This window comes from Populus nigra, chromosome 17, assembly GCF_951802175.1.
Source record: "Populus nigra chromosome 17, ddPopNigr1.1, whole genome shotgun sequence".
NCBI lineage: Eukaryota > Viridiplantae > Streptophyta > Magnoliopsida > Malpighiales > Salicaceae > Populus > Populus nigra.
In genome coordinates, this window is record NC_084868.1 from 7,702,704 (window position 1) to 7,774,792 (window position 72,089).

The following is a 72,089-nucleotide window of genomic DNA, read 5'->3' on the forward strand; positions in this document are numbered from 1 at the left end:
ATTTCAAGAAAATCAATCTGATTAGCAACGAAATGCTAGTCAATTGACTAGTCAAAAACTAATTGATGTATATGATTGATCAAATTTTATGAATAAAAGTACTCAAATGAAAAAAAGTAAAGATATACAAATAGAAAAATGATAAGGTAGAAGTACTTCATACAGTAGTATCCTTATGAAAAAAGAAAAATATTAAAATAATATCAACTTGAACCTACTTGACAAAGAGTTGACTGCCGCATCAACATTCAATGATATGGTAATTGATTGATCAAATTTCTTGAACAAAATACTCTAATAAGAAAATTGTGTGGGTACTCAATAATAATAACAATAACAATAATAATAATGAAATTCCAGTAAAAAAAGGTTTCCATATGTATGTTGCGATTTCATTGCCCAACAATTAACTCCTAATAATAATAATAATAATAATAATAATAATGAAATAAAAAGTAGGATGATTATAGCTACCAATCCTGCTTGGCAAGTTAAACCCTCCAAAATATATCAGGGTTCAAGAGGGAGAAGGGGAATTAAGTAGAGACAAAGGCTTTTTTGGAAAGCCTGGAATAATGAAAAGTGGCTGTAGCTACTGCCGACTAGTATTCTGAAAGGTACAATGAGCTTACTTATGCGAGAGCAGAGCAGAGCAGAGCAGAGCAGAGAATAGAATAGACGACTACAGTCATAGAGTGCCTGACCTCTCCTCAACTTTTATCGCAGGCGTCCTCGCTGTCCTGCAAAGCCGAGGAATCCGCATTTTTCTTCAAACTAGGCAGGCAGCCATTTGAATGAACATCACGTTTCTAAACCGTCCAATCAATTATAATTTTATGTCGGTTTCCAACCATTACATCAATTAATAGACTGTTTTAAGGAACAGCTAGACATTCCAAAAAACAATCGGATAGTATCCCAAAATGGTTCGATTGTTTTGAGAAACGGTTGGATTGTTTTGATTATTGTTCTATTTTTAAAAATCTTGTGTTTTGAGGCTGAAAAAATTTATAAAATAATAATTTTTGTTAATCTATAATTTATTTTATTTTATGATGTATAGATTTAAAAATTTTATAATTTTAAATAAAATTTTGACAGGGTTTCCTCTATATAGAAACTATACCCAAATTTTTATCCAGTTTAAAAAAATATGCAAACAACCACAGTAACTTCAATCAACAAATTCTCACATTTTATAATCACAGGTAGCCCTAAAAATACAAAATTATATATATATATATATATATATATATATATATATATATATATACATGGAAAATGAATAAAAAATAATTCAATAATACAATATTCAAGTAATCCTAAAATATATAAACATAACTCATCTATCTATCTACGTCTACATCGTCTACTAGATGAACTGAGCTCAGTAATATCACAACTATATTTAGCTCTTGCACTTGCCATAGTAGCCTTGTCCTCTGCTATAGCAACATCAAGAGTCAACATTTCTTTAAAGATATCAACTCCAGTGCGACAAATATTTAACCACTGGGACATAACAATGTGAACTTTTCTTTCTTTATGAGTATTACGAAGATAAGATGCAACCTCTTGACCCTCCCATAGCATGAAGCCAACCTAATATTAATAAAACATTAACATTAAATTAAAAGATCAATACATAAAACCTAACATTTAGCAAATATTAATTATGAAAAGATTTGGTTACTAATGAGATTTTGAATTTGCTAGGCATATTGGTCATACTACATGTATCCAGGTGAAGAAACCTTCTCAGGATCTGAAGTAATAACCCGACATGTGATACTCATATATCAAATCATATATTCCTCATATCGCCTAAACAAATGTATGCCATCAACACTAATGAGTGATCTACAGTACTTGAAACCTTAAATATAAGATCCAAATGACCAAAACACTCTCCTAAAAACTATTGTACGATAATCAATATTTCCTTTATGCTTCTAATCAACAATTATTCCAGGATTTGATTCTTTTATTGCCAACAACAACCTAGGTAATTTTTCAAAAGATTCCTCGTGTGAACCAAAAAGATGCTCAATGACCTTCTATTTTGCAACTCATGCTTTGTCATATGAAATTTTATACTTGTAATGCAATTTTATTTCATCTTGCATGCTTGTAACCATTATTGAAAGCTTATTCATCACAAGGGTTGATATAACATTATCAATAAAATTTGCATCAAACTGACAATGATTTTTTTTTTTTACAAAAGTCGAAACACATGTGTGCGACCCGTTTAACTTTGCTATCTCAAATGAATTTGACCTGTTATAATATCCCCCACGTAAACATCACTTACATTCAAGTGCTTGCACATATTGTAATTGAACAAATATAGAGTTCAACCGTTATAATTAGTATTTAAGTGAATGTGTAATGTGGCATCATTTAACTGCATTAACCAATTCATTTTTACTAATGAATGTTTGTCTAACCTCCAATTCAGACCCTCTTGTCATACGTCTATAACTAAGTGCATAATCATTAGAAATAACAAAACTAGACCAAAAAGCATATCTAAATTTATAAGCAAGAGATATGATTTCCTTATCAACATCATCATCAACATTCACCATCACATTCGAGTCTAATGCATCATCATCCTTATTGTCACTAAGTTCAGAATAATCAAATCTATGTTGTTTAGCAAATGGATTATCAAACATAGTATCACCTATTATTTGCAGCAAATCATCTAACAATAAACTCCTTTTATCTCTACTAATTGAATTTGAAGGCCTAGCAGAAGTTGGGACACACACGGATTGTGGTCGACTACCCACATACAATATCATCATGTTCAAACCACTTTGGGTAAAAGAATTAATCGTGGTCTTAAAACTACTATTTCTCACAATCGGTATAGGATAATACTGATGTTCACCAATCTGACACTTCCAAGTTATTTCAACATCAATATCATTATAATTCCACCTAAACCATGACAAATGGTTTTTTTTTTATTTCTGCATGTGACATGCCTAAATTACAATTTAATAACAAATTGCTTTCACCATTATATGTGATATTACTGTTCACATTATAAATAATAATATCACCGTAATGACATAACATAAACATGTTATAAGATATTTTGTTAAAAAAAATCAGATTCTGGTTAATTTAACGTAATTATAACTAAATTACATTATCCTACCACTAATTGGCAAAATTCATATCAAATACAATCAAATTTCTAAAATTTAACGTTAAAGCAAATTCACCAATAATTAAATATAATTCATAGCAAATTAATATAATTCAAAGAAAATATCAAATTCGTAAACTTATCAACAATTCAATGGAACATGTAATTCGTCATGCAAATACCACATTCATGTTCTCTTGTATTAAATCATCAAGCGTAGTTAATTACATTATTAGTTGATTCCAATAATACAAACAAAATTCCTAATTCAAAAACTTAACATCAATTAAATGCAACACATAATTAATTGAATTAATTAATTCATAAGTAATTTATTTTATTTTCATGTTCAACTATATCAAATCAACCCTAATTTATGATATTCTTATCTAATTTAACATTAATTCAACAAATCTTAAATTCACTATAAACTATAAACTCAACCTAAACAATTATTTCATTCCAACCAAATCAAACATGAATTCATAGCAATGTAGTATATTTATCTTACTTGTAGGACTAGAAAAAGGATCGGGTAGTGGCAAAAATGGTGGCAACAAAGGTAACAAAGTATTTTTAACATAAAAACACCGAAGGATGCTTAGAAACTAGGATGAGTTTGATTTTTGTTTGTTTTAATGGAAAAATATAAGTGTTTGATGGGTTGTTTTAAAGAGAAATTAAGGGCATCAATGGTTTTAGAGAGAGAGAGAGAAAGTGAGAGAAAGTGTATGTGTGTGTTGTTCTTTGATCTGGAGAGTTTAAGTTTTTATTGATGTCACGCTTTTGAAGCATGACGTCTTAAGTTTTAATGTTTCAGAAACACAACATTTAACCATATTGTGCTTTTTAACAGCGTCATTTACTAAATTTCACGTTTCAGAAGCGCAACGTGATCAAACTATACTATTTTATCAAATGTTTTTAAAATGATATAATTTTATTATTTTTTATGTTTATTGTGCTAATTTTAAAAAATATCTCTTGCAAAGTTACAATGACAATCAAAGGTTTTTGCCCTTTTTTTTTCTTATGTTGAAATCACAATATTTTTTTTTATCTCAACTAATTGATTTCCATGTCCCCTTTTTTGTTTTTGCCCTCTATTTAAACTTATGGTTTTTCTTGTAAAATTGAATACAAGAGGGTTTGATTTAATTCGGTTTGAGAGTTTTAAAACGAGAAGTAGATAGACTTTACCACACAGACATGGGGGGAACTTGAATCTTTTGCTGATAAACCTGGTTTCGGCTTTTCTTGGGGTTGGGTTAGGGTAGAAGCTCTATCTTAGGGGCGGTTTGCTTTTATAAATACTATTATTTTTTTTGTTTAATTTTTTTTATGTTCTAAAATTATTTTGAAATACTAAGGTTAAAAAATAAATTTTAAAAATAAAAAAATTCATTTTATATATTTTTAAATAAAAATATTTTAAAACAAGGTAACTACCCAATTTTAGCAAAGCAATCACCCTATAGTCAAAGCTACGCCACGTGGAGTTTATACTGATCTGGAGAATTTAACCAGCTGAAAAATGAGAGGGAATAGATGCTGTGGTACACGAGGATCATCGCATGTACATGCATTATATGCGATGGCATGCATATTGATTTAAGTTTATACATTCATGCATGAAGCATCTGTAATACAAAATCAAGCTTCCTGGAGTTCTGCAGAAGAAGAGATTTTCATTCTCCTGTATTCAATCTCAAATGGTTATGCATTACGCACCTTGGTCACGAGGAAAACAAAAGCATAGACACGGCATATTTTGATGGGATTGCACTCGTCAATGAGGCAAAATTAATGAGATTTACTCATACCATCCATCAATGCCAATATTCTCCAGTTCAATATGATTTACAAGACAGAAGAAGGCAGAATATAATGATCCTTGTATGTAGAGTTTAACAGATGAACCCGACTAGCATTTTTGGCCTTTTGTTTGTTTGCCTACCCATTTCTTTCCTCTACATAAGAAAAGGTTCTGGATTATGGCTTGTACTAGACCATTCAGCTCCTACAGTAGAATTGAGAGATGTTGCTGGGGTTGGTAATTGGAGGAGAAAAACGATGGTGGAGGATTGTTGAACTTGGATAGTGAAGTTGACCAGCAGCTGCTGAAGGTGCCATAATTGCTGAAGAAGCGAATCCTGATGATGCTGCAGTAGAGAAGAGAGGCAGTGGATTTGCTCCACCACCATAAGGGCCTTGGATTTGCCTGGTCCAATTTGGAAAGGAATCTACTTCCATTCTCTTCTCTATTGCTCTTTCCTGCAAACATCATACATTGTCAATTATCAAACCAGTGAAAATCCTCTTCTTAATTTGCTATTTAGTGGAAACAAATCCATCAATTTCTGAATACTATCAATCAAATGGTTATCATGAAAATTTCTCCGACATCAAATTGGTATTATTCTGAAAACTAGATGAATAAGCAAAACTTTTCAAAGAAAAATAAATAACTGACATAAATTCTCAATTGCACTTTACAATATTCAGTAGGATTAAAAGTGTCCTGCTGGAAGGTTAATCAGCATATGATAATGTATCTTCGTGACAATCATGAGCATGGAGATCAGCATGATACTGTTATCTTTATGAGTGCGCTTAAAATATTCAGCAGGATGACAATGTCCTCCTACAAGGTTAATAAGCATGATAATGTATCTTTATGACAACGATGAACAGGGAGTTCAGCATGATACTGTTATCTTTGTGTGAGGTGTTTGCATGCATTTGTGTTCCCTAAATAAACTTGGAAAAACTAAAAGTGTTGCGTGAAATAAACTAGACTATTGAAATTACCTCATAGATGGGAAAGATTCGATGATTTATACCATCCCACATAGGAGGGTGAACAGATGTCACTCCAGGGCCATTCGGTAGTTGATTTTTCATTGTTGCAGAAACAGAGTTCAGAAACTGCCAAAGAACAATTTCCTTAAAGAGTAATAAAAAAACCTTTTCCAAAATCATCAACTCATCAAGTAAATCGTAGATATATAATCAAAGCTTTCTAGAACAAACACAGAGTACAACTTTGGCCTGAGAAAAATCCACATTGATTTCAATGGTACCTTTGGTGCCCTATCAGTAGACACGCCATCCCAGCCACCGTGGAAATAAAAGCCACCCATGTTGCTGTTTACCTTTAGGCTATCAGAAGCATCGGGAGGTGCAATTCCCAAGTTCAGGTCGAGATTTTGGCTGCCGTCTGTATGAGAAGTAATTGCTTGTAGATTGGCACAATAAAGGATCACTTGGAAAATTGAGAACTTTTTCTTTACAAAGATGATAAAAAAACAAAAAAAAAGAAGAAAAAAAAAAGAAGAGGAGATTCTAGCAATGAAAAATACCTCCACTGCTGGGCTCTGAAAGTATCTCCCCTTCATATTTGCTTGGCTCAAAGTTGGTAACTGCTTCCCTTCCATTACATTTAATGGCAGCCTTGTCATAAGCCCTGGTTACCAGAGAAAACGAACATCTCAAGTAAATTGAAACCGATTTGGTTGAGAGTCAAAGTCGAACTAAGACATTTAGTTTAAGAAAGATCCAATTCATGATCATTAGGACCTTGCAGCTTCTATCTCGCTATCGAATAGCCCAAGATAAATGTACCTGCAGGCAAGCAATGAATATTGCCCAATAAAAAACCAAGTTCCCAACTCTCACCACAAGCCTAAACATTTTAAGTTCTTAGTTCATTTCTCACTTCAATGTAAGAACACATGCATTAGTAAGCACTTTATGCAAATTATAAGATCAATGCAGTATAAATAGTAAGATTACTATCAGAACGCTGAAATAAATCAGCTGGGGATATGTTAAGGGAAGGAGTTTCTTACTTCTTTCCCAGGAACTGCCCCATACGAGCCTCCCATCGGCCACACTTGTGGAGCGTCACTCCTCTATATTTTGAGCTGCCCCTAGAGAATCCAGTGCTCTGACGCCGTAGAGTATGCACAAATTCTTCCTTTGTGAAACCACTCATCTGCATGTCAAGTAAAAACTCAATTAACAACTAATCACACTCGAGAGTCAAAAACCAAAACAATTAGAACCCAGTGAGTTACATCCACAACAATCCTCACCTGCTTAATGTCCTCATCATAATCACTAACGTTAAAGTTGATGTCAGCATCAACTCCACGGAACTTGATCGCAGCTCGATCATATGCCCTGAAATAAAAAAACCCGAAAAACACAAAATCCTCGATAACTTACATAATCACACTACATATCACAATCTAATCTCATTTATTATCATTGTTACCTAGCTGCAGCATGTGCAGTATCAAATCCCCCTACAAGAAACCAAACATCCAGATTCACAAAATAAATAAATACAAATTAGCGAGTATTAACTGTACCCCATAGCACCAAAGTATCAAAATTAACTTTAAAAAAAATCGAAAAATATTATCTCAAAATTACCCAAGTACACTTGCTTTCCACAATCCCTGCAAAACAACACAAGAAACAGAAAACCCAAATCACATTCAAAATTCCACAACCACCCAGTAAAAAATAATTAAATAATTAAGAGATAATCAGAGTAATTAAGCAACTAATTAATAAACGAGTTGAAATAACTAACCAAATATGAGATTCCCATCTTCCAGTTCTCCGATAAAACGTGACTCCTCTATACTGCGAGCTTCTCGACCTGGGCCCACGCCGACTCTTTTTCACGGGCTTTTGTTGTCGAGCCCCGATCCCCTGCTCCGGAGGACCACCATAATGCCTGGACCCACCGAGATCCACCGGCTGCATCTGCACCGTCGAAGAAGAGTTAGACTCTCCTCCTACATTCTTGGGCCCACACTCCACTGGAAAGAGCTGGATCGTTCGATCTCCACGGTCATCATGATCATTATTGTTAGAATAAACGGTCTTCTTGGAGCTGCTTTCATTTGACAAGATACTGAAATTGAGAGCAAAGACGTCGCCGTTGGAGCAAGAGTCCTCGTCACCACAGCCATCCGCATTGACTACAGAAGAAGAATTGAAGCTCCCAGAACTTTCCATTGGAGAGTTGGAAAGCTCTAGAATCTTCATCCTATTATTATTCTTCGCTGTCGTTGACAAGTCACCAGAACCCGCGGTCAAGTTAAGATCCAACATCATCGAGTCCCTTTCAACTCCAATTCGGCACCGTTTTAGCAGAGAGCAGTAGCGCAAGAACAGTATTAATTATTCAAGAGAGGAACATGGAGAGTGATGGATTGACGAAGGGTGTGAACAAGCCAGGCACGCACAGGACGATGAGAGAGGAGAGGGAGGAGGTGTCTTCTTTTTGCCGGCTAAGAGGTGGTTCTCATGTTTTTGCGAGGGAGGAAAGGGGAGAGGGCTTGCCTGGTGTCTGGAATATAAAATGGTTAATAGTTGGTTATGGTTATAATTGTGTGTTGGGGCTTGGTTGTTGGCTTGGCGGTGTTTGGCCAAAACAGAAAAAGGAGAGAGAGAGAGAGAGAGAGAGAGAGAGAGATGTGGATGGGACGTATGATACAGAAAGAGGGAACGCTTAGCTATATGCCATTTCGGATCAAAACATTAATCAAAGTTTTTCAGCTTTTTCTTTTTTGCTTTATATGCATAAATGGCGCGTGGTTCACATGAGATTAGGAAAGGGCTAATCCCTACTGTTTTATAATAGTTACGGATCCTTGTCAGCGCACCCTCCCATCTCGTGGTTCGATTAGCTCTGGAAAGGGCTTGTGTGTATGTGTTGTGGATGGGGGTCTCGGTGTGCACTGAGAGGAGCACGTGACAACTGACGGGAGGCCAGTGGTGGAAGGAAAAGTCAATGTGAGATGTTTTACTGTGTGGGTGTGCTTATGACTGTGAGGAGAGGCGGCCCCCGGGGGTAAAAGGGCTCACCTGGGCGACACTTGTTTGACAGGCGACTCCCTCATATATCGCGTGTTTTTTTCGTATTTTGTCACGACGAATCACGCTAATTTGACGGTCAAAAATTATTATTATTATTTTATTTATTTAAAAGAGAGAGAGAAGATTGCAGTCCTTTATCAAAGTGGAGTCCTCACTTTTGCTGCTAGATTTTTATGGCTTCCCTAAACGGACGCAAGACAAGCTGTCACGAAAACAATAATGAGATAATGGCGAATGGAACCTTTAACTATCCTCCTGTCCAACCAACGAATGGTCCACTCACCTCGTTTATTTCTCTTTACTTTACTCTTCTATTATTATTATTATTATTATTATTATTATTATACGCTGATTTCATTTATTAGACTAAAACGGAGTTGAATTATTTTTAAAAAATTTTTGCTTCCAACTAATTTTTTTATATTTTAAAATTATTTTAATATAATAATATTTAAAAATAATTTTTTAAAAATAAAAAAATAAAATGTTGATATATTTCTGAACGAAAAGTATTTTAAATAGTAATTATCACTACACTCTTAAACACCCTCCAATACCTTGTTTTAACATATTTCAACTTGTTTTTTTTTGTGTTTTTTAAATTATTTTTATTTTAAAAAATATTATATTATATATTTATTTAATGTTTTTCATATTCTAATACCAATTAAAGAATATTTTTAAAATATTACCGACCAGCTTTGACGGACTGAGATGGTACGATTTTTAAGGGTTTTTTTTTTAGAAAAAAAAACGGGAAACGGGGTTTCTTTTTCACCGGCCCAGAGTAAAGTAAAAAAAAAAAAAAGAGTGAGTGGGGGCCGGCTGAACAAATGATCCATTATAAAATTAGCAATTTGCATGTCGTGTCTTAGGTTTGAGAGGGCGATATCCGTACACGTCGTTAACTACCTAAAATGCCAGTTGTCTATGTTTTAATTTGTGGGCCAACTACTGAAGGCCCACTCCTCTAACCTCTCATTGGTTGTCGCTTGTGTTGATTTTTTTCTCTTCATAGTTCATACACCGTCATACTAGGCACCAAGCAAATAAATGTAAATAAAATAAATAAATAAATAAAATAAAAAATACGACAGGCCAATCATTGCTGGAGTTTACTTCTAATCCCATTGAAAGCATGGAGTTTCACCACAGTAATCCACACTCGAAACTCAATTTTGCCTTTTATAGAAACCAACAAATCAACTTTACATTGAAGAGTAAAATTATCCTTTTACATGGAATGCTAGATTTAATGGGGGTATATATGTCTTTTATGTTTTTTCTTACAACAATGCAATGATTAAAATAATTTTTTTAAAAAAATTATTTTAATTAAAGTATTGAGAATTTTATATACATTCTCATTTTTTTCACAATAAAATAACTCAAAAGCTTCTTTGTAGGAGAGATTTTGTCTTTTATTCTTGGTTTTTATTGCTATACATGTTTAATAACATGAGGGATAATTGATTTTTTGTAAATATAAAGTATTATTAAAAAAGTGATTGGCATGTGTCATGCATGCGATAGCGAATGGACGTTGTCCGAGCCCTTCAGGCAAAATATACAGCGGCGTCCAGCAGTTAAACGTCACTTTCCACGATGGTGTTGAAAGCGCACTAACATTCTCCTCTTATTGATACGGTTCATGCACGTCGCGACATGATGATTAGACTCCGATGAGTTTTTATATTCTCTTTTCTTTTTTCTCTCTTTTCTCCTGGTTAAAATATGAAGGGTCCTGCGATTTATTTTTAGAAAAATTACTCCTAGCATTTTATTTTCAGGTTAAACTTGCATTTGCTTATCAAGTTTTGAAAAATTATTGTTGGCATTCTAAACTTTGATACGCGAGTAACAATTTACATCCACTGTTTGGGGTGTCCAAAATAAATCAACAAAAATTACCTGATTATTTACAAGATTGTCATTATATTTCAATTAATGACCAAGAAACACGTGTTAAAATTATAAAATTACCTAATTACTTACAAAATTGTTATTATGCTCAAATAAAGTTGAGTGGTTAGCTTGAGTGGTGGAGATTGTGGCAATTTTGTGGAAGGGATGAGGAAGAAGAGGACACTAGTTTTTTTGTTAATTATTTAAACAATCAAGAAACTGTATTATATTTTTATTATTTTATCTCGTTTCATTGTCTCAAATTTCTATAACATGAAAATATTTTGTAAATATACTTCAAACCCTAAGATAAGTCAAAACTAAAATAAAAAAGGTGAATTTGACATTAGATTTTATTTGCTATTTTATTATTAGAAGTTAGATTGAATCTTTTTTTAAAGAAAAACCTATAAAGGAAATTGATAAAGTGAAAATTTCAGATTGAATTGAGCTTTTCATGATTGTATTTTCCATGACAACATCTTGAATTAAAACGTGTAAGCTTTGTCTCTTAACTTAATTGTTACTACAAAACCAAGTCCTTTATTAGAACCGGAAACCTTCTTATGCATAAATCGATAAATGTATGAGGAAAAATAATATAAAAAGAAGAGAAATAGAATGAAGGTTCATAGAGTGTGTGATTGAATAAATTGGCTCTGATTAATTATGAGTGACCTTATATGGTAATGAATGGCCATGAGTCGTGCGATTTCTTGCATAGACTTTTATTATAACTGATGTTATTGAATGAATTGTTGAATGTCTTGAATGGATTTGTGGTAGTTGAATTTTATCAATGTACTTGGTGACCCGAGATATTTATACACATTAGTTAGATAAATAAGTACTATAAGTGGAGATGTTGATGCTCATCATTGGTTGCAGTGCTTTGTTGCGCTATTAATAGAGAGGTGAGTAGTTGGTAGGTGCCTTTGAGATGACATATGATAGGAAATGATCATTGGCGAGAAATGAGGCGTCTTTGCTCTGCATGGAAAATTTATGAGTGATAACAACACCACTGAATGGTTTGAAGGTATGCAAGTACGCACTCTAACTTTTTGAAATTAATTTAATATATTTTTTAAAAAATATTTTAAAAAATAACTATTCCAAACACCCATACACTCTAACTTCTTGAAATTTTAAAATATATCAAGGTTTATTATGCATGAGGCGTTGGTATTAGACAGCCCAAAGTGAGTCAAGGACGGTATGCACCAAGATGGCTAGAAACTCTAGCCATTTAAACTTGGAAGAACTCAACGACTAGGATTATTATTATTATTATTATTATTATTATTGCACCATCAATAAATACAATAAAAATTAAAACCACAAGAGCAGAAGTGGAGCATGAATGGCTGTGTCGGGACAAAAATAATAGTTTGCTTTCTTGTAAGGTGGGCATAAATTATTGGACCGATGGAATCAGCTTCTTGGTGTATAATTTACAATATGGTCAGAGAATTTAGCCGAAAAGTGCAAAGTCTAAGGAACATCTTTGATTCTACTAATTCCAACAATGAAAGGCTACAGAGTACATACATATAAATATATATATATATTTTGACCCCCCATTATGCTTCTTTACTTTTTCTCCCCACTCTACTACTTTATTCTCTTTTGTATCCCCCACTTCTTCCTAAAAATATCTTCTTTCTTCGTATAAAATATATAGCGAAATGAATATTTTTTCTGCTAAAAAAATATTGAGGGTGAAACCTGTTTGTTTTTGTATTTTAAAAATATTTTTAAAAATATATAAAAATTTTTAATTTTTTTTGTTTCAAATTAATATATTTTTAATGTTTTTAGATTTTGATGTGTTGACATCAAAAATGATTTTTAAAAAATAAAAAAATATTATTTTAATATATTTCCAAGTAAAAAGCATTTTGAAAAACAATCGCAACCACACTCTTAAGATATTCAAATCATTTCATTATATTTATATGAAAAATACAAAAAACATAAGAAAAAATAACCTGAATTTAACCATATCAAAATATAAAAAGATAAAAAAATAAAATTAAAAGTCTATAAACTAATTCTAAAATAACTTTAATTTTATGAATGGTTTCGAATGGTATCCTTATTTAGAAATTAATTCTAAAATAAATTTTAATTTTGAAATGGTTTCATCTATAATTTTAAAATCCCATCCGAGCACAATCAGGATAAAACTCAAGTTAAGGGTTATAGAATTTAACCTAAATTTTATATATATATATCTATATAAGAATCACAACGACGACGTTGTGTTGATAAAACGACCATGTTAACGCAGCGTCAGTTGCAAATGGGCCCCCTATTTAGGTGTCGGCTGGGTTTTGAGCATTAGAAACTGTCCACTTCATATTTGCCATCACGTTGAGGTTTTGATGCTGAGTCTCACGGTCTCAATGATAAATGGGCTTAGGCTTGGGCTTGATGGTTAAGGAAATTAAGAGTTAAAATGGGCTTGATTTATCTAAATTTCATTGAATTCATTATACATAGATTGCATATACCTAGACCTCATTTATTTGCTAGAAAGAATTTTTTTTTGAAAAGTGAATTTTAAAAAAGTAAATTTCAGAAAAGTAAATTATTTTCTGATGTTTGGTAGTGTAATAAAAAATAAGTTGGAAAACATTTTCCAGTATTTGGTTATGTCATGGAAAATAAGCTGGAAAATAACTTATTAATGTTTTATTTTTCTCAAGTTTATTAAAATAATGAGAAACAAATCTTACAAATTAAAAAGTTGAATGAGAATGAAATTGAAAAAAAATATAATTTCATAAATTATCTCAAATAAAATAAATAATAATCAAAATAATAGAGATCAAATCTAAAAAATAAAAAAAAATAAAAAGATGAAGAAATTAAAATAATAATAATTAATATTTTATAAATTATTTCAAAAAAAATAATTAACAATCAAAAGAATGAAGACCAAATTTGATAGATAAAAAATTTCAATAAAAAAATGATAAGGAAAAAGCAAATAACAATTATAAAAATGAGGACCAAAGTTAATATAAAAATTAAATTTTAAGACATGAAATTGAAAAATAAATATTCAAAAGAAAATATATATAGCAATCAAAAGTTTGAGGACCAAATTTGATATAATCAGCAAATAATATGATATTTCTAAATTTTTCACAACTTCTAGAAAGTGTTTTTTGTCCAAATTTTCCTGAAAACCAAGCTAAATTTTCTTTTGATTGAAAAGTGTTTTCTGTTGATCAATTTTTTTAATGTCAAATAAATATAGAAAAATTTGAAAAATAGTGGTTTTCGGAAAACAAACAGAGCCATAGGCTATTTTTTTTTTTTTATTTGTTTCTACTTGGATGTGGCCATACAGGGGAAAAGAGCCACTAACATCAATGGTTCTCACAGGATTGCCATGGTAAGTTGCTTACTAACTCCACTGTCTGCTCTCTAATGCTTCTTTTTTTTTTTTTTTTCTTTTTTCATAATTAATGAGCAGAAAGAGGAGCATGGTGGGTGCCTCAACGCTTTCTGTTAAAGCCACAGATTTGAATTAAGATGATCCATGAAGAGTTTGCAGGAAAGATGAAACTGTGGAGGATTACGTTTTGCGCAATAATATTGGGGATGGTTTAAGACTGTAGTTCTTACACAGGCTTGGTGAAGAAGGCTCACAGTACACTGGGGATGAACTACAAACATTGAAGGCTCACAGAAAGAGATCCTTTTGAGAGTTCTAAATGCTGCATAATTTAGTGAACTGAGAGTGATAAGGCTACAGACAGTTTCTCGCACCATATCACAGGGCTTTTCCTCCTGGTTGAAGGCATTCTCGTAGCATGAAAACCCTAGAAAAACCAAGTGGAGAGCAGGCCAAATAAAGGATTAAATGAACCCTTCATCTATCTCCTCCTCTCCTAGCTCCGATCAAACCGTTTCAGATTTTGCTCATCGCAGACAAATTGGATAAAAATTAGGTCCCTCAAAACCAGATGATACAGAACAAACCCTATTTACTATTATTTGCTGAAGCAGCTCCCGGCCCCCAAGAAAGCTTGCTCCTCCCTCAATCTAGTCCCGTCTGCCTTCCCTTTGCTTTAAGCCAACTCTTATCGCTCCCGGCTCCAAACAGAGACCCCCGGGTCTCCTCCTGTGCCCCCTCCTTAAGTAGAGCTCTCTTTCGTCTGCAAAGCCTTATAGAGTGCTTAAATTAATTCATCCTGGTGCCATGTCTGATGTCTCTTGGGGGTTTGGTTGAGCTTGTAGAGCATTTGAATTTAAGCAGTGGCGTTACTCCTCTGTGCTCCTCGATGTAAAACTCTTCAGGCTTGTATCATTTTCTCGTGCTGTTATTTAACAAACATACATCTAAACACGAGAGTAGATCCAACAAGCCACTGAATTCGAGCGTCAGATTTATTTTTTTTTATTCGAGCGTCAAAAAAATTCCAATTGCAAAATGCATTTAAGTAAATAAATTAAGAATTACTTGTACAACTAAAAAATATTATAACTATATTTTTAATAAAATAAAATTAATCTGAGTTATGAATTAATTGCACAAAATAATTTTTTTCAATAATTTTTTTAATTTAAAATAAATACTTATAAAATTAAAAATCAATCATATATTTAGACAATTGAAGAAGAAAAAATCAAACCAAAATAAATTACAATACTTAATTAATAATCAATAAAATAATAAATAATAAATAATATTAAACAAGAAAAATCAATTATAATGGGTAAAATTTGAAGAAAAAAAAAAAGAAGAAAAAAGCCCAAATACTCAGGCTTAATTGGCCCAAAGAGAAAGAGCCTCAAGAAAATGATCCAGATACGCAGGGCCTAAACCAGTCCATTCAGTTGTGATTTTTATTATTTTTAATTTTCTATGAGATTAACGACCCTCGTCAATCTTTTTTTTTATATATATAACAAAAAATAGGCAATGCTAACCATTTGCCCTGCTCGGAGAACTTGGACAGATGAGAAGTTTTGAGTTTCAGGTGAGAAAAAAAAAAAAACACTCATTTGAACCATAATTCAACCTGGAAAACCTAAAAAAAAACCTAAATAAATAGCTTATAAAACATATTCATGATCTCAAAGCATCCACAAAAAAATTGACCTGAAAACCCACTATCAACTAAAAGGTTCCAAGACATTCATGGACTCATGCAAACAATTTAAGTTGATAGACCTTAAAGGCAGGATCCATTTAAGTTATCTCCCGCAAACAATTTTCAAGTTCAAATGAAGAGGGACCGCGACAGATACCTCAAGTTCCATTACATTACATCAGACAACTTTAAAATTTGTCAAAGCCTGTGGAAATAAACAAGCAATTCGAGTCCGGTAAAGAAGCTCGCTTTGAACATCCTGATACCAATCCCGTTCATAATGTACATTCAAGTTAATTTTTTAACCAACGACGTGGGGGAAATCAGACAGATCTTCGCATCCATAAATCCTTGCCAGGAGAAAAACACAAACCATACGTGTTTATGCATAATAGCATTAGGCATCGAAATGGCTGCTTAAAGAGCATAGAAAAAGCATCCAGAACATCGAAGCATGCAGCGCAATGAAAACACACAAAAGTCATAAAATGTTCCATTCCAATTCTGCTGGTAATAGAAATTCTTTGAGCTAGCAAAATAGAGCAAGAGTGGGAATGAAAGAACGGTATCGAAATACCAAAAATCCAATTCCCAACAAATCTCATCCATGTCCAACAACAAAAAACAAACAAAAGTTGATAACAGAATCGAGTAGATGAACAAAACTCTTCTCTAAAAACAGAACTATTACTGAGAGACACCAAGCCACTTTGTGAAATTCTCAAACTCTGTGTAATCGCTGTCTGAGATCATTGTCTTGTACCATGCCTTTCCTGCAGCCTTGGCAGCGGCTAGCTCCTCCTGTTAGGTTTCATAAGAAATGACAACTTGTTAATAAACACATTAAAAAATGCCCTACCATCGCATCCCTGAAGCATAAAGATATGGACTTGGATAGAAAGTAACAACAGTAACAAATAAAAGAGACAAAATACAAGGCTAAGAGAATAAAATAGCCTTTGATCTAAAGAATATATAAATATGATGGAAGGATTCTGAAGGACATGAAAGAGACAAAGGGTATATAGCTCAAACAGATGACCAAAAACACCACTGCAAAACGAACATAATACGGATATACAAATATTGCAGTCTTAAACGCTATGCCTAATTCTTCTAAAAAAACTCTTAATATACAAACAAAGATAAGACCTTCACATTAACAGCATCCATACACATTACCAGAGCACGCAACACAACATCAGAGTAACCAACTAATCATTTCACAATATAGCAACATAAAAAAAAAGGATGTAAGAACAGATACCTTTGAGACAGGCTTCCTCTTCTTGTCGAGCTTCTCCTTCTTAGACTTCACACGCTCTGCCTCGGCCAAAAGAGACATCCTCCTAGCAGTCTTAGCATATGGGTTCAATTTCAACATCACATTCAAGTTCTTCAATGGGTTCTTCTTCAAAGTAGCCCTCTTAACCTCCTTCTTGATTGGCTTCACAACACTCTGAACCTCATCAGAGTTGATGATCCTAGCCAAATCAGCATTGACCATCTTGGACCTAGGCAACACATACCCCTTCTTCTTCTCTGAACACTTCTCAAATGACCCATAAATTGAATCAAGCTTCTCAATAGCTGATTTCGTCCAGATCACAAATCTTCCAAGATGACCACCAGGAGCCAACTTCAACAAGTTCAACCTCTCAACGTTAGCAACCTCAACTCCTGGAATATTACGGAAGGCCTTAACCATCTTAGCACCTTCGGTTCCGTACACAATCAGGGGTCCCTTGCGAGATATATACCTCCTGTTCCTCATTTTTCCCTTTCCAGGCCGGATCGCGTGAGAATCCTTAGCTTTCTCAGCATCTGGAAAAGCACCGATCTCCTTGAGCACCTTAATAGCAGTAGATGTCTTTTCAATGCTCTCGGCTGAGTCGGAGATAATCAAAGGCATCTCGGGGACTGACTCCACGCGGTGACCACGTGCCATCACCAGAGAGGGTACAGCAGATGCAGCAATAGCTGAAACGACAGCGTATCTCTTTTGGTTCACATTAATCTTCCTATGCCAGCGGCGCCAGATCTTGGTGGGAGCAAACATGCGTCCACCACGGCACATGTTTCCGTAAGCTCCCTGACCAGCACGGTGAGTTCCACCACCAGGAACACGGGGGATACGAGAAACGGCACGACCAGTACCCCATGATTCGGCTGAGGTCTGGTGACCGGCTTTCTTGGAGACGGCATAAGGCTGGCGGCTATTCTTGGAGATGTTTGAGTGGACGTAGTTGACGATGTCTGGTCGGATCGAGGCCTTCATGACATCGGGTAGAGCCACGGTGGCAGCCGAATCCGTGACCATGTCGTTGAGGCAGGGGAGGGTTTGAACGGAGACCAGGGGGCGTGCGGCGGCGGCCATTTCGTTGTGAGAAGGGGAGAGCAGCGGAGGGGCAGTAGGGTTTAGGTGTGCGAGAGTGCTTGCGATGCGTTTAGAGTTCAATATATAGGGGATTTTTTAGGGTTCAGCTTTTGGTTCTGCGTGTTTGGTTTATGGAATAAAGGTATTCTAGTGGGCGGATAGGCCTTGTTTGGGTCTTGCTTGTGTAGGATTTACGCGGGTTTTCTGGTATAAAGATTATTATAATACTTGCATATAGATCCTTGGACAAAATAAATATTTAGTTACCAAAAAACAAAACAATTTGGTAACCATGAGTAATAGAGCTTCCTATATTTAAACAGTTAGGTCTACTATATATATATATATATATATATATATATATATGTGTGTGTGTGTGTGTGTGTGTGTGTGTGTGTGTGTGTGTAAAAATAAAGTTGAATTTAAAATATGAGGATTGGTTATGGGATTTACATTCACTTTTATATTGTAAGTAATGGTATTAGTATTTTTTTTCTATTTTTAATTTGATTTAATTTAGCATCTGTATAAGATTATAGTAGCGGTAACAGTTCAAAGTATTTTTTGTTTAAAAATACATTAAAATAATATTTTTTTTTTAAAAAAATTATTTTGACAAACAATCTAAAAATATAAAAATAAAATTATTTTTAATAAAAATAAATTCAATAACAAATTGTAAGACAAAAACAATGAAGGGCTTGTACATTCGTTAAATACTTTAATTTTTTAAACTTCTTCACATAATCTATTCGAGATTGTGATAGTGGTAACGGTTCAAAATTTTTTTCATTTAGAAATATATTAAAATAATATTTATACATTTGTTAAGGAATTCAATTCTTCAAACTTCTTCACGTAATCTTCCACACTTTTTTCTTGTACCAACTTGTTAAATTCTTTCATTATATCATCTCTACTGTCAAATCTTTTGCAAATGGCTTCAGAGAATTCCTCCCAGTTAACTATTAAGGACTCACTTCCACCCTTTGATGTGCAAGAACAAAGTTAGGCTTTAAAAGTTTACTGCATTTCCTTACCCAGCCTTTAGGATTATCTCCCCATGAAATCGGTAGATCAACTCTTGGTGCTGCAGGATTATATCCAGTCTTATGGTGATCTTGATTGCCTATGATATCTCCACGACCATGGCCTCAGAATCCATATAATATTCCTTCTTGAGTGTTGTTAGCTCTAGCTTCTCTTCCTGTTAGAGGATTAGACAAGATTCCCCTAGAACTTACTCCAACTTCCTTTTCTGCCATATGATTAGCTTAGAAGGATTTGATTAGTTAGTGTTTTAATCTTTAGATTGATATGATCATTCTTCTCATCTTGTTCCTTCCATCTTTCCTTGCTATTTGCCATAGATTCCTGAAGTTCTTGATGAATTCCCTGCATGCATCTGTTCATCAAGTTATTTGCGAAGTTCTTCCACAACCTTCATCTTATTGTTCTATATCATTTTTTAAGTTTTGAACAACGCCAAAATCTATTAATAATGGCTTTGGATCAACTCTGATACCGCTTGTTAAGGTTCTTCCTTGACCAAATATTGTATAGAAGTTCAGACGAGAGAAATTAGAAGCGAAGAAGAGAGAGATACAAAAATGAATTCATTCATTGATTGCTTGACCTTCACTTCATGCATGCTTGCCTTATTTATACAAGTTCTTCTATCCACTAACTGGGACTAATGCTTTATTGATCTAACTAGCTCTAACTAACTTCTATTATTTATATAACCACGAGACTGAATTAATCAACTGCTAGTTCAACCTTCTTCTTGTTTCACTTGGCTGCTACTGCTAGTGAATTCTTTGCTGTATCGTGACACTTTGTAATTTAGAAAGACTCAAAATGGAATATGCAACGAACGAAACACAGCATATATCAGCAAGAACAAAAATAGAGAGGTGCTCCTAGTTAACAGAATAACGACGATCCTTCTTGTAGCGAGTTCAAATCCTTGTGATTACATTATCTCCCTGGCAAAAAGTATTCCACGGTATACAATATTATAATCCATCAACAAATCTTAAGGGGAGATCAAACAGCCACCAGAGAAATCTCACACGAAAACAAACTGGTTTGTTTGAGGGACAAATCATCCATAGAATAGCACCATCCAATCCTAATGACATCCACATGGACCTTGAAAATCAGTAGAAAATGTTCCACTACCATCATGCGCTCCCTTCGCTGTAGCTGCTAAAGCCTCTCTTATAAACATATCCAGCTCCCGCAAAGCAAGACGTGGAGCAAATTGGAGCGTAGAGGGGCAAGGTAACAAGAAAATAGGAGAATATCGAGGGGGCGGGGAAAAAAACACTACCAGGTCAGCAAATTCTAAGTAGTGAAAGTTCAAAATGCTGTATCATTGGTTTGATTATGGGCAGCTGCTCCCAGTGTATTGTAGCGTGTATCATCACACTCTGCCACAACTTCAGGAACTCGAAGAAAAAACCCACCATTTTTAGTGATCAAGTGACCTTCGAACTTTTGTCACTTGTATTATTGCATATGCCTTCAACCAAGATTCTTAAAATCGCGAGTTGACTCTTAAAATCTTATAATTTTACGAGTCAACATGTATATAACATGTCAAATCAGGTTAAAACTCGAAATCAGTCAAACTCGGTTAAAATCGGTAAAATCAAACTGATTTTACGAGTTTGACCGATTTTGACCGAGTTTGAGTTTTAACCCGCAAAAGTTAAAAAATTTATTGTCTCCCTGTTCGAGCCCCCTGACACTCCACTACACAGTCCCCACTCCCCATTCTTCCCTTTCCCTGTTGCCCGAATCTTAAATTTTCAATCTTAGTAGACTAACACCAGCATTAGAGGATCCTAGGTATGAGAAAGTTTTATACTGTATTTTAGACAAAGAATGCATGATCGGAGGATCAAAACCATGGAAAGACAGAGATAGATGGTGAGGAATCAAATGAGTAAAATAAGAGATAGAAATATTTATATAGAGAGAAATATTGTGTTTTAGATAAACCATTTGTTAACTACAAAGAGAGACGACAAAGACTTAGGAAGAACTTGAAATACATGTCTTGCTTGGTAGGATATTTTGACATTATTTCTAGGACTTGTTACTAACATAAAAAAGATAAAAGATGAGGTAGCATGAGATTAAATTAATGTCACTTTATATGTTTTTGTTCTCATTCTCACGGGTTCACTGTTATACTTTTTATTTTCTTTTTGTATTTTCTTTTCGTATCACCCCTACAATGACTTTCATAGATTTCTGCACGTTGCTGTCACTTGTCAACGTTGTTCCTTGAAAGTAGAAGGAGAAAACTCAGCATATATGTTTTTTCATGATGAAATGGTCACTGAGAATTATATTACTAATAAAACTGCCAATTTATATAAGACAGTGATGTGTTTCCTTGTAAAAGCAATCCACAGACACTTATTTGGCATTAGGGAATTTGTCACATACGATGTTTAACTCCATGGTGTTAGGAAATTTGTCACATAAGATGTTTAACTCCATAGTATGATCATCACATGCTTGCTGCTAAGAGTATGATCACACTGAGCTTTTCCAGAATGATACTGCAAAAGAATGTTAGTCCTTACAATTGGCTCAAAATCAGGGCTCTAGCCTCCACGAGTTAATAGCAAGGTTCATCAATAACAGAACCTGCAAATCACCAAAGGGAATTACATATACAGTGTATTTCGAACTCAAACAGGGGGAAGCACGAAGTATACACACCAAAATCATGTTCATTGACCATACATGTTGGGCAAAATTATGACACCAAATCATAATATCACTTAAGTCTCAGAAAAGCTTTTACTGTCTATAAAACACATCATAGTACTTTAGACCTTAGGGATATGGACGAAATCCTGAACGGTAAAACCCTATCTAACTAAAAAGGCATAAACTATTACATTTCACTGACCACTATGCTGGCAGGTTGATAATATGCTTGGCTAATTTCGAAGAGCCAAACAAGCTCATCAAACTCACAAGTGAGCTACCATAAACCATTTATGGGTTCGATAATATAGGCCACAGAAAATCATAACCTTACCATTTTGGGATCAGCTTATATGCAGGGGCACTTGTAGTGAACTACCCCTGAACTTGATTGGCTAATACCAGATGCAACTTACTGCACTAGATCCAAATCAGAGCCACTTCTGAAAAGTTGAGCAAGAAAACAAGCAATTGAAATCTATTTAACAGGTCGTCAGATATAATTTGGTTAGCAACAGGTACGACTTAAAAACAGTCCATAAAGTAAAATATTTCTTATTCTCAAGCATGCCTTTTCATCAATCCTTATTCAAGTTCAGGAACCTAAAATACCGATCATGTCTGATTACCAATAATATCAAAAAGGAATATTATTAATTTATCTGGTCTCTTGATATACTATATCCTGCATCTCAACTATGATTATTAACCACTTTTCAATTATCAATTATCCATGACATGTATGATACTTGAGCATAGACCTCAACTATGATTATTAACCACTTTTCACCATCATAAAAGGCCAGTAGTTATCTTAACATTATCACAGGAAAAATGCATCTCAATTCAACAAAACTGATTTGAAAAATTCAGGGTTTGGTCCTCATGTGTCAGAACATGGTAGAGGAAAACAGAATAAAACTATTAAAGCATCAATTTGGTCATTATTTGGAAAGCAACCCATGAATGATTCACAAAAGAAAAGGAGCAAGAAAAAACCAAATCGACACAATACTACAAGGATAGATACAAAACAACATTCACCCAAACTTACATGCATAACTTTCTTCACCTATTGACCCTTTCCACATTCACTCAAAGCAGCTAACTCAACTCACATTCATAACTTAAGTAAAAAAAAACAGAGGTTAGCTTGTTAGAGCTACCTAAATATTGTTCAGTTCATCAAACATCCAGCCAGTACTCATTAGAGTTAGAAGAATAAGTTGCAATTTTCCCATCCAAAAGAATAAAGGAACACATAGCAATTTTACAATTCAGAAAGTCAAAAAAGTAGAACCACTTCCATTCCCTTGAAGCAACTATCAGGAATTGATCCACCAATAGAGTGCAATATGGTCATCAGTTATATACTCTAACATAGTTTTGGACCACTCCTTCGACTCCGGACCAGCAACAGAAATGGATCGTTGATGATGGGTATCATAGACAATTGCATATCAGATTATGAATACGAGCATATCATCCCACTCACAAACTTGCATGGATTTGAGACAGAAGTCATGTTCCTTTTCTTTTTTCCCTTTGTTAAGATAAGAATATAAGATGTCCGTAAAAAAAGGCACAAGCAAAATAGAGCTCCAGTTATCCAATATGCTGAACAAAAGCTGAGGAAACAGAAACAGTGAAACACCACCAAAATACCCTGTAAACAATACAACATAACAATGCAAAGAGAAAAAGAAATTATCCAATAATTCCCAATGTTTAGCAATTATCCAATATTCTTAGCATCATAACACAAACACACCATATCATGGAAAAAATAGCACAACTACACAAAAATTTTCTTTCCTCCAGGTTCTACTCATTTTCCTAATAATTCTCTTGGCTACAAACTGTAACAACAAAATCAAAGAACTACAATGAGAAGAAATAGAAAAGGAAGGAAAGAAAAGGAAAGTGACACAACTTTTAGCCAAAAGTCAATTACAGTTCCAAGCTCCCATATGAACAGCAAAATTTACTAACAAAAGTATAAGCATGCTTTCGATTATCTAGTTGACACATAAAGGTCAAGATCTTTTAAGAATGCAGAGCTAAAAAAACATGTGCAGGCAATAGGAATCTTAAAACATATTCAGAACTGGTGATTAATCATTGTGCGAGCTTCTACATACAAACTTTAAGCAAATTCCTGGATCATAAATTGAGACATCTTGGAATTTTTTGTCTATGATAGTGCATCTGTTTGTATAACATTTATTAGCTCCACAAAATTTGAGTTTAAGCCCCATTCTATGGGATCCCATCATTTAAAAGCCTGTGCAAAAGGTTTCTTTTATGATAATTTGCAAGACCAACAATGCCAAACCAACAACATGGAGCCAGCAGCACAAATCCAGGAAAATAATAGAAATCATATTGAGAAGTTTTGAAACATTTTACACCTTTCAGGGAAATAGTTGACACAGCATCCATCCAAACCAAACATAGTTAGCAAAAAGGTTCTGAATATCCATCAGGTTGTACTTGTATCTCTACAACTTATCATTAAAACATGTAGAGGCATGAAGCTCAAACAGAAAATCCCAGTTTCTCCATCTCTTTTTGAAAGTGAAATTTCTCACCTACAGCTTCCTCGTGACCTAAGAATTATCATCCTTCATTTATAATAATAATTGTGGTAATTAATCTCTGATAGCACTGGCCTAAATGATTAATAAAAGATAAACTCATATCTTTTACCGCAGTTTTTTTCATTTTTTATCTATTCAATTTTTATTAGAATCGGATCCTTAGCCATCTCAATTGTAAATAAATAAACAAAAGAACAGAAAATGAATTGAATCCTTGGCGCTCCCCCACTCATCAGGTGCTCATCTTAGTATTGGCGTCAGCCATCTTTTGACATTTATGCTATTAAAATGCAACATTTAATAACAAACCACTTCATAGTTATAGAAACTTCTAAATAACCAGTAGGATGGATAATCAACTGTTACATCCCTCAAGGAAAATGGATCAAGAAAACAACTTAAAAAAGTCTTCAACCTGCTGCCCTCTCTTCTTATTCATTAAAGTTGCATCTTCATACCCTGCGTTAATCCTTCTATGTCAAAATACTAAGTTCTATATCATGTCTTTCAAGAAATAAATCAGTTCTCACCCCCGTTGATTATAAGCTCTTTTGCCTACTTGCCAAGCTAGTCTGTCAGCCAATGGAAGTAGAAGGATTCTTCGTACATGTCTGCTGTATGAGATAACTTGTCCCACGTAGTCACAGCTTACATGAATTTAATCTATCCTTCTAATCATCACTCTTCTTTCCAAATCTGATTCTATATATTGATAAATTATTTTCTTTCTTGCAAAACTCACAAAAGTACTTTCTGTGATGAATAATTGAATACCACAGCATCATCAAGTGACATCTTATCAAGAGTTATAATCTTTGAAGCACTTGTGAACACAGTAACCTTTTTGACTTACTGCAACTTGCAAACCATATGTAGTAATGAAACAAATGGTAAAAGAATCATGGGATTTTCACATTAGACAAACAAAATATCATTAAAATTGAATCTTACTTGTACATTGGAGTCTAGGAACATCACATGTAACTCAATAATTTCAATTTGCTCACAAGAGCAAGTACACTTACCTTGATCAGAACAATCTATTATTCTGGACCATCACTCTCTCAATCCTCATCATCAGAGCTTTCCACATCACTACTATAATCACTACTATCATCATCCTGATCCGGAATATCCAGCTCCACGTGCCGAACCTGTATAGTCTCTGGTGGCTTATGCAATCCTTGAGGAGCAATAGGTGGCAACTTCTGTTCCACAGCTCTAGGCAATGGAATAGAGTCCAATGACACTGGATCCCCAGGCTTCCATCCAGGTGGCGGCACTGGTAAATCTGTTGGCAAAACCACAGGCATCCCAGGCTTCCACCCTGCCGGAACAGAAATATTAGGAGGAAACAGGCCTGCCAAATTCTCAAGCGGATTAGCTTCGTGTTGTGGCTCAATAATTGCCTCAATTGTCTTCTCCTTAGTTTCAACATCTTTAGGCAACCCAACATCAAGATGAGCAAAATTATACAACTGGGAAGCTCTCATTTGCTCTTCCTGAGGAGCAGGAGGTAGCGCCCCACGCAACGGTGCCTGTCCAGCACCAAATTCCGGCGGAGCAAATGTAGTATAACTAATACGATGTGCATATGACAAAATATCAGATAACTTCAAATGAGTAGCAACAGTAGTGGTGTTAGTAGCATTTTCTTCTTCTTCATTAGGAGGGATAGGGCGGCGGCGGCGATAATCAGCATAATCATCAACTAAAATATCAAGAACTCTCTCAGCTTCTTTCAATTTATTAGCAAAATTAAGAAGCGCAGAGTCTTTAGATTTGATTTCCTGGGAAATCCTTTGCTTGGAATCTTGGAGATCAAGGATTTCCTGAAGTTCGGCGACGGATTCAAAGAGTTGGGTTTGAAGGGAAGTAAAGAGGGAGATAATTTCTTTGGTAGAAGTAGGAGTGGGTTCGTCCAGTGATTGGGATTGTGACGGAAGAAAAGTTGGGAGTGTTCCGCGATAGACGGAAAGCCAGTGGGGACGGTTAGGGGAGAGTTCGAAGAGTTTGGTGGCTAAAGAAGCCATTTGGAGGAGAAGAGATTGGGCTCTGGGGAGAGGTGGGAGGAGAGAGAGGAGAGCTGAGGAGGTGGTGGTGGTGGTGGTGGACGGGTGGTGGTGCTGCGGGGGTTGAGGGTTGGGAAATTTGGGAGGAGGAGGATTTGGGGTTTGGACTGGGAGAGAAGGAGAAGTTGGGTTTGTTAGGCCTAATCTGGCCGGCGATTGTACAATTTGGTGCTGATGCATTTTTGGAGAATAGTTCTTTCCTTTTTTTTTTAATGAAAATCTGCAAGAAGAACCCTAATTTGTTTCTACCAGGATTACAAAGGGGGGAATTCGATTCTTTGTTTTCCTGATTTGCTTAAAAGGAGAACGACGGCTTGCTTCCAGCTACTTACGAGTCGTCCGTTTGTAACTGTTCTGTAGAGTGTTGGGTGTGTAACTGTGTATTGTGTTTTTTAAAATATTTTTTTATTTAAAAATATATTAAAATAATTTATTTTAGATTTTTTTTTATTTTTGATATCATTATTTTAAAATTATAAAATTATTAAAAATATATTAATTTAACATTTTTTAAAACCAAAAATACTTAAAAATAATAGCAAAAGGTATATCTAACACTCAATTAAAAAAAAAAGACATAAAAAGCCATTTAAGTTAATAAATCAAACTTACATTCCGGATCATAAGATCATAATAACTCCATAGAAAATAGATTGAAATAAATTATGAAACTTAATTCTAATTAATTAAATGATGAAATTGAAAAAAAAAATAATTAAAAAAGATATAAATAAAATAGCCCGAGTCAGACCGAGTTAAGTCGTCAAGTTCATGACCTGGATCTTGAGACCGGAATAACCTTATAGAAAGTAAATAAAAAAAAATACTTGAATTAACCTATCAAACCCACAATAAAAGCAAATTGAAATAAATTATGAAATTTAATTTCCAATCAACTCATTATCGAATGATGAAATTAGAAAAAATCTAAATAAAAAAAACACAATAAAACGACCTGAGTTTACCTGAGTTAATTTGCAAAATTCTGAGACTCAAGTCATGTGACTAAAATAACATTATAGAAAACAAACCGAAATTAATTATGAAATCTAATTCTTAATCAATTCAATGTTGAAGAATGAAATTAAAAAAAATATCAATTAAAAAAAATTTGAGTCAACCAGGTTAACCCGTCAAACTCATAACATGGGTCATGAGACTGTGATAACTACATAGAAAGTAAACTACAACAAATCATAAAGTTCAATCTCTAATAAACCAAATATCTTAAGAGAAATAAAGGTAAAGACAAAAAATATTATTGCAATAAATAGTGTTTATGAGGAGGTGCACAACAAAAGCATTACCTCTTTTAGTATTTGTTAAAAACTAGATTATTAGCTCATGTAGTGTTGTGGGTCCGATTAACTTTTTTCAATATAAAAAAATATCCAAGTTTTATTAACATGTTTTTTAATAAAGAAAATATAATCATGAACTCAATATATATTGGATAATATCTTTTTTAAATATTGATATTGTGACATATTGGATGATATTTTTTTTCAAATATTAAGACAACGATTTATTGGATCTACCAAAGTTAACCTGTTAAATTTATGATTCAGGTAATAAGATCGTGATAATCTCATAGAAAAAAATAAAAATTAATTATGAAGATAAATTCATAATCAAACAAACGTTGAAAGAAGAAATTGAAAAAAATATTAAATAAAAAAATGATGAAAAAACTATCTAAGTCAACCCGAGCTAACCCGCCAAACTCCCGACTTGATTCATAAGATCGGGATAACCCCATAGAGAATAAATAAAAAAAAATTAAGAAATCCAATTTCTAACTAATTTAATGTTGAAGAATAAGATAAAATAAAACCAATTAAAAAAAACCAAAGTCACATCTATGTTAACCTGTTAAACCCGTGATCTGAACTATGAGATTGAGATAATTTCATAAAAAAAAAATAAAAAATAAAAAATCTTCATTTTCAACATATCTAATGTTGGAAGTTTAAATCGAGAGAAAAAAATTTTCATGGGACCATGATAACTCTATATAAAGCAATTTGAAAAACAAATTACAAAACTCAATTTCCAAACAACTAATGAAATTGAAAAAATATACTAAATAAAAAATAAGAAGAAGATTGAGTTGTTGGAAGGTGAAATTGAAAAAAATAATTAAAAAAAGATAAAAAAATTAATCAAGTCAACACAAATCAACCTGTTAAACCTATAACCTGGATCATTAAATCAAGATAACCCTATAAAAAGTAATAAAAAATCATGAAACCCAATTAAAAAATATTCAATTAAAAATGGAGCAAAATAAATAAATAAATAAAGTCAACCAAACCTGCGAACTAGGTAATAAGATTGAGATAATTTTATAGAAAACAAATCGAAAAAAATTATAAAACTTAATTTTCAATTAATCAAATGTTGTAGGATGTAATTAAAAAATCATCCTAAAAAGCAACCTGAATCAACATTTTAAACCTGCGACTTAAATCATAAGATAAAGATTAATTTATAAAAAGCAAATAAAAAAATAAGAAGCCCTACTTCCAACAATTAAAAAAAAAACTCTAAACCCCAACAATGTTTTACTGTAGAGCTAGACTCTTTGCACCGTCACATCTTTTCATTTCATAACAAAAGCCCAAATGGCCTCTCTTCGAAGGGTAAATTGGTATTTTCTAGGGGATTTATTTATCATTATGAAATTAATCATGGATATAATGGTCTATCAATTTTTTGCACAATGAAATAACATAAATAGTTGTAAAAAGAAAAAAAAGTGAAAGGTTAATAGGGGTTATAGTTATTAAACTCGAACCGACTCGATTGGTGAGTGAATCGATTCGAGTAAGGTGAAAGACCGACAAGAGGAAAAAAATAGTCAAACTCAGTCGACCCGTGACCTAAGCTACCCGGTAAAGACCAGTTTTTTTTTCAAATATGTTTTTTCTCCTAGCTAGAGACTCCTCTTTTCATATTTTTTAGTTGGTTATTAATATTTTTCAAAGTTCACTATATAAATACTATAAGAATATTTTATTTTTTCAATGTGCGATTTGAAGCATTTTAGTATATATATTCTAAGTTCATAAGAAAAAAACTATGTTTTTTCAATGTGGGATAAAAAAACCTTTTTGGTTTAAATATTTCAACTTAAAAGGTTAAATATTTCAACTTAAAAGGTTAACATAAAATCTTTTCAACGTGAGATAAAAAAATATTTTGAAATAATCTTTTAAACTTTATTATTTACAACATGTATAACCTATATTCATATGAATTGTTTCTTAATTTTTTCATATGAAATATTAAAACTTTAAATATTTTTTTTTAATTTTTTTAGGTTGATCACGGTTGACCCAGGTCAACCCGTGTAATCCAGGACCCGGTCCCTTGGCCAGGTCAATCCCCAGGTTGGATTTAATAACTATGATAGGGGCTTTTATGTCATTTTTTTTGAAAAGAATAATAAAAATTACCGCATTTCCCTTCAAGTCAAAAAACTTAAAGAAGGCACCAAAAAGGTATTTTGGTCTTTTCATCATGGTTATTTTGTTATAATCTATTTGAATTTGGGGCAAATCAATCTTTTAACAAATAAAAATAATAATAAAATAAAAAAAATGGTTGGCACGTGCAATGCATTCGCCAACGAGTGGATGTTGTCTGCGCCCTTCAAACGACATGTGGAGCGACCAAAAAGACCTAATCATCATGTTGTCCAAAACATCCAATGACAACACAACTGATGGGGCGACACATATAGTGAACTTCATAGTTGTTTGGTAGAAGTAGGATTTTTTTCTACTCCTCACTCTCTCCTCTCTCCTTTCATTGAAACCTACATTGGGTCACCCAAAATCTAGAGTAGTCTTCCCATTTGTTATTTGTTTCAATTGTGTTCCTCCTTCTTTGGATCAATCTTTATTTGTTTTGGATGTTTTTTCAATTTTATCTCATTTCATTTTATTTTATTTTGTTTTTATATCAAATATAATACTCATTCTTTTTATTGCTATTTTTTAAATTATTTTCTTGCTTTTTTTTTTATTTTGTCCCTCAATACTTTATTTCATTTATCTTTTTTATCTAATTTCTCTCCTTATTATTTTAATTTGTCTTTTTTTTTTATTTTCTTAATTTTTTTTCAATTTTATCCCTCAACATTTTATTTCATTAATTTTGGTCATCATTCTTTTAATTGCTCTTTTTTATCCTTTTTTTAATTTGTTTTATTTTTCAATTTAGTCCCTCATTATTTTCTTTCATTAATTTTTGTACCATATATGGTTTTCATTGTTTTGATTGTTATCTTTTAAAAATTTTATGATTGAGAGTTTTATTTGTGGTTTTTATTTTTGTCTTTTATAGGGTCATTCCAATCTCATAACTCAGATCACTAGTTTTGAAGATTAGCTAGATATAATTTTGGTATGTATTTTTTTGAATAGTTTTTATTTTCAATCTCATCATTTGATATTAGGTTATTGAACCTTGAGCTTTCTTATTTTTTTCACTTTTCTTTTTATGTGGTTATCTCGGATCATAGGTTAGCCAAGTTAACTTTAAACCTAGAAAAGTTGTTCTCCTGTGAAAGGGAATTGATTGGAGAAAACTCAACATCCATCTTAAACAACATTCTCACAAAAGTAATAGTCTTCTATAATAACTTAAGGTGACTCGATCTCTCTTCTTGGAGAGTGTGAAGAAGCACCACCGATTCAGAAGTGAAGAGGAGCTCAAGGAGCTTCAGATCCATCAGCCCACCTTCCTTCAGCAGTAACAGTGCGTGAATCCATGCACCAACAATAGTGATGACACGTGGTACACGCGCCTCCTCTATTCCAACAGTCCTTCGACCTTGATTTCATTAATTCTTGGACACGCCAAACACTTTAGAAGGTCGATTCGTAACCTTAAATTATTTTTTGGACTAATTGTTATAATTTTGTAAAATTTAGGACAAAATTATCATTTTTGTGTATACATTTTAGACTTTTTGGACATTATTTAATATAGATTGATGTATACTTTTTATTTGATAATTTGAGTTGAATTATGATTTTATTTTAGGGTTATGTTGAAGACACAAGGAAATGAGACAAACAAACACCACACAACTTTTAATTAATGACAAAACATAAATAAAAAACAAATAATAAGATAGTCAGACTGAAAAAAAAAAACAACACTAGTCCTTTTAGAGGTTAGCAACATAATTAACAAACATAAAAATAGACTAAAAGCATCCAAATCCATCAAAGAAAAGCAACATAAATTGGAAAAAACAAACAAACAAGCAAAGGGAAATCCAAGTTGTTCTATGAAGATGCATTGCACAAACTAGCGACCCAAACATATAAAAGGAACAAACAAATTAAAAAAGGGCAACATTAGAGACAAACAATCAAGGCATTAATCCTAGTTGAATGTAGTTTTGAGAATTTGCAAGAAACAACAACACACATGAAATAAAAAAAAAAAGGTAAACAATAATTGAAGTAATAATTTAATAAGAAAGTAGATAAATCACTAGCACAACTTCCAGGGAAAAAAATATCATGAACAATATAGAAAGTAAATATAACAATAAACTAACTTACAAGCCAATTTCTCTTTAATAGAAATAATCAAAAAGAGAAAAGTTTATATAACGTCTTGTATAACAATGACACCCCAATTCTAAGAAAAGAAAATAAACAAATATAAGTAGCTAACACCTCCAATCATAAACATCTTAATTAATATAAAAAATGGATTTGCATGAAAAAGATGGGAAATGACCAAGAGAAACTAAAATTACATTGCAAAAGAACTAAACCATAAAGGAACATAAAACTTATCTATCAATACCCAAGTGAAATCAGATGATGGAGATGATAGGCAAGGCAACAATCAAGTAAACTATCTAGTCAAGCAACAATTGTGCATCAAATCCTAAAAAAGAACTCGCACTCTTCCTATAAATAAGAATTTGCAAATGACATGACAAGTAAGAGAAACTAAAATTTGATTGCAAAAGAACTAAATGTGAAAGGAATATAAAACTTATATGCCAATATCCCAATAAAATCAAATGATGGAGAAGAGAGGCGAGTCAACAATCAAGTGAATTATCTAATTAAGTAACAACTATGCATCAAATAAAAAAAAATCAAATGAATAAGAATTGGCAAAGGACATGGCAAGTAAGAGAAACTAAAATTACATTGAAAAAAAACTAAACCAGAAAGGAACAAAAAAAATCATTTGCCAATATCCTAGTGAAATCAGATGATAGAGAAGGGAGGCGAGACAACAATCAAGTAAATTATCTATTCAAGTAATAATTGTGTATCAAATTTTAAAAAACAACTTGCACTTTTCCAATGAATAAAAATTAGCAAATGACATGGCAAGTAGAGTGTGAATTTAATACATAATCATTGTAAACCCACTAATCAATCAAGAAAGAGGCCTGTTGCATCCAGACAAAAAGCTCAATCTTACACCAAAAGATAATAACTACTACCAGCTCCTAACCATGATTAACCAAATCATCAGAGCCATAATCTAAGAACAAAGACCAATCAAAACCAATACAAAGTCATAGAGAATAGGGGATGAGCTAATAGAGATGTAAGAAAGCGAGAAAAGAGCTATAAGAGGAATGATGAGATCCATTACTGGAGTCCAAAGTAAAAGTTCTTTATAATCCATAGTGTTTATCTAACCTTTTTTAATTTTTTTAATTATACTACAAATTATTAATGTTCTAAATCAATTTGATATATATATTATCTCGAATGTAGAAGAATTTAGTCTTGACAAGTTGATTTGAAAAAATAATAAATCTTTCACATATGAATTATGTTTGCTAAAAAGAATCATGTATTGTGTTTTTATTTATTCAATACCATATTTATTAAACCCAACCTCATTTGATAGGTTGACTTGATTGACCTCGATTTTAATCTGAATTAGGTTTTATCTTAAATCAATTTAGAGGTTAATTTAATAAAATTTAATTAACAAGTTCAAATTTATACAAGACTCGTCAAAATAAACTTTTTTTAAAAATTTTATTTAAACTAATGTTATTTCATTAAAAATAAAATAAAAATACATGGTTTTGGGTTTATCTAGTTATGTAAATACCTTGTTTGTTATTGTTGTTGAAAAATGTTTTTGCAAAAAATAATTCTTAAAAACAATTTAACAAGGAAAAAACATAAGGGATTGCCATTTTCAACCATAATGCGCCACGCAAGAGACAACCCAAGGAAAGATCCGTCATTCCATGACCTAACGCCCCTTCTGGAATCCCCAACTCCAGTAGCGTCCCCGTCCAAAAGACCAAAACCAAGCAAAACCGCACACATCCCCTCCTCTCTCTCTCTCTCTCTCTCTCTCCATCAACAGTTGCCTACTGCATTGCCTGTGCCATAGCTCCCTCCGCCGCTGGCATAATCATCGCGCTTTTGGTTGCGAGTGTGTATAGTACTGATTTGGATGCAAATAAGAGATGCCACCGAAGCAGCAACCAAAAGCAGATTTAGCAAAGAAGCAGAAGATCGCAGAAGACAAGACCTTCGGGCTCAAAAACAAAAACAAGAGTAAAAATGTACAGAAATATGTACAATCCCTCAAGCAAAATGTACAACCCCAACCTGACTCCTCTAAACTCGCCGCCAAGGTAATTTATAAATTCCAGTCCTTTTTATATTATATATTCTTTTTTATTTCTATATTTTATCATTTCTTTTATTCGATGAATCTATACTGTGAAATATCCTGTAATTTTGACATTTAATTAGCTGATGTTCTTATGTGTATTTGAATTTTAATTATAAAAATAATTAAAAAAACAGAAAAAGAAAGAGGAAGAGAAAGCTAGAGAGAAGGAGCTAAATGAATTGTTTAAAGTTGCTGTTAGCCAGCCCAAAGTTCCCAATGGTAATTACCCTTTATTCTTCTTTTTTATTGTATTTTAGTTTTTTTTTATTATGTTCAAATTTTTGTTCAATGTGATGTGAGTTATACTAATAGCTTAATTGATCAGGTGTTGATCCAAAGTCAATAGTCTGTGAGTTCTTTAAAGTAGGGCAATGCACGAAGGGTTTCAAATGCAAGTTCTCGCACGATTTGAATGTTCAGCGGAAGGGAGAAAAGATTGATATGTATAGTGATAAGCGTGACCAAGGTTGTCCAGTTAGAAATATGTTTTATTTTGGTTGTTTTTCTATGATTTCTTTTTTGTTAGTATTAGGTTTGGTTCTTACGTGTATTTGTTTCGTTTTCTTTTTCTTTTTGGGTTTTAAGAAACAATGGAGGATTGGGACCAAGAGACATTGGAGAAGGTTGTGGAGTCGAAGGGAAAAGAGTATCAACAGAATAAACCTACTGACATTGTAAGTTTTCTATCTCAAAAAATGGAAAGTTGTTTTGATAATGAGTATCCATAAGTCTAGCATCGTTTTCCTTTGTGTAATTTATCCACATCCACAAACTTCATATTTGTTGGTTGAAGTTTTCTTTTCCTTTTATTTTGGTGCATGCTTGATGAGAACCATGTCGTCGGCCTATGATACTGAGAAATGCGATTTCAATCTGAGACATCATTGGTAGATATGAAGTGAGAGATGAATTTTTAGAATTTGGAAGTTGCAGAGAAGGGGAGTTGGGGAGTAGATTAAGTGGGTTAAATAGTTATCACTATTTTTTAGATCCATCCTGAGAACTTAGGGACTCTTTCTTTGTGGTGCAGAGGATTCTGACACTTGGAATAAAAAACAAGCACTCTTTCCCCCCCCATAGGAAATAAGAAATGAACTGTAGTTGTAAATTTCCAAAAACTTTATTTTTTCTTTATTTCATTCAATCTATTGTATTCTTGCTCCTTACCAAATCTGCTGGTGGGAAGCTTTCGAAAAGAAATTGCTGAAGTATCATTACAAGAATGAAGGTGAAATTGAGAATTGTTTCCTAGCTAGTTCAATACGAAGGATCTGGGGATTTGAAAGGTAATCTTGAGTTTGATTATGAAGTTTAGTGAAAGTTCTTTGTGCCCATGTTGTATTTGATCAAGGGTGGAGAGTAGAGAATAGGAACATGAGTCTCTTAAGAAAGGTAAGTGGGTCAGGAAACTTGTTCTTAATTTTGATATGATATGCACATTAGGTGCAGTTGCACACAGACATAAAAGTGACTAGGTGAAGGATATGTTTCAAAGGATTTTGGTTGGCATCAAGTGAGAATTTCCAAAATATGATACTCCAAATTATGGCATTAATTTGGGCCAAGTGAATGGGATAGGATTTATCTTGTCTAGTTGAGCAATTAGGCCAATGTTTTATATGCGACTTACAATGCTTGTGCAGGTTTGCAAGTACTTTCTTGAAGCAGTGGAGAAGAAACAATATGGTTGGTTCTGGGTCTGCCCAAATGGTGGTAAAGATTGCCATTATCGGCATGCTCTTCCTCCAGGGTATGTTTTGAAATCTCAGATGAAGGCTCTATTGGATGAAGAGGCTGAAAAGATCTCCATTGAAGAGGAGATTGAAAATCAGGTGATTATTAATTGGCTAAGTTAGCCATGCTGTACATTTAACGCAGGATATTTTTCTTCCAGTGGCATCATGCCTATGTCTTATTATCCATTTGTTTACTAAATACCCATTTTTGGTTTTAGCGTGCCAAAACAACTGCTTCAACCCCTATGACTCCTGAGCTGTTCATGGAATGGAAGAAGAAAAGGATGGAAGAAAGAGATGCTGGTTTAGCTTCTCAGAGGGCAGAGAGAGCTAAGACTGATCGTATGAGGTATCTCCGCACCCCGTCTACGTTTGCAGACACATTTGCGGATGATTGTATGTCCTAGCCTACTGGATATTATTTGCTAACTCTTTTATCATTTCCATCCCATTTCAGTGGCCGGGAGCTTTTTCTATCAGATGCCAGTGTGTTTGTGGACGACGAGGAGGCATATGAGAAATATCAAAGAGAGGAAGAACCTGATGGTACTGAACAGCAGGTAAACTTTTTCCTTTTTATGTGATTTCATAACGGGTTCAAATAAAGAATGATTAGTGAAGCTTTAGCATGCCCATTAAAATTAGTTGATGCACAAAAAATTAGATTGGGTTGATGGACAGAATTAGATTATATGATACATATGATACATATGGAGATTATTGATACCATACAGAAAAAGTGATGGTTTCTTTGATGTTGATTTTTTCATCAAGCACTTCCTGAAATCTTAGAACTTTATTAGTCCTATGACCTTTTCCATTTCAGACATAGTGATTTTTTCGCCTTGTTCAGGTTCAAAGGGTAGCCTAGGTGAAGGATGGCATGATGCTCTATTTTCTTAGTTCTTTGTGCTTGACTAACATGAAATCTGTGCTTTGTATTGACAAGTATGGAAATATTTTTTGATGGTTGTATTGTCACTTCCTATGTCTGCCATTAATTCGAATGAGGAATGTGTCATAATAACATCATGTGTTGGTAATTTCTTGAAGGATTAGATTCTTCAATTTAATTGAATTTCTGTGAATCATTCCCAATCATTTGCGTCTTAAAGTTCTGCGATCCATAAACTGAATGGATGTTTGCCTGTTAAAGTTATATACCCTGGAATGAGATGTGGTTTGTTCCTGGAACTCAGGTCAAAGATAAATCCACTGCTGATGGACCAAGCACCTCAGCAGCAGCTGTTGGTGATGCTGAAGATCTGCGTGATGATGATGAAGATGAACTGGACATGGATGAGTTAAATGAACTGGAGGCAAGTTTATCAAGAACGTCAATCCAAATTCAGGAGCGCAGTGGTTGTAAATAGTTTTGAGAGGCAGAGTCTGTGGTCCACATGCCTTTTTAAAATGTTGACTCCATGATCCTGCTGAGAAGGGATTTGCATGGCCAATGCATCACTTGCAACCATTTCACTAGCTGCCAATGATAATTAATTGAAAGTTATGAGCCTCCCCTAATCTAGGCAGTTACTTTTTGACATGATGTCTATTATTCTTGATATCAAGAGTGAGTTTAAGATTGTTACAGAGGTTTATTTGAAGTAAAAAATAAAAATAAAAGTTTTCAGAAACACAGCTCAATCATAAAAACGAACAACGCCGAAAACTTGCTTAGATTCATTTGCAAGTTCGTGCTTTTTGCCCATGTCATTTGTAGCAATGTTTTGGTAATAGAGTTGCCCCAAATAATGAAAAGTAATTATGATTGTTATTGTAGGTTCATTTTCATCAATCTCCCCATTTGGAGTTATGTGACCACCGGAGATGATGATTATGTCGCTGTGTTAACCATTTGCTATGCATTAAGTAACAAGGAAAAGGATGTGGGAATTTACTGTTTATCCACGCATTATGGATTACAACATGGAGCTTTTTTTTTTTTTTTTGGTTACTTTTTAGGTTTTTGCCTTTTTTTTTAATTAGTCAATTTTATTTTTTTAATATTAAGTTGATTAAAAATTTTTCTTTGTAATTTTTTTTAAAATACTATGAATTACTATAATGTTTTCTTACATGGTTTTTATATTTTATTTTTCAAAATTATATCTGTTAATTTTATTTTTTTTAATATTAAGTTGATTGAGAATTTAGTTTTGTAATTTTTTTTCTTTAAAACATTATTGATTGCTACAGTATTTTTCTACATGATTTTTTTGTTTTTTTTATGATTTTTTTCAAAATTATTTTTTTCGATTTTATTTTTTAACATTGAGTTGGTTAAGAATTACAGTTACAATATGTGAGGGAAGTACTGTAGCTTTCATCACAAATTACTGTAGATTGCTACATTGTTTTTTTTCCTCATAGTTTTTTTTGTTTTTTTTTCTAAAAGTATCTATCATTTGTTTTTTTAAATTAAGCTGGTTAAGAATTACAATTACAAGTAAAGAAATCATGTGGGGAAAATACTGTAACTTTCCTCACAAAACACTATAGATTGATACAGTTTTTCCTCATAAGGTTTTTTTTTCCAATTTCATTTCCTTTTTTTTTTTGTAATATTTTTTTTCAAAGTTATTTTTGTCAATTTTTTTTTAATATTGAGCTGGTTAGAATTTAACTTTGTAATAAAGCTTAATCATATGGGGAAAGCGTTATAACTTTCCTCATAAAACACTGTGGATTGCTACAGTATCTCTCCACATAGTTTTTTTTTTCTTATGATTTTTTCAAAATTATCTTTGTTAATTTTATTTTTTTAATATTGAGTTGGATGAGAATTATAATTATACGTTATTACACATAAGGCTAAATCATATGGGAAAGCACTGTAACTTTCATTACAAAACACTATGAATTGCTATAGTGTTTTCAGCATGGTTCTTTTGCCCCTGTTTTTTTTGTGTTTTATTTTATTTTTTCAAAAATTATCTTTGTCGATTTTAATTTTTTAATATTGAACTGATTGAGAATTTAGCTTTGTAATTTTTTTCTTTAAAACACTGTAACTTGCTGTAGTGTTTTTCCACATGATTTTTTTTAATGATTTTTTCTAAAATTATCTTTGTCGATTTTTTTTTTAATATTGAGTTGGTTAAAAATTATAATTACAATAAAACTAAATCATATGAGGAAAGCGTTGTTGTTTTCTTCACAAAACACTGTAAATTGCTACAGTATTTCTTTAAATGATTTTTTTTGTTATGATTCTTTCTAAAATTATCTTTGTTGATTGTATTGGGGAAAACACTGTAGTTTTTCTCACAAAACATTGTCAATTGCTACAACGTTTTTCCTCATGGTTTTTTTTCCTTCCAAAATTATCTTTGTCGATTTTTTTTTAATATTAAGTTAGTAGAGAATTTAGCTTTGTAATTTTTTTTTGCTTTTTATTAACAGAGAAGCTAAATTATGTGGCAAAAACACTGTATTTTTCCTCACAAAACATTATGGATTGCTACAAATTATTTTGTTTAGTCTCTATGTTTTTGATCACCAACACAACTTTTTTTTTCCGTCATGAAATATTGGCTACATTATACCTTTAGTTTCTATTACTTATCTAGCACTGGTTCATAATTATAACACTATCAAGTATATTTATTTTATAAGCCCGCAGCAACGTGCGAGCATGCCATCTCATAAACCATTAGAGCATGTTGCTGATGTTTTATATATTAGTGTAATTGTTGCATTTCTTTTGGCCCTCGTTTGGTATTGCATGTTTTTTAAATTTTAAATGGATGATGGTAAAATTAATTTTTTTTTATGGTTTTAGATCATATATTTGTATTAAACAAATTTTTTTAAAAATAAAATAAAAAAATTATTTTAATACTCAAAAGACTTCATTAACTAATTAGGCAATCCGTATGTCAAAATCTAGATTTGATTGGGGTGTATGATTAGATTTTGTTTCTAGTAATTTTTGTGGTTCTGCGTATAGTTTTTAAACCCGACTCGGTTCAAGACCCGGGTTCCGGGTTTTGACTGGGTCACTTGGTTGCTCGGGTCAATTCTTATTAAAAAAAATCAAAACGACGTCGTTTTAGTAAAAAAAAAAATCAACGGGTTGCAACCAGATTTTTTAATTTTGTTTTTTTTTTCAAATTAAGTGCTTATATTAAAATTTGTTAAATTCACACTCATTACACATCATCGTTTTGATATGTTAGCTAATATAGTTAAATCTCTATAAATTAAAATTTCTGAGATTGATATTATTTAATTGATAAATTAATAATTTATTAAATAATAATAGAAATAATATATCAAGGTAATTTTTTATTATTTCTTTAAATATTAAAATTAATACATGTATAATTTGTTGTGATTATACAAAGACTATCTAATTATCGAATTATAAATTATTATTATTCTATATATTCTCTTAACTAATAAGTTCATGCATGTAATTAGTTTTATTAAATACAAGTCATGAATTTATTCATTTCTTTAACGAATTAAAATTACACTCCTATTATACTTAATTAATATATTTTATAAATATTAAGTCAAACAAAAACATCAATAAAAATAACATATAATATCACAAATAATTAAACTAAACGCAATTGCTTTACATCTCAAAGATGTAAAGAAATCAAACTCTAAAGTTATTGAATGACAAATAAATTATTAAAAACACAATAAAAAATGATATAGAAGATAAAGTTAAAGAAGATAAGTATGTACTAGAGATTATCATATGCAAAGGTGAACTATAAGCAACAACTAGATTGCATAATTTTCTCTTACAATACCAAAATACTACATCAAAGCTTTTTATTACATCAAAAAAAATTTAAATAATGAGGTTCAAGCATGCATTAATGACAAAAGAAAACAAGTAACATTAGAGTTATATTTTACAAAGGCTTCCTAATTGCATTATATATATATAATTTTGATGTATAAATTATTTATTTATATATCAAGTGGGGACCTATGCATTTTTTTTAAATATATTATCTTATAAACTTAGCAAATTGTTAATTTACCATATTGGTCCTAAGGACGGATAAAAAATATTATTTTATAAAGGTTAGTAATTTATAAGGTTAGGGTTATAATGTATTTTACTTTAATTTCAATAATGCATGGGTACTTTTATTTTTTGTTCTATTTAAGTGTATGAATTCTTATTTCTTTTTATTTGAATATATGTATTTTAAAATTTTATCAATAAGTGTTACTAAGTTCGAAATTTATAAAATATAAACTTTATAATATTATCTAATCAAGTAAACTAAAATTGGAAATTAAAATAACAAAATAGTTTAATAATTTATTTAAATTGAAATAGCAATACAGAAAATATAAAAAAGGAGTGTTAACCTATAAATCCCAGGAAAATAAGGTTGCATAAATTGCAAATTAACTAAATGGAAATAAAGCGAAGAAATTCATGCATAGGGTTAACTAAAAAAAAAGAGAATTCAGAAATTTTTGGGATATAAATTTCTGGGCGAAATATTTCGAGACATTATAAATTAACTCGGAAATATTGAGGATTTGATTAAATTGAGGAAAATAAGCTAAACTAAAAGTTATGAGGTTGAGTTATAAAAAATAAAAAGAAGTATAGCTTGATTATAAAAAATAATACACTTGAAGAAAATGGGCCTAAGTGCAAATAAGAGAAATTATAGAGTATAAATACTTCTCTCTTCATCAAAAATCTGCAACAACCATAAGGAAAGAAAATAGAAAGTTTTTGTATTTCATTCTTGCAAATCAAGAGGGAAACACCAAATTTTTAAGAACCCATCCAAGATTAAGGGTTTGTAGGTAGAATAAACACTTGGGGGCAATGAATTAACAAGAAAAATTTGAATAAAAGAGAGAGGGGAGTGCCGACTATCCATAGGAAAAAAGGGGAGTAAAAAAAAATCTTTGACTGGTTGAAGATCGAAACCTTAATTCTTACCAGGTAAGATGTTCTAAACATGATCTTATAATTCATTTTAAATTCGATTATGAATTGATGCTTTGATGTTGAATTATAGATGAGGGTTCTTAGACTTGAATTGAGAAAAAAAGTATCAATTGTTAAAATTAAGTTAATTTATGTGTGGTATGTGATTTGGTGGCATGAAACCATGATAATTTACCTAGAAAATGTAGTTTGCAAATGCTATGTGTGAATGGAAGGGGATGATGAATCTGGACAGGCTTGTCTCCTGAGTTTCGGTGAGATTTTGGGTTGGAAGATGAGGGAATTAGGATCAGGTTCCTTCATAGAAATTGTAGTTTTGAATGTTAGCTACTAAGAAAATTGGTCTTACTCAATTTGGAGTTGTATAACTCCAGTTATGGGTCACCATCCTAGACTGGGTCATGACTGACTCTATAAGGTAATAAGACTGATTAATTGATGAGCAATTTTGACTATCTTAGGGGTAGAACTAGGTTCTCCTTCCCTCAGGGGACTTGTAGCCCCATGTCTTATCTTTCCAATGCAACTAATATTGATTGAAACGGAGTTCTAGAACTCTAGATATAGTTAAAAATCAGAGCAGAGATCGTAATGCGACCTCTGCAGATAGTAACACTTGAAAACAATAACAGTTCAATGTCTAGATAGTAACGGTTCAAGACAGTAACGGTTCAATGTCTAGACAGTAATGGTTCAAGGTCTAGACAGTAATAGTTCGATATTTAAATAGTAACAGTTCAAATATAAAGAAAGGAATGATAACTATGGTTGGATAAAGAATGACAACATTAATGGGTGTAATGAGAAAAACGTAAAATATAAAGAAAGAAATGATTGAAAGAAAGACCTATTAGCTGTTGATATGATTATTATAAAACATATCCTTGAATGAAGGAAATTTATGAGATGAGCCTGTGATTGCAGGAGGGCTCACCAGTGTGGTGTAGCAGCAGCAGCAGGGGAGCACAAGTAGAGCTTCTACTGCAAGTAGGTGATCCATACCTATACTTTCTAGTTAAATTCCATGATTTAATATGTTATTGATGTGATATGTGAATTACCAAATGTTGGATATTATGGGAAATGAGGAAATTTTGTGTAATGATGTCGATATTTTGAATAGTATTCAAAGTGAAAGGATGTTGTGTGAATTGCCAAGTGATGAAATTATCGATGACGAAAGAAATATGAGAAATGTGATATGCGGCGTGGACTAGCATACATTTAGTGTATGTTAGGATCCCGGGCAAGGGGATCGCCATGTATTGACTAGCATACATTTAGTGTATGTTAGAATCCCGGGTAAAAGGATCGCCAAGTATTGACTAACATACATTTAGTGTATGTTAGGATCCCGGATAAGGGGATCACCATGTATTGGCTATCACACATTTAGTGTATGTTAGGATCCTGGGTAAGGGGGTCACCTTGCATCGACTTCTACGGGGAATGATGATATCAATAATTGATATCGATAATGTGTTAAGCGGAAATAATCATATGGTTGATCTTATGAAATCTTGAATGGAGGTTGATAATGGAAGAGAAAACAGATTTTAGTAGTTGAAGGAGAAAGAGTTTTCAATGAAAACCATAAGGGAGAAGTGAATAAAATATGAATGCATGTTTACCTTTTTAAATTTGTTGGATATTTGTGTTGCTATATTATTGTGATATTCATGTTCCAATAATATGTATTTTGTTTCAGGACCATCGCTTGCACGACAGGAGTAGATCCTAACTTATGATCACTTTTTATAATCTAGGTTCTAGGGAGTATACCCTTGTATTTTGTAATATTACAACTTTTATATAACTTAATTTGTATAATTGATGTTTAAACTTGAATAGATGAATTTAATTCTGTAATTTGTAGAACCATGTTCCATGTATGCATGTTTATATCTTTTATTCATCCATAATGATAATTGTTGTTCAATGTATATCATAAATATTGTGGTTGACATGAATGATGATGTTTTGGGGGATTGAGACCCAGGATGATTGGGTTGAATTGAGTTAGGAGATACGGGATATTAGAAGTGTAAATAGGTTGTATGTCGATAACTTGGGACTTCCTGATCTAGGGGAGACTCTGCCGAAATATCAGTGAAAATTTTGATAAATTTTAACATAAACACCCTATATATATATATATATATAAACAAAAAATTTATTACTCTGTTTATTAGTTAACATGATATTATTACTTTATCTCGGATATTCGTTACGCAACCATAATTGCTTAGATAAGAAAATAAAAAATGATAAAACACTAAAAATATAGAGTTTTGATGAAGCTTGATATGGATGTGTGTGTTTGTGTGTATGTATTAGTAAATGAGATTAAAGATTTTATTTGGAAATTAGAATATGTATAAAAATCTAGTTTTGTTGGATACTGAATTTGTGTCTAAAACTATTAATTTTGTAAAATTAATTATTTTCTTTTTATCTCTTACAATTAGTGGTGAATATGGTTTGATTTATGAGAAAGTAAAAGAAATCAAATAATCTAATTTATTTTTTTATTTGACAAGTTGCATAAATATATATAACTAAAAAAAATAAAAATAAACATATTCGATTGAAAATAAAGTGAAATAATAATGCATCCATAACTAATATTTCAACATGTTGTGTTAATTTAACATCCATATCACCATGTATTTAATAGAATATAACATAAAACACTTGATTGCAAAAACATTGAAGTTTGCACATTTGAATAGTAAATCCAAGGTTGTGTTTATTTTTTAAAAAACAATATTTTTTTCAACCCTGATTTTCTTATTTATTCTAAAAAAATCATGAAAAATTAATAAAACTTGTTTATTAAAGAAGAAATTTATAAAATAGAAAACAAGGATTTGTTTGACTTTAATTAAAAACACTAAAAGTAATGGCTATAAAACATTAGGTTTACCAAACAAAGCTTTTGTATTTATAGTGGAAAATCTAAAAAAAAACAACTATTTTGGTCCTCTCTCATTTTTTTTTTGAAAAGTGGAGAATTAAAAAATAAACATTTTTTTAAATAAATTCTATTTTTAATTAATAAACCTGTTTTTTTTAAAGAAAATTTTTCTTAGAAAATGATTTCTAGAAGACTAGAAAAGTTTACACAAGAAAATGTAATGTAAAATTGATACACTTAAATTGAAAAAACTGAAAAGTTCACAACCAATTGATATAAAAAATAATAAATTCAATTGCATCACCGAAATGAAAGACTAGAAAAGGCCCTCTGTGTGTGTTCGGAAGGATACTTTAGAGCTGGTTGTAGTTTAAAAATTTCCAAATGTTATCCTGTTCCCTAGTTTTTAGTACCCGAGGGGGCTCCTCCTCTGGAGGCTCTTTTAGTTGCCTGTGAAAGAGTTATAAGGGTATTTGTTTGTAGATTGATGAAATTTATATCGAATCTTTAACTTAGATGTTTTATGATGAAATAAATAATAGCTTATTTAACAGGTTCGTTTTATATTTTGTCAATTTTATTGCCGTGTTGAAATTTTCGGTAAATGTGTTGAAATTTGAATTTATATATATAATTGATATTGAATTAAGAGTAATATTAAAATAGATTGAATAAGTTTGAGCTAAATCAATATTTTTACAAATTATTTAGTTAACGTAGTTAATTAATACTTGTTGTCATCATTATTTTATATAGATTTGATATAAGTAATGGATGATCGTTCATAGATGTATAGAGATTCACCCCAAGGGTTGTGGATGATGGATTATTGTAATGAGGTTAAAGATTTTATTAATACACATTATCTAATTTAAGAAATATTAGTGGAGGAGGCATTTGATGTTCATGCAAGAGGTGTAAAAATAAAAAGTTTTTCGATCTAGATGTTGTAATAATGCATCTTTTACAAAAAAAGATTCATGGAGAAATACATGTGTTGGTATGCATATTGAGAACCATATGTTCCTCACAATACCATGGTAGAAAGGATGGTTGAGTCAACTTTTAATTTTAGCAACGTGCATGGAGTTGTAGATGATAATAGGAATCTATATAGGAATATGATTATGAATACGATGAGAATGAATCAGGGTCATACTAGTCAATGTCCAATCATAGATGAAGAATCTAATGCAGACGCGACCAGGTTTTTTTTTTAATAATTTGAAAGATTTTGACGAACTATTATGGGATGGTTGCACAAATCACAGTAAATTATCAGTCATTGCATAAGTGTTCAACATCAAGTCAAATCGTGGGTTGAATAAGGCCGATTATGACATAATTATCGAATGAGTGAGAAACATTTTACTTGAAGGGAACATGCTAAAAGATAAATTTTATGCTGCTAAGCTCATGATGAACCTCTTGGTCTAGGATACCATAAAATTGACATGTGTCCAAACTTTTGCATGTGTTATACTACTTTGAAAATGTAAAGTTGACCGAGTATTGAACATGTAGGTATTCTTGTTGTAAACCCATAATTGACAGGGGAAGAACTTTTGTTACACACAGAAAACTTAGATACTTTCCAATCACACCTAGACTGTAGAGGTTATTTATGTCACCAAAGATTGCTAAGTACATGACATGACACTAATCACATGATTCAGTGGATGGAGTGATGATGCACTCTTTTGATGGTGAAGCCTTAAAACACTTTAATAGTGTGCATCCTTAATTTTCAGTGAAGATAAGGAACATGCACCTTGGGTTATGTACAAACAAATTCAATCTATTCAGGCAATTTGCTGCTCCTTATTCTTGTTGGTCGGTGATACTCACAGTTTACAACTTGCCACCGGGGACGTGTAAAAGGCCAAAGTTCATGTTTTTATCTACGGTCATACTCGGTCTTTAAAGTCCAGGTCAGAATAGAAATTTTTATCTTTGACCGTTGATTAATGAGTTGAAGTAATTGTGGTCATCCGGGGCTTTGACTTATGATGTATTGATGAAACAAATTTTTTCTATTGAAGACAACTTTTATCTGGACTATCAATGATTTTCTAACTTATGGAATGGTTTCTGGTTGGAGCACGCATGAAAAACTAACATCATACTATATGGAAAATAACAAGGCATTTACGTTAACAAACAACGATAAAACATCTTTTTTTGACTGCTACCGGTTGTTCTTGCTAACAGATCACAAGTTCAGAAAGAACAGAAATGACTTTTTTGTTGGCAGAGTTGAAAGAGATGCATGTATAACATGGTGCTGGAGTACAATGACATTGTGTTTGGTTTTTAATCTAGTAATCAGAAGTTTTTTGGTTTTGGTTTGACCCATAATTGGATAAAGTGAAGTATTTTCTAGGAGCTTCCTTATTGGAAGACCAATATCCTTTGCCATAACCTTGATGTCATGTATATAGAAAAAAACATGCTTGAGAACATTTCCAACAAAATTATGGATGTGAAAGGGAAGACAAAGGACAACATCAAGGTTAGAATTGATTTGCTTTGTTTTGTCACTGTAAAAATATGAAGTTGGTTTATATGAGGTCACGGGTCACAAAGCCCAAAACCAGCATTGCCTTAAACAAGAATGCACAGTTACTTATCTACCAATAGTTTAAAAGTCTGGGTTTTCCTAATACACATGCCTCGAACATATCCAGGTTGGTGAATTTTGAGGATTGCAGATTATATGGAATAAAGAGCGATGACTGCCACATGTTTATGCAAACACTTGTTGTATTAGCTTATTAGGATTTATTTCCAAATAGAATATGAGATGCACTTATAAAGATTACTCACTTCTTTAGAGATATATGCTCCAATAAATTGCGGACACAATACATGGAGATGCTTGAAATGAATATCGTCCAAACAATATGCAAACTTTAGATGATATTCCCTCCATCATTTTCCAACTCGACGGAGCATCTACTCATATATTTACCATTTAAGACAAAAGTTAGAGGCCAAGTCCAATATAGATGGATGTACCCATTCAAGAGGTTAAGATTTACACATGTATCGTAATTAAAATTTTATTGTCTTTCTTTATATATTTTAAAATATTCATTTAATTTCATGCAGGTCTTATTCAACCTTAAGAGAAGTAAAAAACAAGGCATATGTTAAGGCTTCGTTATGCGAGGCCTATATTTTTGAAGAAATCTCAATATTTATCTCGTACTATTTTGAGTCTCAATTGAGAACAAGAATCAACTACGTTTCAAGTCATGCCGATGATGGGGAAATGTCTTCAAGTAAGAACTTGTCAATATTCTCCCATCCTGGACGACCTATATCAAAAAATATTGTGAGGGAAAGATAATTGTCAGAAATAGAATTCAAGTAAGCAAATAATTGTATGCTATTTAACTGCAATGAACTGAGATCTTTTACTCAGTAAGTATACTATTTAACATGTTAATTTTGAACAATTTATCTCTTACAATGACATAAACTGATACATTATTGAATTCCTTATAGGCAACATCGTCAATATTTACTATCGCAAAACTCACAATTGACTGAATCCCAAATCTTTCGATTACAAGATGAATAATTTTTCACGAGGTTTAGAACACATGTAAGTAATGTTTAAGTTTGTAATAAATATTTGATTTTTATACTAATTTATTTGATTTTAATTATCTTTCTACTTCTGTTTAATATATTTTATATAAAAAATATTTTTAAAATATTATTGACGGGGTTACTGATAACACAACTCCGTCAGCATATTCCAGAGAGTTTAAAATGAATTACTGTAAATGCCATTATTATTGATGAGATTACTGACATAACTAGATTGTTGGTATATGTTAGAGAGTTGGAAAAGAATTACTGCAAATGACACCATTAATGTTAATGCATCAACGAAATTACAAATGGTATTATGTCAGTGATATGTTATATTTACCGATGGATATACCTACAAAATAAAGCAGGTAATTTTTTTAGCACACTTTGTTTGTTTGTAAATTCATTGGTATATTTATTATCGACGGACTCACCAACAGTTCATAAATTACTGGTGAGAGTGTTTTAGATGGACTGTTTCTATCTGTGAGTCTGTCGATAACATATGTACCGACAAACTGCTAGTGTAAATACTAACATAAATTTTCATTGGTAAAACTGTTAAATCTGACAGTGAGCTTGCTCGCACAAAGAATCTCTTAGCAAACTTAAAGACCCCTACAACCCAGAATCCTGTTCTTACTTTAAGAGAAGGTTATGCTATTTAGTAAGAGTGGGAAGTGGTTCTCATTTCAAAACTGATCGAACTAGGAAGTGATCTTTACTATTTTTTTTTAAAGTTTTAGGATGACCTTTATCTATTAGACTACTTTTTAAAACTGGTTGTTGAGCTTTTACATTGGTTTCTAAATGTTTTTGTAAATTATTATAATATATATATATATGGACTTGAAGGGAAAATTGAGAGAAAAGTAAGAAACAATAAAATAAAAAATGAATTTTTTTTAGCTTTTTGTTAGTTAGTTAGTCGTAAAGGGCATAATTAAAACTTTTTAAAACCTATAAGAGTATCATTGAAAAAGTTTAAACTAAAAAAAGAGAAGTAGAATATTGATAAATCTATAAGGTTAAATGCATACGTTACCTTATCTTGTAAAAGTAATAACTTCAATTTCTTTCCAGAATGGTTAAAATGGTTGCATGCATGCTTTAATTTTTTGTATATGTTTAGAAAAAAGACAAAGTTAATTACTCATTTTCCATAAAAAAGTTAGATATATAATGAAATCTTTCAAATCTTTCGCTTACCATTCTCTTCTAGTTGTCATCGAGACTTTAGATACACGAACATTTTTTTTGTTAATTAGTTACTAGATAGTTACTCGTGCCATTGATGAGATAAAAAATATTATATATAAAAAATAATGTATAGATTAAGAAATTTGTTTCTCTAATATATTGATCAGTACTTAAAAGTACATTTTTATTAAGGTTTTATATCATTATATTGCACTTAAAGTATCATTAAATTCTTTAATTTAAGCATGTTTTATAATAACAAGTATGTTAATATAAGATATCTTTAATTTATGGTAAATGCTCATTTTAAATACAGACACATCTCACAATTCAAAGTATTGATTGATGTGTTTAACTATTAAAATTAAGGAGACAAAGAGAGGGCTAAGCTTAGAAAAGAGATTCTAGTTGGATTGCTTCAATTCAAACTTGAACACCATTCGATTATTAGGTCATAACTGGAGCTGTAGATCTTTGATTTAGGTCTGGTTTATCTTGATGGAAAGCTAATACATAGGCCTAAAACATTCATGAAGAGTCCAAGATTCAAAGCTGTCATTTTCAAGTTCAAAGCTTAGCAAAAAATGAGAAGTCTAAATCTGTCCTGCAACCCAGACACTATTTGGTGTTCAACCAATATATCAAGTTATAGAAGTCCAAATGAGCTCATTCTTTTTTTGTTAGAAAGATGAGACCAATGCCAACAACTTTTATGAAGACTGTCTGTTACAATGCTAATGTTAGCAATGACGTTTTGTCCAGTCAATAAGTCAATAGTTAGCCATCAAGTCAATAGCTAGCCACCAAGTCAATGGTTGGCCACTAACTCAATACTTAGTCATCAAATCAATAGTTTTGAATTTTAGCCTATAAAAGGAGGCATTTTCCATACGTTTCGGCATCTTGGTTTTCAGATCAAGATTTTTCTCTTGCTTTCTTTCTTTGTATTTTTGTAATGTTCAAGTTTTATTTCATGTTATATTTTCATTAATCTCTTGTTTATAATTTTCATTTCCTTTATTATACTTAGTGTTGCTACCCAATTTTTGACCCATATTTTGATAAATTTTCAGAAAAATCCAAAAATAGCAAAAAACATTGAAAATCCAAAAAAATACATTTTTAATACATTTGCATCGTTTTTAGCATTTTTAGCATCGTCTCAAAAGAATTTAAATTTTCAAAGACATTTGGAACGCGTTCAACTTTTAACGCGTTATTTTTAAAATCATTGATTTTCTTCATTGAGTCGACGTTGATATTGCTCGTTTTAAAAAAAAAATACAAAAAATTAAGAAAAATCAAATTTACAAAAAGAAAGAAAGTTGAGGGACCAATTTTGAGATCCATGCAACATTTTACCTATAAATACTGGTCCACAACTCAAACAAATGGGGGGGCAATTTTGCAATTAAAGAAGGCAACAAAAAAAACCCTAAGGGCTGAACATTTTTTCCTCTCCTGCACCCTAGGCAGCCGCCCCCCCTCCCCTTGATTTTTTTTTCTTCTCTTCTCCCTCAGCAGAGAAAAGGGCCGGCTCCAGCCCCCTCCAGAATTATTTTTCTCTTCTCCCTCAACCAGGACAGCCGGCTGGTTCCACCATTTCCTGCCCCTCTTCACAGCTCCCCCACACAAGGCCACTTCCCCTCTGCCTCTCTCCCTCTCCAGCCGGTTCCAGCATCTTCTTCTTCCCTTAAACCAGCACCGTTTTCCTGCTCCTTCTCGCCCAAGCACAACCAGCCTTCCCAGTCTGTCATCTGCCGAACACCAGCAGTGAAGGAAGACAAACCAGCACCGTAGCCTCCCTTCTTTTTTTCCCTCTCCATCGTCTCCTCCTCTAAAAAACAGGGCCACTCCCCTTTGCCCTCTGGTTTCTTCTTCTTCCAGCAGCGACGACCCCTCCCCGTGAAGCAGCACCGTCTTCCTCCAGCAGACCCGGTTGCTCCACCCAACAGCCTCCACAGCGGCTCCCTTCTTCCGCAGCTCCGACCCAGCTCCAGCAGCAAAAACCACGAACAACAGCAGCGAAGGAAGACCACCAGCAGCCCCGTTCTCACCAGTGAGCCAGCAGCCCACACACGGCAGCGCCGGGGTAACACTTTCGGCATCTCCTTCAACCGGTCAGCAGCAGCCCTTCTTCAGCAACGACACCCACAGACCCACGACTTCCCTCTTCAGCTGCAGAAGACCATTTCTTCTCTCAATAGTGACGGACAGAAGCCGACCCACCTCCAGCAAGCACCTTCAGCAGTGCCCACAGACCGGCCACCAGCAGCAGCAGCCGATCTCCTTCACCGCCGGTCGCCAGCCTCCAGCACTCCTTGCTGCCAGTACATGGAACAAGGGAGAAGAGGATGAGCAGTAGCAGCTGATCTGCAACGAAGCAGACCCAAAAAAGGCCGTGGCAGATCTGAAAAAAGGAGAGCCGGAATTGTTTGTGTTGTTGGTTTACTTTGCAGGTGACTGGGAGATGCACCGCCGGTACGGACGAGAAGAGAAAAAGGAGACGATCCCGATCTCCTAGCTTGCTGGTCTTCACCGGCGGCGGCGCGTGAACCCACGCACCGCCACTGTTCCTGCGGCACTGTTCTGGTTTGTAGAAGTCCTTCCCTGCAATTTCTGGAAGTTTTAGGGACCATTTTTGTAATTTTTAAATTATGTAATGTAATTTTTGTTTAGTGTTGAATTTTTTTTAATTTGTAATGTGGATGTAACAAAAAAAAAGAAGAAAAAGAAAAGAAAAGAAAAAAATATAGTGAAGGCCTATGTGTGTTTGTATTTTTTTTTATGAATGTTTTTTATGATAAAATTGCAAGAATAAAGAAGAATTTAAGATTTTGATTTGCTCACGGATAAAGAATTATGAACTTACATGTAAGTCGTATTTCTAAAATTCGATGAAAGAACAGAATTTTTAAAAATTCTTTAACACATCAAGTTCACGAAGCAGCTTACCTCAGGTAGGGTGTGTTAGGGGTGCTAATACCTTCTCTAACCACAACCAGTCCCTTACCCGCGAATCTCTGATAAGACCAGTACCCGGGTTTCCTAGTAGCCTTCAATAAATTACTAGGTGGCGACTCCAATGAACCAATCAAAGCAAAATGAACAAAGATAAAATCGCCAGCCGACGCCGCACGTGGATTTTTTGACGTGCGACAGAATGACGACTCCACTGGGGACGGTATTGTTTCAACTTTATTGGATTAAGCTTTGTGTTTTTGATGTGTTTAAATTTTTTGCGTTTTGTCTTATTTTTTTTATTCATGCATTTTGTAGAATTGTTTCATGCATCACTTGTATTTATTTTTAGCACACACAAGCTTCAGGTTAGGTGGGGGACTAGCAGCTTACCTTACGACTTTTAGTCAAGGTTTAAGTTTGTGTAAACCCCAACTCTTCATTGAGTGCTTAGACTGCTAGTGATTGGTATATGTGCCATACCACTATCTGCTGAGCCCCCATATTGCCTTCAAGAGAGTGATCACTGGGACAACAAGAGACCCTTTTTAGAGACCAAGTAGTAAACCTACCTTTTGTCTCACTTAAAAAGATTAGAACCTGCCTTTAGGATGTGTGCTCCGTATACATTGTTTTGCATCAGGGCAAACCCTTCTTGAAGCATCTTAAACTCAAGACTTTTGGGTGACCCAATGGCCGTCACTCAGAAAATTTTCTTTGTAGAGTTTGGGCAAGAATCAAGATTCTTGTTTCATCTTACAAGAGTTACAACCATATGTCATCCCTTGAAGGGCGAGTTCATCATATAGTTTACATGTTCATATATTTATCATGCATCTACCGAAAGGAAAAATAGGTTCCCCCTTCCGAGGTTTACTCCACTGGACGGAAAAAAATGGATAATAAAGAAAGGGGTTAGAGAGAGGCTCATTGTCAAAATGAAGTTAAGAGCATCAAAGGTGTAGTAGCTAGACTCAGATCTCCCTGAACAAGTGTTGAGCATCAAATGGAAAGAGAATGTCTCCACAGTCTTCTGTGGAAACACTGCTTGTCCACGTCCAAGTGAAGCTGCACCTCTCCTTTTCAGTCCTGAAAAACAACATCAATGCCTTCAGTCATTAACTAATGACAACTTTGGTTCTTGTTCAGTTGCACTGCTAATTGTTCATCGCCTTCACATCTTCCAATGACACTAAATAATTGTTAGCCTTCTGTGCATGGTGCATCAGCCTTATCTGAAGTTACCCCCACTGTGAGCTCAATTCCAGTTCAACATGATTAGACACTGAACTTCTACGTGGCAGAGCTCTCTCTGTAGAGATCCGTTTATGGCTCTGCAAGTGGGGAATGCAAGAGGGGATGCAGTAATTTCATACGCTACAAAAATTTGTCTCATCAGTTTCAACACTGAAACACTGGAGTATGCCGAAGAGTCAGACCTAGTCTGAAAACATGAGCAGTCATCGAACTTTGATGTGGCAGAGCTCTCTCCACAAAAACCTGTTTGTGGCTTTGCAAGTGGGGAATGCAAGAGGGGATGTAGTAGTTTCAGAAGATATGAAAATTTACGCCACCAATTTCAGTACGAAGACACTGTAGTGGGTTGAAAAGCCAGACCTGGTCTGAAAAATATGAGCACACATCAAACTTCAATGTGGCAGAGCTCTCTTTACAAAAATCTGTTTATGGCCCTGCAAGTTGGGAATTCAAGAGGGGATTTATTAGTTGCATATGCCATAAAAATCTCTCATCAGTTTCAGCACAAAGAGACTGTGGTAGATTGAAGAGCCAGACCTGGTCTGAAAAACATAAGCAGACATCAAACTTCTATGTGGCAGAGCTCTCTCCGTAGAGATTTGTTTGTGGATCTGTAAGTAAGGAATCTAAGAAGGGATACAGTAGTTTCAGATCGTCTACAATTTTCTCCTACCAGTGTTGGAATTAAAACACAAAAGTAGGGAGAAGAGACAAACGTGGGCTGAAAAAGAGAATAAGACTGAAACTTCAATGGAGCAGAACTCCCTCTACAAGTGTCTGTTTGCTGCACTGTCAGTGAGGGATCGAAGAGGAGACAAAGGAGTTTTAGATTCATCAGGTTCTCCCCAAGTAGAGACAACGCGTGATTTCACACATCAGCAGTGGCAGTGCTGCATGTTTCTGTGCGCTGCCAAGATTACCTAGCTATTGAAAGGTTCTCCAACAACCCTCAAATAACCATAACAACATGAGAAGATTGACATGATGTTGTGAAGATTTCCAAAAGAATTGAACAAGCTATGAAGAGAGGAAAGATTGAAGGATCTGCCATGGATTCCATAACAGTGATGAGAGTTGAATCAGAAGATGACTCTCAATTGAGAAACCTCAGTCATTTTGCCTAGTCAGGTCTTGCCATAACATCAACTGCTCAAATGTCTTTGCCAAGATTGACATTCATCTGCCACTCAAGTTTGTCGACCAACATCTGTTAGATTCCAGACTTGTTGCACCGACTTCTATAAATTGCATGCAACCACCGTGGTATAATTCAAACGAGATGTGAATATCATGGTGGGTTCTTGGGCCATTTTAGTTGGACAGATGCAGGAGTTTCAAGAATCGAGTTGAGTTTGTGAAAGATGATGTCATCGATCATTTTGTCACCAGAACATCATCAGAATAACAAGTGATCGAAGTTGCTTGGCAAAACACAAATATGGCCAGAAAAGCTGATCCAAGAATGGTGCTGAATTATCCATCATTTTATTGTGGAGTTGTCATTCTGCATTTTGTTTTGGGGTCACATCTCATCCTTGAACGAAACATGTCTTTTCTTTGTTTTTTTGTTGTTTTGAAATCAAGAGATGCTTCTTTCAAAGGGTATTTTGACAAAAATATATATATTTTTATCAAACTCCAACATACAAAATTAAAGCTAGTCAATCCTGAAGATTAAAAGTGTTTTGATTGCGGAAATGACTTGATGCTTGAAAATGACATGAGGTGACCAAACAATTTTGAACTCATACCTCTTGAAACTGAGCCACACATCATGTAGCTAAATTTTAAGTATGCATAATGACATGTAGTGGATTCAGTAGTCATGGACTTGTGAATCATGATTCTTACAAGTCCAAATCATTACATTGGATGATGTCGAAATTTATCGATTCTAACCGACCTTACTTGAAATGAGAAAAGGCCATCTTTGTTATCCTTTCACATTTCTTGAAATATTATCCCTTACGGTCCCCATTTGAGCCTGATAGAATATTTTTTTCAAGAAAACCCTGACTAGGATCACACCCCACACTGGGGGCAAATAAGAGAAGACAAAAGTGAAAGAGAAGGCTTAGAACAAAAATTCAACGTTTGAGAGTGAGTTAAAAGAAAGAAGACCTAGACTGGGGGCATGTTAGAAAACTATGAGAAATGTTATGTGAAAGCCATGACCTTTGGCATCCATGATAAAGCCCTGAAGTTATCAGATGATTGAGATTGGTTATTCATCAAAGAAAAAGTTGGATTGGGATATAACCTATGTTAAGAGAATTCTGATATTTGAGGTTAATAAGGTTATATGTCATTTCCTCTACAAAGACAACAATAGAAAAAGAGTTGATGAATAGTTTGATGTTGATCCTAGGTCTTTGAAACCCTCAAACACCTTTTGAGCCTGTGAATTTCCTTTCTTTCATAAGCCATGAACCATAGCCTGCATTACGTGCTTTAAAAAGCCCTTTTTAATCAAGTAAACAATTTGAACCGATAAATGGCGCTCTCAAAACTTGAAGAGCTTTTCCATAAGAGTCGTGGCTTCATGGATTAAGCTACTTGTTATTATGCATGCTAATAACATTGGTGCTAAAAAAAGAAAACAATCTTTCTTGATGAATCCTCAAGTTTTGACTTGAGCCTTTTGTTTCTTGAAATTAACAGAAGGTCACCTCATTGCAAACCGTCAAAAGATATACCCAAGAAAGATTAAAATAGACACAAAGGACCATGGGAAAGACCATTTCAATCTTACAACGGGTCGATTTCTATTTGCAAAATACAAGACAATCAAAGGGCTTCATTGAATAGCGTGTGTTGGATCTTTGACCAAACAAGCTTGATTTCCAAAAATACTTTTCAAAATTGACATCTCTCTGATTTCATTTCAACAATTAGATTTGAATAGACATGAGCGTTGAAATATGAGATTTAATTCTAGAACAAGGAAGATTGTCAAAGAAGAAGAATATCGATCAAATTTGCAAAATCCCTGATAGAAATGACATCAACATTTATCGACACTCCTTGAAAAATTAACCATCTGGGGGCAATACAGTGGATCCTGAGAAGGAAAACAAGCAGTATTCAGATCAGCTGGGGGCAAAGAAAGAATCGAACGATGAGTTGTTGAAGTCCATCAAAGTCATTCCCGGCGATCACAAAAGCCATTTGGTTATAGACAGGAGAACGAGCATTCAAATCATTGCTGAGGGCAATATTGTTCAAAAACAACCTGTGATATAGTGAATTTCAGCAGCAATTGATGAGCAACGCTGCATTTGAAGGATATTTTCATATCTTCATCTTGGTTTATCATCTCCAACATGGCTATGACTTTTGAATGATGTTACCGTATGGTTGCATTTGAATGAATGTTGGAAAGATGCACCCACCAAGACTGACTGTGGGACCATCTGCTTTGAAGCTCAAATGCACACTTCACCGCATGAATATGGGTGATGAACATCATTGATAATGCCAAATTATTTCCTTTCATAATCTGATTTGACAAGCTGAGAGGAATCTATGGAGAAGAACTTTGAGCTTACAATGATTAGCCTTTTACTGCAAAGTATGAGAGGCATGTCTGGATGACTTGGCAGTTCCAAAAAAGGCGGGTGATAACATATATTTGAAGAGTATTGTTTCAATTGGAGGCAAGTTCATGACTGGTTGACCATCTTGATGGGTGTTGGCATGATGCACACAACCAATCAGAAGATAATTTTCAGAAGAATCCAGGAGAGAAAATCCTTCATGATGAATCAAGCAACACCACACTTGGGGGCAGAGTCAAGTTGGATAAACAACAGGAGCAGTAACCGTCGAAGACAGCCCAGGATGGGCACTGCACTTACAACTGAGTGGACGGCTAGCACATGAATGAGCCAATGCATCGAAAGAACAAATAAAGCTTTGGAATGCAAACAAAGGCACCCTGTGATGATGGAACATCGAAGAGAGGGGACCTATATTTCAAATCAGGTAAGGATGCATGCATGTCATCTAACGTTAAAACATTGCACATATTTTTTATTTTTGTTGCAGGAAAAATCCTCAATGTAGTTTAGCAAGATTGGGGAACAAAAAAAAAAAAAACAACAAAAGAAAAAAAAAGGGAGAATCATTGAGCTGATAATAACAGAGAATCATGGTTGTGACCTTGAAACGGGAAGAAGATGAGATAAACCTCTCTGTTAGGAAAATCTCAAAGAAATGAAAAGATCAACCTTGCAATCAAGAAGCACCAAGTTTTCCGTCCCTTCTTCTATCATCCCTTCAGGACTTCGCCAGGTAAGTCCCATTTTTCACACTTGTCACATCACATTCTTTCCATTTGGGTAGGTCACCTATTACAATGAGACCACTTCATATTTTTTCTATCTTCCACCTGGGTAGGTCACCCATTATAACGCGACCACTTCACATTTTTTCTATCTTCCATATGGGTAGGTCACCCATTACAATGAGACCACTTCATATTTTTTCTATCTTCCATCTGGGTAGGTCACCCATTATAATGAGACCGCACATCACATTCTTTCCACCTGGGTAGGTCACCCATTACAATGAGACCACTTCATATTTTTTCTATCTTCCATCTGGGTAGGTCACCCATTATAATGAGACCGCACATCACATTCTTTCCACCTGGGTAGGTCACCCATAACAATGAGACCACTTCATATTTTTTTTATCTTTCCATCTGGGTAGGTCACCCATAACAATGAGACCACTTCACATTTTTCTCATCTTCCATCTGGGTAGGTCACCCATCATAATGAGACCGTTTTTCACATTTTTTCCACTTGGGTAGGTCACCCATCACAATGAGACCATTCTCCATCTTTTTTACTTGGGTAGGTCACCCATTATAATGAGGCCATTCTTCCCCCTGGGTAGGTCACCCATAAGAATGAGACCACTCTTCCCCTTTTCCACGTGGGTAGGTCACCCATCATAATGAGACCATTTTTTCTGGGTAGGTCACCCATTAGAATGAGACCATTCTCCATTTTTTTTACTTGGGTAGGTCACCCATTATAATGAGGCCATTCTTCCCTCTGGGTAGGTCACCCATAAGAATGAGACCACTCTTCCCCTTTTCCACTTGGGTAGGTCACCCATCACAATGAGACCATTTTTTCTGGGTAGGTCACCCATTAGAATGAGACCATTCTCCATCTTTTTTTACTTGGGTAGGTCACCCATTATAATGAGGCCATTCTTCCCCTGGGTAGGTCACCCATAAGAATGAGACCACTCTTCCCTTCTTTCCATTTGGGTAGGTCACCCATCATAATGAGACTGTTTTTTACATTCTTTCCACCTGGGTAGGTCACCCATTACAATGAGACCACTTTTTACATATTTTTTAGTCTTGATTTAATGAGGTCGCCAGATGGGACCTCATGTAGCTTTGGTTAAAGGGAATCGCTAGATGGGATTTCAGGTTGACCGAGCTACACACATTCTTTGGTTTTGAAAAAGGAGATCGCCAGATGGGATCTCAAGTTAACGAAAGAAAGAAAGAAAGAAAGAAGAGGAAAGAAGGAAAAAAAAAGAAAGAAACATTTAGAGTTTTTCTTTACAAAGCTTACTATGCGAAACATTGAGGAGTTTTGCTTCGTAAGCATTGTAAAGAGGGGGCATCTGTTGCTACCCAATTTTTGACCCATATTTTGATAAATTTTCAGAAAAATCCAAAAATAGCAAAAAACATTGAAAATCCAAAAAAAATACATTTTTAATACATTTGCATCGTTTTTAGCATTTTTAGCATCGTCTCAAAAGAATTTAAATTTTCAAAGACATTTGGAACGCGTTCAACTTTTAACGCGTTATTTTTAAAATCATTGATTTTCTTTATTGAGTCGACGTTGATATTGCTCGTTTTCAAAAAAAAAAAAATACAAAAAATTAAGAAAAATCAAATTTACAAAAAGAAAGAAAGTTGAGGGACCAATTTTGAGATCCATGCAACATTTTACCTATAAATACTGGTCCACAACTCAAACAAATGGGGGGGCAATTTTGCAATTAAAGAAGGCAACAAAAAAAACCCTAAGGGCTGAACATTTTTTCCTCTCCTGCACCCTAGGCAGCCGCCCCCCCTCCCATTGATTTTTTTTTCTTCTCTTCTCCCTCAACAGAGAAAAGGGCCGGCTCCAGCCCCCTCCAGAATTATTTTTCTCTTCTCCCTCAACCAGGACAGCCGGCTGGTTCCACCATTTCCTGCCCCTCTTCACAGCTCCCCCACACAAGGCCACTTCCCCTCTGCCTCTCTCCCTCTCCAGCCGGTTCCAACATCTTCTTCTTCCCTTAAACCAACACCGTTTTCCTGCTCCTTCTCGCCCAAGCACAACCAGCCTTCCCAGTCTGTCATCTGCCGAACACCAGCAGTGAAGGAAGACAAACCAGCACCGTAGCCTCCCTTCTTTTTTTCCCTCTCCATCGTCTCCTCCTCTAAAAAACAGGGCCACTCCCCTTTGCCCTCTGGTTTCTTCTTCTTCCAGCAGCGACGACCCCTCCCCGTGAAGCAGCACCGTCTTCCTCCAGCAGACCCGGTTGCTCCACCCAACAGCCTCCACAGCGGCTCCCTTCTTCCGCAGCTCCGACCCAGCTCCAGCAGCAAAAACCACGAACAACAGCAGCGAAGGAAGACCACCAGCAGCCCCGTTCTCACCAGTGAGCCAGCAGCCCACACACGGCAGCGCCGGGGTAACACTTTCAGCATCTCCTTCAACCGGTCAGCAGCAGCCCTTCTTCAGCAACGGCACCCACAGACCCACGACTTCCCTCTTCAGTTGCAGAAGACCATTTCTTCTCTCAACAGTGACGGACAGAAGCCGACCCACCTCCAGCAAGCACCTTCAGCAGTGCCCACAGACCGGCCACCAGCAGCAGCAGCCGATCTCCTTCACCGCCGGTCGCCAGCCTCCAGCACTCCTTGCTGCCAGTACATGGAACAAGGGAGAAGAGGATGAGCAGTAGCAGCTGATCTGCAACGAAGCAGACCCAAAAAAGGCCGTGGCAGATCTGAAAAAAGGAGAGCCGGAATTGTTTGTGTTGTTGGTTTACTTTGCAGGTGACCGGGAGATGCACCGCCGGTACGGACGATGATGCAACCATATTATTCAATAGTTTCACCCACATTTAACTAGTGTTTTGCCTATGTTTTATATATAAAATGCCTTGATATTCTTTGTTTTATGTTTTGAAGGCACTTTTGGATGAAAGATGCAAAAAGGAGTAAATTGGAGATAATTGGCAGATTTGACCTTCAGTCGATGTTTTGTGCAGAGCGTGAGCTCTAGAGGTTGAAATGAAGTGATTCCAGTGGAATTAAAAAGGTAACATCCATACCTTTCTGGACATCTAAGGCAAGAAAATAAAATAAGGAAGAGCATGGAAATCGCAGCCTTCAAAGTCAAAATAAGGAAGAGCATGTTGACCTTTGGCCATTCCAACTTGAATATCTGGAGCTACAGAAGTCCAATTGATGCAAACTCAATTTTGTTGGATTCATGACTCAAAGTTATATAAACGCTCAAAATTGTAGCAAAAAACGATGTCATATGAGGGAGATATGATTTTTCAAAGATGACATCTGAATTCTGCCAGCAAACAGGTTTCGTGAAGAAACGAGTCCAAATGACATTCCGAAGCATTTAAACCGATATCCAAGTTTTTATTTCAGCAATTTAGCTCCTCTAAATCAAAGCTTGAAGATTTCATGCAAGGTTATTTCTCCTTTTTAGGAAAATAGTTATTGAAGTACTTAAATGTAAACAGTCTACTTAATGGAGGACTATTTTGTAAAATAGAGACCTAGGGTTTCCTAGGATATAAAAAGAATGAGAGAAGAGAAGGGGAGCAGCCAGCCAAGGAGAGAAAAACGCCCCCTTCCTCTAAGAAACCCTAAATTATGCATTCTTTCTTCTTTTTGATTAGTTGTTCAACAAACATGCAAGGCTAAACACTTTTTCTTGGTTGCAAGGACACGGAAACCTTCGGATTTCAAGAACTGTGAGATTTATTTTACCTTTTCTTTTCAGTTTATATGATGAATATGTTTGTTCTCCTATGCTTATTTTTCCTATGATTGTTTATTTTAATTGCTAGAGCGGACTCTAAGTTATTATTGTAGACAATCTATTGTTAAGTTTGATATCAAAACCGGAGTTGTGGTATATGAACTTGTGAAGCAACTGAGTTTAATAATTGTGGCGGATCTACATTATTAATCTTAGGGAGAACATTCAATCAAATCAAACATAGACTGCGGACAGTTATGTTTTCTTGATTAATCAACTTATCTAGTTCTTAAGGCTGCCATTGAATTAAATTACTAGTGCGGACACTGTGGTTGTTTGATGGTTAGGGCTAGTTATACGGCGGATCCGTTAACTAACCAATGTTAAGAAGAGATAAATATTCAGAATATAAATTGATGTTTCGTTTCCATGATCAGTTCTGATTTCTGTAGGTGGATGTGTGCTTGTGACCAAGGTTTGTTCTCTTGATAATTTTCTGATTTTATTAAATTTAGTTTGATAGTTTTCTGTTTTCTTTTGCTTTAGCCTAGATAACGTCCAACCCCCCCCCCCAAATTGCATATCATCTAGCATAAAAATCTGACTTGAATCTTCCTCGTGGGATCGACCCCTTGCTTGCTCTATACTATCTTGTTTGTTGTGTTTGAAGCTAGGGTAATTAATTTGTGCGACCGCGACATCGCAACAGACGAGAAGAGAAAAAGGAGACGATCCCGATCTCCTAGCTTGCTGGTCTTCACCGGCAGCGGCGCGTGAACCCACGCGCCGCCACTGTTCCTGCGGCACTGTTCCGGTTTGTAGAAGTCCTTCCCTGCAATTTCTGGAAGTTTTAGGGACCATTTTTGTAATTTTTAAATTATGTAATGTAATTTTTGTTTAGTGTTGAATTTTTTTTAATTTGTAATGTGGATGTAACAAAAAAAAAGAAGAAAAAGAAAAGAAAAGAAAAGAATATAGTGAAGGCCTATGTGTGTTTGTATTTTTTTTTATGAATGTTTTTTATGATAAAATTGCAAGAATAAAGAAGAATTTAAGATTTTGATTTGCTCACGGATAAAGAATTATGAACTTACATGTAAGTCGTATTTCTAAAATTCGATGAAAGAACAGAATTTTTAAAACTTCTTTAACACATCAAGTTCACGAAGCAGCTTACCTCAGGTAGGGTATGTTAGGGGGTGCTAATACCTTCTCTAACCACAACCAGTCCCTTACCCGCGAATCTCTGATAAGACCAGTACCCGGGTTTCCTATTAGCCTTCAATAAATTACTAGGTGGCGACTCCAATGAACCAATCAAAGCAAAATGAACAAAGATAAAATCGCCAGCCGACGCCGCGCGTGGATTTTTTGACGTGCGACACTTAGTTAACTTATATAATAATTATGTTCTTATCTTTTTTATTTATGTTTCTCTTTTTCATTATAAGTCTATTTTATCAATGTGAAAAGGGTACACTAATGGTGTTAAAATAAGTATAGTATAAAGTTAACATGGACTTTAATGTTTATATTCAAGAAAGTTTGCTACTAACATATTTTATAATTGTTATCTTACTCACTCTTAATATCTTGCTTGTTAAATGGTTAATATAGATTTGTGTTGTATAACCCTTGATACAACAAATACTTGATCCTTTCATAGCCTACTGTATGGATAACTGACACTTGTGTTATGAAAAAAACTTGAGATATAAATTAGCATCATGAATACCTGACAACATTTACAAATATTGGCGTTACTCAAATAAGATAATTAATATGATCATGTTAATAATTTATAATGAGCCATTAATGATAAATCATGCGATTGAAACCTCCTTTGTGTGTGGTTTTCAATTGAGTAATAAAAAGAGTTTATACTATACTTATTTGAAATACCATTAGTAAATCCTATAACCTTGACAATTGTTTTATCTTTGTTTAGTCCTTGTATTAATTTCACATCTCAAAGTTCTTTTCAACTTTGTTTCTTTTATTATTTGTGGTTTTATATAGTTGACCTCTATGTAGATCGACCATAATCTTGCTGGGTTATTTATTACTTTGACACTCCTGTACTTGGGAGAGACATCAATCATTTGATCGTTTTAATTTTTGGACGTCGTTGCTGGGGAAGTAAGTTACTGTATAAATTATATATTTTATTTTATTTTTCTTTTCTCTTTTATTTGTTTGAAATTTTTATTTATTCTTTTTCATTTTTTCTTTTTTTTCTACACTTGTATGAGAGTTTGGTCACGCACATTAAGTGATAGACTTTGTAGGAAATCTTCATCTTCTTTAGAAAACATGGCTAAAGAGGATAGCCAGTCACTTCATAATGAGAATAACCGTGTTAGGACACTTAGAGACCACAATAATCCAATAAGAACAAGTGCACCATCATGTATAGTTTTTCCTCCTCAAGCATCTCACTTCAGTTTTAAACTAGGTATTATTCAACTTTTACCTACTTTTCATGGTTTAGATCTAGAAAATCCATACTTGCATTTAAGAGAATTTGAAGAGGTTTGTAACACTTATAATGACTTAAATTGTAGCATGAACACCATCAAATTAAAGCTTTTTTCTTTTTTCTTTAATAGATAAAGCTAAAACATGGTTGCAAAATCTTAGGTCAGGATCCATTTGTGCTTGGGATGAAATGCAACAATAGTTTTTGAAGAAGTTTTTTCATTTTTATATAACAAACTTTTTCAAAAGATAAATCATCACCTTCACTTAAAAGCCAGGAGAAACATTTTACTAGTGTTAGGATAGATATAAAGACTTGCATAACACATGTTCTCATCATGGTTTTGAAACATAGAGATTGATTTCATATTTTTATGAAGGGTTAACACCTAAAGATAGGCAAATGGCATAATTAATGTGCATGTTTAGGTGTTAACCCTAATGAGAATTAAATCCACCATTTGCCTATCTTTAGGTGTTAACCATTCATAAAAATATGAAACCAATCTTCATAAAAAGCCATTGAGACAAAGATTTTTAGAAGGTTGGAGTTCTGAGGCTTATTTAACTTTTAGTTGTCAAATAGTTTTGAGTTTTGATACACGTAAATCTAGTCGGTTTAATTATTTTTTTCTAACCCTAGTTCGAAACCATCTTTCAAGGGAAAAACTCCTAAATAAACAATTTCATATTCCACCAGTGTTATAAAGTTGGAAGTCAAGACAAGGTAATCATATTTGTAAAACTCCTAAATGCATAAGATTGTAGAACTCTTACCATTATCCAACAAATTAAGACCTTAAGAGATAAGAAGATTATTCTAAAGATTAATCATTCTAAAAAAACATAAACATCTTTTAGGATTAGCTACAAGTGTCATGAAAGCATATTGACAAATGAAGAGAGAAAGAGAGAGAGAGAGAGAGAGAGAGAGAGAGAGAGAGAGAGAGTACATTACTAGTTTGCCTTCGGAGATGGATATATTTCCCCCCACTTGTATCCATCATGTATATTTTATACAAAACAAAAAAGCCTAATGCAATGTCATCATAAATATTGACAAATTTCTTATGCAAGTGTTTTTCAGCTAATTAAACTGGCAGCAATATTGAGAATGAAAGACCTCACAACAAACCCTGTTTGTTCTTAGGAACTGTATTTTGGTTTTAATTTTAACGCCTTGCCTCCAATAATATATGAAGTGCCAAATGGAGGGGTAGGAGGGAGAGGGGGGGGGGGAGGGGAGAGAGCGACAGAGAGTACACTACTAATTATATAAACCTTAAGTCAACTTACATGGCAGAGTTATTGAAACCCTACCATTCTATCTACTAATATCCTACAGTCCAAAAGATGCATTGCACAAGCTAAACCAATCAATGCTAGTGAAATGTTGGAAAAACTGTGTTTGTTTGCATAAAATAAGCATTCCAATGGAATCATATGCGCATTGAGCCATTTGGTTGCCGAGCCTGAGCTCTATTTTCTTCCTTTCTTGTCAGTGCTTTTCCTGCATCAGAAGCTACTCTAGCCATCATCTTGAAAAACTTTGATATTATGTTCTTTGTGTTAGACATCTCTTAAGAGGAAACATCTATATCTTTTTTTGTGGGCTTTTTTTTTTGTTCATGAGTAATGACCATGACTATTATTATAGGGTCAAAATTTTCTAGCCCTATGCGACAATTTAGTTCCTTTACTAGACTCAACCTTTCTCTTAATCTCTCTTGTGTTTAGCCGACAATCTAAGTGTTTCACCCACTTAAGATTCTTCTCCCCAATCTCTTGTTGATTATAGACAAGTAAATGCAACACAAGTAAAGAAAAAAAAATATAAAAGCATAAGTATTACAAGAAACAATCCCAACCTTTATTAACCTTTAATAAAGGAATACACAAAGTCTTTATGTGTGGAATGCATAATTATATTTGCATGTTGCACAACCCTTTTGGCTTATCTATAATGCAAAAATATAGAAACTACAAAGAAACTGTATCCCAAAACAAATCTGGACAATTTGTATCTAAAACAACCAACTATCGATAATTACCGAAAACTGCCTAACCCACTATAAGTTCCTGTGGTTTGAAACCCATCGAACCGTAAGCCAACCTGTCAAAACCTATTATGTTAGTTTTGTTATGATGTTGCACACCTTGGACAACTTACCATCTAAGTCAAAATTCATGCTGAGCATAAACCTGCTATTTGCAAGCATCAATACATATTTGATTAGTACTTAAAAGTGTATTTTTATGAAGGTTTTATATCATCATTTTGCACTTGAAGTATCAACAACTCCTTAATTAGAGCATGTTTTATAATGATATGTCTAATAATATAAAATACCTTTAATTTATGGTAAATGTTCATCTTAAATGCATGCTTATCATATAAATTAAAGGATTGATTGATGAGTGTAACTACTGAAATTGAGAAGACAAAGAGAAGGCTAAGCTTAAAAAAGAGATGCTGGTTCAGTCCAAATTAGAACACCATTCGGTTATTGGATTATAATTGGAGCTGTAAAACTTGGATTTAGGTCTGGTTTATATGTATGGAAAACTAAGACATAGACCTAAAACTTTTATGAAGAGTTCAAGATTTAAAAGTGCCATTTTCGAGTTCAAATGGTAGCAACAATGAAGAATCAGAATCTATCTTGCAGCTCAGACATTATTCAGTGTTCAGCCCATATCTCGAGTTCTAGAAGTCCAAATGACCTCATTCTTGTTTGGTTGGAAAGCTGAGACAATTTCCCAGAACTTTCATGTGGACTATCTGTTCAAATTATGATGTTAGCAATGACATTTTCTGCAGACAAGAAGATAAAGATTGTTACCAAGTTAAGAGGTGGCCACCCACTCAATAATTAATCATCAAATCAATAGTTCTGAATTTTGGCCTATAAAAGGAGGCATTTACCGTGCATTTAGGCATCTTGTTTTTCAGATCAAGATCATGCTCTTTATTTCTTTCTTTATATTTTTGTAATGTTTAAGTTTTATTTCATGTTATATTTTCCTTAATCTCTTGTTTATGCTTTTCATTTCCTTTACTATACTTATGTTCTTATGTTATTTATTTATGTTTCTCTTCTTCATTATGTTTAACTAAGTTTATTATGTCAATGTGAAAAGGTTAAATTAATGGTGTAAGAATTAGTATAATGTAAACTCAACATGGACTTTAATATTTGATACTAACATGTTTTGTATTTGTTATCTTATTTACTCTTAATACTTTGGTTGTTAAATGGTTAATCTAGATTTATGTTGTATAACCCTTGGTACAACAAATACTTAATCCTTTCATAACCAACTGTATGGTATAACCGACACCTGTGTTATGAAAGAAACTTGATTTGTTGTTAACATAAATTAACATCATGAATACCTGATAACATTTATAAGTATTAGCATTATTCAAATAAGATAACTAATGTAATTATGATAACAATTTATAATCCAATTGGAACCTCCTTTGTGTGTGGTTTCCAGTTGAGTAATAAAAAGAGTTTATACTATACTTATTTGAAATACCATTAGTGGATCCTCTAACCTTGACAATTGTTTTATCCTTGTTTAATCCTTACATCAATATCCCATAAAATTCTCATAAACTCTTTGTTTTATTAAATATATATATTATTTGTAATTTATACAGTTCACCTCCCTATGGTTCGACCCCGGTCTTGCCGGGTTATTTATTACTTCGACACTCTTACACTTAGAATAAGACATTAATCTTTTGATCATGTCAATATTACTTCCGAATCTGTCAATTCTCATGCATGCTGCTGTAACTCCAGTAGTGTTTACGTTGGCACGCCCTCGCGCCTAAGGTTGTGATAAACCATCCCCACCTGAAGAGTCTGACGCCCTCGTCTGAGCCTTCTTTGACTTACTCCTCCCCAGATCCTCTTGATCATCATGAAAAGGCTTCAAATAACTCACATGAAATGTAGGGTGAAACTTTGGTTTCTCTAACAGCTTCAATATGTAGGCAACAATTTCTACTCTTTCTTTTATCTCAAATGATCCATCATACCTTGACACTAGTCCTCGATGCTGATTTTTCCCAATTGTCTTCTTCCAAATTTGAGGAGTCAATTTCATCAACACCATATAACCTTTCTCAAACTCCAATGGTCTTTGTTTTAGATTTTCATATTTGTGCATACATTCGTCTGCCTTACGTAAGCTGTCCTGAGCATATTCGAATAACTCTTGCCTTTCCTTAGCAAACCTTTACGCAGTAGGATTCCTTCCCATGACTTCAATACTGCTACCTCAGCTGGAGGGTTAAGGTTGCGCATCCCAACACCAATTCAAATGAGCTTATATTCATGACTGATGACTTATGGAGGTTATAATAAAAATGAGCGTTATCTAGCATCTCCAGCCAACTTTGTTGAGTCATTGTCATATATTGCCTCAAGAATTCCTTTAGTAAAGCATTTACTCTTTCTATTTGTCTATCGGTTTGTGGGTGATTAATAGTAGAGAATTTCAGCCTTGTGCCTATTAAACCAAATAGAGCAATCCAGAATCTTCTAGTGAACCACACATCACGATCACTCACAATGTCAGATGGAACCCCAAAGTACATCACAAAATTCTTGTAAAATAACCTAACATTCATTTTAGCAATGCATATGTTTCCACACATCACGATAACTATTTTTTGCATGTAGAAGGCCCTTTCTTCTAGCTAATACCTCTGTATAGTCCCATCTCGTATGAGGTCAATTAACTTAGTATAAACTGTATTTTCCTCAATAGCTTGCTTTAATTTGTCTAGCATGTATGATTCCACCATCACAATGGAAAATATTATAGTAAGCACCTCACGCCTACTAAGAGCATCTACAACCAAATTATGTTGTCCCGACTTGTGTTTTTAAACAAAATCGTATTCTGCCAAGAACTCCTGCCACTGTGCTTGCTGCCGTGACAACTTTTTCTGAGTTTTGAAGAAATTATTAGCAATATTACTTGTCCTTACTATAAATCTCAGCCCCAAAAGATAAACCCTCTAAACTCTAAGGCAGTGAACCACTACTGTCATTTCCTTCTTATGCGTAGAGTAATTTTGTTCTGCCTCATTTAGTTTTTGACTTTCAAATGCCATTAGATGACTATCCTACACCAGTACAACACCAACAGCCCTATCTGAAGCATTAATATAGACTTTGAATGACATTAAAAAATATGAAAACTTCATTACTGGTACAAACATTACTGCCATTTTCAGCTTGTCGAATGCTTGCTGACACTCATCAGATCAGTCCCACCTCTTGTTTTTCTTTAACAAATCAGACAATAAGGTTTCCTTCTTTTTGTATCCTTCAATGAATTAAAGATAGTAGTTGGCCAAACCTAAAAATGACCCCATCTCCAGCAATATGACTTGCACTTTCTTCGAGTCCATCCTCACTTGACGCACACTCACTAAATGTCTTAGAAACATAATCTTTGTACAATCAAACTCATTTTTCTCCTTCTTTACAAACAATTTATGCTTTCGAAGCTTGCTTAGCACTTGAGACAAATATGCTACATGATCATCCATAATAAATAACAATGTCATCCAGATACACTACAACAACGTTATCTAAGTATTCATAAAGCATATCGTTCATCATCTTACAAAACTTTATAGCATATTAGTCAAACCAAACAATATAACCAAAAACTCATAAGCACCATACCTCATCACACATAATGTCTTGTGCTCATCCCCATTATCAATTATCATTTGCAAATAACCAAACCTCAAATCTAGCCTTATAAAGACAAAAACTCCATATAACCTGCCCATCAGATTTTTTATCAAAGACACCAAGTATTTGTTCTTTATTGTCACTTTGTTTAGTGCATGATAGTCAACACACATGGGAAGACTGTCATTTGCCTTCTTCTAGAACAATACCGGAGCATCATATAAAGCCTCGAAAGGATGAATGAACCCAACATCGATCGACTTGTCCAATTGTCTTCTCAATTCAACCAATTTCCTTAACGATATTATGTACGGGGGTTGCAATAGTGGCACTGCACTAGGCACTAGATCAATCCTATGATCAATAACCCTCCCAAAAGGAAGTTCCTTCGACAACTTTGAAGGCATGACATCTTCATATTTAGCCAAAGATTTGGAAATAGGACCCGATACCATTCCACACGGGCCAGAGTCCTCACATATTGTCGATGCTAAAAAAACTTCACCTTTTTTCCATAACACTTTATCCATTGCCATGACCTAGATCATGTTATTGCCCTTCTTGTTGCTTTCAGCCTCATAATTTCACAACAGGACACCAAATATGGACACAATTCATTGTTAATCAAAATACCGTTCAAATATGATAGCAAGGCAATCTTGGCTTTCCTTAGAAAATTTTGCCCAATAATGATATCGAAGTCATCCAACATTACCACTAAAACAATCATGTTTTCCATGCCATTTGTCCATAACTATTGGCACACCATATGCCCTTCCAACTATTTGATGTGCTTTGGCATTCATTACCTTCATTGTGGTATAGTTGTTTCTTAATCATAAACCAAGTTGTGGCACTGGTTGACTAGAAACAAAAATGTTCGTAGCACTTGAGTCCAAAATAAAAGTAACTTCTTTGCCATTAACCCTAATTATCACGTACATAAGGGCATCTTCCACACCTAACTTTCATTACCTCAGTATGTCAGGTAGCACCAGATCCTTTTCACAAGGTTGGATACATCCACCGAATCCTTCAACTTAGCGACCAAACAATTCAACACACGAATCGGGTTGACGTGTGTGACTATTTCTTCCCTTTCACCGTCATTAACTAGAATAGTATTAAGTTTTTCCTTCTTCGAGCATTTTCTTTTATAATATGGTCCATTATGGTTAAAACAACCTGTATTTGCTCTAGACTTCTTTCCCTGCCCTTCAACTTGTTTCCCTTTATCCTTGGAAACAACAGGTTCGAACACTCCAAGAGTGAACTTTTTCTTTTTTTCTTTTTTTCTTCCCTTTCATCATTTATTTTGGACTTTGAGGGGCCTGCACTAGAACCATATATAACAAAACTCTTGAAATCAACCAGACCATCTATGATAAAAATAAAGAAAGATAAATCCATTACTTTTTGTCAATGTAACTCTGTTTGCATCTAGGGTTGTAACTAGACAGAAAATTGAATAGTCTGTCATTCTCTGACATATTCTCAATATCAAGGATCAAGGAACTAAATTCTTTCACAACTCCCTTAACAATCTGTTCTGCTTTAACTTCTTCAAGTCCACATGTACCAGCTAAGACGTGTTATTTAATAAGAATTGTTATTTTAGTTCCTATTTCAAATGTTCCCAAGTCTCAATCTTAGGACGCCCAACATTCAAATCTTCTTT

General features: G+C 33.9%; 4 protein-coding genes across 8 annotated transcripts; 1 reads left to right on the plus strand and 3 right to left on the minus strand.

The window, feature by feature from the left end:
* Positions 1-4,831: 4,831 nt before the first annotated feature.
* On the minus strand, positions 4,832-8,666 carry LOC133677388 (APETALA2-like protein 3). Of its 4 annotated transcripts, none has more exons than XM_062099419.1 (10): positions 7,767-8,666; positions 7,604-7,629; positions 7,443-7,473; positions 7,261-7,348; positions 7,015-7,160; positions 6,743-6,787; positions 6,526-6,629; positions 6,247-6,383; positions 5,975-6,091; positions 4,832-5,437 (listed from the first exon to the last, which is right to left on the minus strand). In XM_062099419.1, exons 1-10 carry the CDS (start codon positions 8,294-8,296, stop codon positions 5,177-5,179), a joined length of 1,485 nt encoding a protein of 494 aa, XP_061955403.1. In that variant the 5' UTR covers positions 8,297-8,666; the 3' UTR covers positions 4,832-5,176. The 4 variants fall into 4 exon arrangements, with proteins under 4 accessions (XP_061955403.1, XP_061955402.1, XP_061955405.1 ...); XM_062099418.1 differs by having other exon boundaries at positions 6,247-6,401; XM_062099421.1 differs by lacking the exon at positions 6,743-6,787.
* A 7,892-nt stretch (positions 8,667-16,558) lies between these two features.
* Positions 16,559-18,529, minus strand: LOC133677218 (large ribosomal subunit protein uL4). The gene is made up of 2 exons (XM_062099117.1): positions 17,345-18,529; positions 16,559-16,878 (listed from the first exon to the last, which is right to left on the minus strand). Exons 1-2 carry the CDS (start codon positions 18,452-18,454, stop codon positions 16,765-16,767), a joined length of 1,224 nt encoding a protein of 407 aa, XP_061955101.1. The 5' UTR covers positions 18,455-18,529; the 3' UTR covers positions 16,559-16,764.
* A 3,253-nt stretch (positions 18,530-21,782) lies between these two features.
* On the minus strand, positions 21,783-27,182 carry LOC133676561 (mediator of RNA polymerase II transcription subunit 4). 2 transcript variants are annotated; one of them, XM_062098248.1, is made up of 2 exons: positions 25,812-27,182; positions 21,783-22,120 (listed from the first exon to the last, which is right to left on the minus strand). In XM_062098248.1, the coding sequence occupies exon 1, from the start codon at positions 27,036-27,038 to the stop codon at positions 25,851-25,853; it is 1,188 nt and encodes a 395-aa protein (XP_061954232.1). In that variant the 5' UTR covers positions 27,039-27,182; the 3' UTR covers positions 21,783-22,120; positions 25,812-25,850. The 2 variants fall into 2 exon arrangements, with proteins under 2 accessions (XP_061954232.1, XP_061954231.1); XM_062098247.1 differs by lacking the exon at positions 21,783-22,120 and adding an exon at positions 23,368-23,852.
* A 6,874-nt stretch (positions 27,183-34,056) lies between these two features.
* LOC133676692 (zinc finger CCCH domain-containing protein 11-like) lies at positions 34,057-37,926 on the plus strand. Its single transcript, XM_062098411.1, has 8 exons — positions 34,057-34,512; positions 34,688-34,772; positions 34,879-35,019; positions 35,139-35,227; positions 36,197-36,385; positions 36,508-36,638; positions 36,747-36,849; positions 37,489-37,926. The coding sequence occupies exons 1-8, from the start codon at positions 34,342-34,344 to the stop codon at positions 37,660-37,662; spliced, it is 1,083 nt and encodes a 360-aa protein (XP_061954395.1). The 5' UTR covers positions 34,057-34,341; the 3' UTR covers positions 37,663-37,926.
* Positions 37,927-72,089: the final 34,163 nt, after the last annotated feature.

Excerpts from the sequence above, each read along its gene's own strand:
- LOC133677388 (XM_062099418.1), bottom strand. The coding sequence starts at position 8,296 with ATGATGTTGGATCTTAACTTGACCGCGGGTTCTGGTGACTTGTCAACG. Across the intron at positions 7,161-7,260 it reads ATGATGAGGACATTAAGCAG|ATGAGTGGTTTCACAAAGGA; the intron begins GTGAGGATTGTT and ends CTTGACATGCAG. Across the intron at positions 6,788-7,014 it reads GGGCAGTTCCTGGGAAAGAA|GTACATTTATCTTGGGCTAT; the intron begins GTAAGAAACTCC and ends GCTTGCCTGCAG.
- LOC133677218 (XM_062099117.1), bottom strand. The coding sequence starts at position 18,454 with ATGGCCGCCGCCGCACGCCCCCTGGTCTCCGTTCAAACCCTCCCCTGC. Across the intron at positions 16,879-17,344 it reads AGAGGAAGCCTGTCTCAAAG|GAGGAGCTAGCCGCTGCCAA; the intron begins GTATCTGTTCTT and ends GAAACCTAACAG.
- LOC133676561 (XM_062098248.1), bottom strand. The coding sequence starts at position 27,038 with ATGCATCAGCACCAAATTGTACAATCGCCGGCCAGATTAGGCCTAACA.
- LOC133676692 (XM_062098411.1), top strand. The coding sequence starts at position 34,342 with ATGCCACCGAAGCAGCAACCAAAAGCAGATTTAGCAAAGAAGCAGAAG. Across the intron at positions 35,228-36,196 it reads AGAATAAACCTACTGACATT|GTTTGCAAGTACTTTCTTGA; the intron begins GTAAGTTTTCTA and ends ATGCTTGTGCAG. Across the intron at positions 36,639-36,746 it reads GCTAAGACTGATCGTATGAG|TGGCCGGGAGCTTTTTCTAT; the intron begins GTATCTCCGCAC and ends ATCCCATTTCAG.